We start from the raw sequence: 72089 nt of genomic DNA on the forward strand, positions 1-72089 counted from the left end.
TTGAATCTCCTGCCATAACACGAGGACTTCTACCAAGGAACAGTGATGTGTGTCATGCTCTGGGAGCTAGGATAGAGTGGAGAGTATTTAGTCGTCAACCAATTACAGAAAACATTTTTAAAAAGTCATTCGTGGAAGTGATAGTGATGGTGGGGCATAAATCTAACAATCAAGACTGTGGAGCTTGAGTCAGTAAAATTTAAATTTGGGGGGAAAATAATGACATTATTTTGGAATCCTAGCCAGTGATTTCTGAGCCTTTGCATGCTGATCTCATTCTGGGCTTGTTTCCTTGGAGCAGTCTAAATATCAGACTTGTATGTTAATGGATAGTTGTTCAGCATTTTGTTTGCTAAGCAGTTTTGCTTTTTTCCTGCTATTTTCCTGAAGCTGGTATATTTGCTTAGCTGTCATGGAAATCTTGAGGCTGTTAAAAAGCGCCCAGCTACACAGTGAGTTATGAGCAAAATTTTATATTAGTATTGCAGTTTATTCTCAAATTGGAGGACTGACTGTGATTTTTATTTTATTCACAAATTAGGTGCAGTGCTCCTTCTATGAATGATTCCGAGACCGCGACCAGGAGGAAGCATGTGATCAGTGCTCTAACGGTACATATTACTTTTCTGTAGTATATTTGAGCTGATCTTTAATCCTACTACGTATAACACTGCAGTGGTTTGTGACATATCCTGTGCAGATACTATAATCTTCAGGACTGGAGCTTTGATTTTATTTGTTTCTTTTTGGAGTGACTCCTACTTGTTCTGTTCTTGACTTTTTCCCCTTGAACTCATGGGTAATATGCATACAGTTGGTGTCTAATACATACTGGTGAAAGCTTAGAAAAGAGATGTGCTTCATTTTCTACAGTAGTTGCTACCAACTCTTAGTGGTAAGAATGGAAGCTGACAAAGTAGTGCTTCTTTGTGCTTGTCTTGTATAACTAAGTCTTGGAAGGCATTTAGATGTGGATCGTATTTACTAGTAAATGCTGAGAAGTTTTTTTCACCATGTTTTAAGTATAGTGAATGAACTATTGAGCTTGTCTGCTAATTAATAGTTGAAGGACAGAAGTGAGATATACACATTCGTTCCTTTCAAGAGACCCTGAGGTGATGCGTGAAACATTCCTGGTGATGCTTGGGAATATTAAAAGTGGAATTAGCATGGATCTAATTAGCTAACACCTTAGTGGCCTGTGGATTTTATGTAGAAAACACTGATGTACTCCCCAGACCTGAAAAAGTTCCCATTGCCATTGCTAAAGCCTTCAGTTAGTCACAAAATAAATGTGTGTTTTCATTACCACAGGCTCGAGTCTCAGCGCTTTAAAGGAGTTGAGAAAAAAGGGACAAATAAAGACAAATACAATTTTTAAAATTTCTTAAGCTTGTCACAAACTGTCAATTTCACTTATATAACTGATTTAGGGGTTCCAACATTTTGCTTTCTTCTGTAAATTGTAGATTGAATAGTTTATGAGTTGACATAAAAAACCTTACCAATTATGTGTTTAAAAATCTGTTTCCCTTCTTGTATGTTATATACTCTGTGAGGACTGGGAAGATTCTGTGTTTTACAGCTCTGACTTTCCAGCATCTACATGATTGCCAATAAACAGCAAATTTACACACACCCTGGTAAATAGCAGTTGCTTAATGAATATTCCCTGGCTCCAGAGATGATGTGATATTTCCTTATAGATTTCCTCGACTTTTGCAACCTGTGTGCAAGCAAATGACTTTATTGTTTGTTTCCCTTCAAAAATTTATTCTCTAAAATAAACTAACAGTAAACTGTATTAAATTGTTCTCATATTACATAGGATATGACAGAGTCATTGCTTTAGTTTGTATTTTAAACATTAGTTCTTTTATATTTGGAAAAAGCAGGCTTTCACAAAAGATCTGCAATCACTAAAAGCCTACTATGTGTGGTGAGATTAGATGATTCTTGAAAACTAGCTATAAGGAATGATGATGTTTTTTTCAACTGAAATCCACGTAAGATGCTATTAATAAAACATCAGCTAAGGGGCTGGGGACATGGCTCAGCAGTTAAGAACACTAACTTTTTAAAAATAATTATTTAGGATAGACTTTCAGCCCTACATGGTACACACAACTGACAGTAGCTTGATTTCCAGGGAACCCAATACCCTTTTTTGGAGTCTGCAGGCCCCAGATACATATGCAATGTACAGACGTATATACAGATAAAAACCCATTTACAAGAAATATTTTTTTTTAAAAGTCAGTTAAAATGATTAAGCTGAGCTGATTATAGTTGGGTAGAAGATAGGCAGAAAAGCAAAACAGGTGCACAAAAGCCAACCAACCAAGCAAGCAAACAAAAAGAGGCTGTAAAATAAGAAATGTGGAAAACATATAAAGAACCAGGCTTCCCTATTAGTAGAGAACAGCACAGTGTGTCATGATTCAAAGATAAGAGCACAGAGTTTATTTTCTTTCGGTTCTTTGTGACTATCCTTCCTTGTCAAACAACAAATGTTTCTAACAGGTTGCTTTAACAGGGCAAGAGCGGAAACCATGGCTCTTGTAGGAAAGTCCGTTTGTTCCTCTTAAGTGTTCAAAAATACAGGGAAAAAACATATAATCTAAAAATCTTGATTTTTTTAGGATTTATTATTAACTATAAAATATGAACGTGGTATACTTGATGTTGCTGCTCCGCTCAACGGGAGCCTTTAGTCCATATCTTCCTGCCTGTCTATAAATGTGATGTAGTGGCTACTGCAGAAGGTAGAAATCTTTATACAGCTAAAAATGGATACAAGATAAACTATAGCATTAAAAAACAAAGTGCTTTACTCTATGAGATGGAACCTATACTTAGCACTGCTTGGGTGCTAAAGAACCAGAGACTAGATAGCCCAGAACCACAGGGTGAAACCAAACACTGATGGTCTAAAAAAAAAAAAGAAAAGAAAAGAAAGAAAGAAAAAGAAAGAAAAAGAAAAGAAAACAACAACAAAAAAGTACAGATATAAAGGCTTAACTAAAGCCTCGGAGTTGATGTATCCATCAACTTCTTGTCAGTTCCCTAAGCTAAAATATCCTCTTACCATTTTGTTCTACATCCAAACTTTTATTCTGGTATGTGTTAAACAAATAATAGCTTCTTTATGAGATCATCATATAAGCAAATAGCACATTTTGATCATGTTCATACTGATAGTATCTTCATTATATTTTCTTTCATACTTCTGAAGGAATTATTATCTTTATCTCTTTTTTTAAATAACATGTTGATTCCATGATGAGTCATTTTATTGATTTTGTTGTTGTTGTTGATGTTTTAGACCCGTGGAGTTTGGTTTTACCCTAGGGCTCTGAGCTATCTAGTCCCTGGTTCCCAAGCAGTGCTGAGTATAGGTTCCATCTTATATAGTGAGCCTTCTGTCAGTACAGACATTGCTTAACAACTTCCGGAAGTTCTGTGCCACTATTGCCCTGGCGTATCTTGCAGGCAAGGCAGATTGTAGGTCAAAAGTTTTGTGGCTGGTTTTGGTTTTACAGTGTTGTTTTGGTAGACTGCAATATACTTCTTGCACCAAAGAAACCAGACAACAGAGGTGCTCTAGACACCAGCCTAACTTTTCTGTATTCAATGAGTTGTGTGGGTGTCATGCTCGGCAATGTGACCATGCTGTCAGTTTACATAGAGCAACAATTTTTTGGTTGAGGGCAGCCAGATTGCTTTTAGTTTCTGGTTATTATAAATCAAACATCAATCGACAAGGTTCAGCAAGTAGCCTCAACCTTGGAGTTGTCTTTCGAGTAATATGCTCAAGATTGGGATTACAGAATCCTGAGGTAGATCAATTCCTAACTTTCTGAGGAATTCCTATATTGATTTTCATAGTGACTGTATAGTTTTAGACTCTCACAAGCAATAGAGGAAAGATTCCTTTATTTCACATCCTTGACAGCATGAGCTGTCACTTGTATTATTGATCTTGGCCATTCTGACAAGTGTACAATGGAATCTAGAGAATTCTCAACAGAGGAACCTCGAATGACTGAGAAACACTTAAAGAAAAGTTCAACATCCTTAGTCATCAGGAAAATGCAAATCAAAACGTCCCTGATATTCCACCTTACACCAATCAGAATGGCTAAGTTCAAAAACTCAAGTGACAGCACATACTGGTGAGGATGTGGAGAAAGAGGAACAATCCTTCATTGGGGGTGGGATTGCAAACTGGTACAACCACTCTGGAAATCCATATGGCAGTTCCTAAAAAAAAATTGAAGATGGTTCTACCTGAAGACCCAGCTACATCACTCCTGGGTATATACCAAAAATATGCCCCACCATACCACAAGGACAGGTGTTCCACTATGTTCATAGCAGCCTTATTTGCAATTGCCAGAAGCTGGAACAGCTTAGATATCCCTCAACCGACAAATAGACTCAGAAAACATGGTTTATTTGCACAGTGGAATACTGTTCAGCTATTAAAAACTAGGACATCATGAATTATGCAGGCAAATGGATGAAACTAGAAAATATCATTCTGAACAAGGTAATCCAGACCCAAAAAGGAATGCATGATATGTACTCACTGATAGCCAAAAAGTACAGAATACCCATGATACAACTCACAGACTGTATGAAGTTTAACAAGAAGGAAACCGATGTGAGGATGCTCAATCCCATTTAGATGGGAGAACACAATAATCACAAGAGGCAGAGGGAGGGAGAGATCTGGGTGGGAGAGGGGAGGGGAAAGGAAAAAGGTGAACAGGATTAGGTATGGGGGAGGGGAGACAAGAGAAAAGCCCAGAGGGCCAGGAGAATAAAAGGAAATATGCAGGGGTTGGGAGGTAAAAGTCTCAGAGACCTGGAAAGTGAGAGGTTCCCAAGACTCAATAGAGATGACCTTAGCAAAAATGCCCAACAGAGGGGAGATGGAACCTGAAGAGACCACCTCCAGTATTTAAACAGGGCCCACAGTGGAGGGAAGGGGCCACCCACCTACCTTCAAATTTTTTGACCCAGAATTGTTCCTTTCTAAAGGAAATGCAGGAAAAAAAAATAATGAAGCAGAGACTTAAAAAAAAAAAAAAAAAAAAAAAAAAAAAAAAGGCCATCTAGTGACAGGCCCAATTTCGGATCCATCCCATGGGCAGGCACCAAACTCTGACACTATTATTGATGCCATGTGTTTGCAGACAAGAGCCTAGCATGGCTGTCCTCTGAGAAACTCCACAGGCAGCTGACTGAGACAGATGAAAATACTTACAGACAAGCATTGGACTCAGGTTGGGAGCTCCTATGGAAAAGTTTGGGGGAGGATTGAAGGAGCTGAAGGGGATGGCAACCTCATAGGAAGAATAACAGTAGCAACTAACCTGGACCCCTGGGCACATCCAGAGACTAAGCCACCAACCAAAGAGCATACATGTGCTGATTAGTGACCTCGGGCACATATGTAGGAGAGGACTGTCTTGTCTGGCCTAAGTGGGAGAGGATGTGCCTAGTCCTGTAGAGACTTGATTCCCAAGAGAAGGAAGATGCTGGGGGTCTGGGATAAGGTGTGGGTGGATGGGTGGGGGAGCATGCTCACAAAGGCAAAGGGGAGAAGGGAATGAGGTGAAAAACTCTCTGGGAAGGGGGATTGGGAAAGGGGCAACATATGAATGTAAATAAATGAAATAATTTAATAAAATATAATAATTTTTATTAAAAAAAGATGGAATCTCAAAATGTTTTGATTTGCATTTTCCTGATAGCTAAGGACATTGAACATTTCTTTAAGTGTTTCTTAATGGTTTGAGATTCCTCTACTGAGAATTCTCTGCTTAAATCTGAACCATCTGTTAATTGGTTTATTTGTTGTTGTTCTTTTTTTGATATCTACTTTTTAAAATTCTTTGTGTATTTTGAATAGTAGCTCTTTATCAGGTATGTAGTTGTTAAAGCCCCTTTTACAATTCTGTAAGCTGCCTATTTGTCCAAATGTCCTTTTTCTGTACAGATACCTTTCAATTTCATGAGGTCCCATTTATTAATTATGGATCTTAGTGCCTGGGCTATCAGTGTTTTCTTCACAAAGTCTTCTCCTATGGCATGGAGTTTGAGGCTAGTCTACACTTTCACTTCCATCACTTTCACTGTATTTTGTTTTATACTGAGGTCTTTAATACATTTGCAGTTGAGTTTTATGTATGGGGTTAGGTGTGGAACATTCTTCTACATGTAGCCATACAGGTTTACTAGCACCATTTTTTGAATATGCTGTGTTTTTTTTTCAGGGTGTATTTATGGTTTCTTTATCAAAAATCAGGTATCATACATGTAGGGATTTATTGTTGGCTCTTCAGATAATGCTACTCATGAAGTTGTCTGTGTTTACAACAATACTTGTGGTTTTATTACTATAGCTTTGAAATACAACTTGAAATTAAGAATGGTCAGACTTTCAGCAGATTATTATTATTATTATTATTATTATTATTATTATTATTATTATTATTCAGGTTTGTTTTAGCTATCCTAGGGTTTTGGTTTTTCATATGAAGTTGAGAATTTTCTTTTCAACTTCTGTGAAGAATTGTGTTGGAACTTTGATGGATATTTCATTGAGTTTATATACTACTTTTCCAGGATACACATTCATACTGTGTTGATTTTACCAGTCCATGGGCATGGGAGATCTTTCCATTTTCTGACATCATTTTCAATTTCTTTCTTCAAAGACTTGAAGTGTTTTCATATAAGTTTTTCATTTGCTTGGCTACAGTTACCAAAACATATTTTATATTATTTGAGGCTGTTGTGTAATATATTGTTTCTCTGATTTTTTTCTCAGTTTGTGTCTCATTTGTATAGGAAGGCTACTGACTTTTGTGAGTTAATCTTGTATCCTTCTGCTTTGTTGAAAGTGTTCATCAGGTGTAGTAGTTGCCCAAGGGAATTGTTAGGAGTCACTAAATATACTATCATATCTGCAAATATACTTTGACTTATTTGTTTCAAAATTGTATACCCTTGATCTTCTTCATTTTTTTCTGTAGATAAGGCTTCAAGTAATAAATTGAATAAGTATGGAAAGAGTGGGCAACCATGTCTTGTTCTTGATTTTATAAGAATTGCTTTAAGTTTCTCCACATTTAACTTGAGGTTGATCTAGGGTTGCTGTAAATTGCATTTGTTATATTGGGGACACATTCCTTGTATGACTAATTTATCCTGCACTTTTATTATAAAGGGGTATTGGATTCTTGTCAAAGTTCTTTTCTGCATCTAATGAGATGATCATGTGGTTTGTTTTCTTCAGTTTGTTTGTACGGTGACTTACATTTAGATCAGTGCCTTATCAGAGGACCTTCCTTCCACAGCAGAGAGAAACAGATACAGAGACCCATAGCTAGATATTACATGGAGAGAGTAGCCCAGAGATACACAGCTCTAAATAAGATGTCTCCTTCAAGTCCTTCTCAGAGCTCATGCAACCCGAAGAGGCAGAGTGTAAAAACCAGAGAGGATGGAGAACACCAGGGAAGAAGGTCCTTTGAATATATATATAAGGAAGGCTCAAAAGAACTCACAAAAAAATGAAGCAGCAAGCACAAGGCTTAGCCAGGTCTGCACCAAGTTCTCTAAATATATATTATAGCTTTCAGCTTAGTATTCTTAAGGGACTCCTTAGTGTGTGAGGAAACGATTCTCTGATTCTTATTCTGATTTTCTTCTCTTGGGTTGCCTTGTCAAGCCATGATAATACAGCTTCTCTTTTATCTTATTATATTTTATTTTGTCATGTTTGGTTGCTATCTCTTAGATGTCTTTTATTATTATTATTATTATTATTATTATTATTATTATTATTATTCTGAGAGACCAAAAGGGAGTGGATACAGTGGGAGGGAAAGGAAGGAAGAAGTGAGAGGAGTAGGGGTGAGGAAGATGAATCAGGATATATTATGAGAAAAGAATCTGTTTTTAATAAAATGAAAAAAAAAACATAGATACCATAGATGATGGGAAACACATCTGTAAGGTAAAATGTACTTAACCCAGTGTTAGGAAGGCCAGCACATACTTCTTACTTTGCTGAGTGCTATATCATCAGATAAAAATAGTCCATTTACTTTCAGCTTGAGATAATTTTACCCATGACAGTCACTGCTTACATTAGGTTTCTCTCTCTCCTTTTCCCCAAATCCCATCTTGCTTTAACATAAGGTTTTATTGTCTGCTACTCCTTAGGACAAGCTTTTCTTGACCTCCCTTACTGCCACCATTAGCTGATTAAACATCCCTCCTATTGTAATCCTATTGTACTTTCTGATTATCTCCATTATACCATAATCTCGTGACAGATGCTATTAGTGTTCCATTGTTGCTACAGTAGTGTAGCACAGATTTCTGTACTAAAATGGGCTTAAAATAGCACAAATTCAGTAGTTCATAGTTATAGTCATCAGCAGTTTGAGAGGATCTTGTTGCAGTAATATCAGGGGTTGGTGGGAAACTGATCATTCTACCATTTCTAAAGAATAACCTGTATCCTGGCTTTTTTTTTTTTTTTTCCAGTTTCTATAGGCTACTCCCCATCTGTTCATGGCTGTCTCTGATCTTCAAAGCCATTGGTGGGTAGTAAGAACTTTCAAGCCATTATCCTAACCATGGTTCAATTCTTTCCCAGGTTTAAGCATATGCCAGTGCCATTTCATCACCATCAATAATATAGGAGAATTAATTATGACATAATTATTACCTTTAATGTCTTTCTTAAATTGTTGTTATACAGTTTAACATACAAAGACTTGTAGTGACTAGAACATAGATTTATTTGAGAGTTATATTTTTTTCTTTTTGGTCTACTGGAAAATCATATATATATTCTTATTATTAGGCAGAAATTGATTGAACCCAAGTGCTTGTACATGTTAGACAAGTACTCTATGCTAGAACTTCAGCTGTGTGAGCAGTGATTTTGTATGCATAGAGGCATAGGTTAGAATATATATAGCACATGTAGCCAATTCATAATTTCTTTAACAAGTTAGTAAATATAAGTCATCAAGTTTTTAATATGATCTTTAAATTCAGAACTAGGAACAACTTTAGCATTTTACTCTCATATATGTTACTGTCTAATTATAGTTTAAAATAAATTAATTATGTATTTTCATAAAGACTTTGCTTCTTTTTATCATGAATTTATGCTACATGAGAAAATATTAGATACATCTCTCTCTCACACACACACACACATACACACACAGATAAACACACACACACACACACACACACACACACACACACAAAGAATGACACAATTCACTTCCTTGAGAAATACATTACATTTTTTTTTTTTGAGATTTGAAGAATAACCTGACTATTCTGGTCAATGTTTCAATGTTCATAATGATAATTTTTCTAAACAGAAATAAGTTCCTTAATAACATAAATAATTTACAATAAGTTTTTTGTTCTTACTGACATAAAGCATAATGACATGTTTGATGGTAAAGAAGACATATCTCTAAAGCATAAATATATGAAATCCAAAAGTCATAAGCAGCTTAAGCTTGAGCTCATATCAGAAAGGTTACCAGAAGGTCACCTCTATATAAACAAATGTTTACAGATGCATTTTGAGCAATGGTCAGAAAACATTACCATCTCTATCAATGTACAGAAAATGAAGAATTGTGTATTTGACTAGCTTGAATCTTTAAATGTATCTTAACTTTATATTTTCCAATATTAGCCCTTCAGTTTGGAACTGTCATAACAGAGAAGCTTATGGCAATATGACTATGTGGAACAAAGCTATTTAAAATCAAAGGATTGCTGCTCAGAGAGTCTTTTAATGCAATTTTTAAGATTTACATTTTATTACTCAATACTGGTATATTGATTTCAATAATATCCACCTAGGAGTATGGAAAAGTCAAATCAAAAGAAGATAGAAATATTCAAAGGAACTTAGTAGTGTTTAAAGTCATGGGACTGAAATATCTGGGAATAAAACAAACAATGGATTATAGTATCAAAGTTAGATAACACCCAGCTGCTACACATTTTTGAGTGTTTCTCTATCTAGATTACAGTCACCCAAGATAATCTTACATTTCCTGAGGCTTTAGTAGGCCAGCTCCTTTTTCAGCTATTAATGTCTAGGAAAAGTCGAATTTTCTATTGTTATCATGGGTTTTTGATAAAAAAGTTATTTTAGTCCTTGGTTTAAAAAAAATATGTTATCATCACCAAATTATATCCAAACCAAATTTTTACACAAACTTTGATGTTGTTTTGTACACATAAAGTTCAGAGTAAATAATTTTGCTCACTTTTATAATTTAACCCTCTCTCTGGTACAGTTCCATACAGAGAAATACAAATTTCTATGACAATACTGCATGATTCTTTATTTTATCACTTATTGTTTATACATTTTTATAATGGATGGGGTATTTAGCTTTCATTAGAGTTATTTCAGTGCATTCCTTGAGTATACACGAGTATACTACATTTGGTCATACTTATTTCCATGCTTTATTTTCCCCCATCCTACCCTCAATCAAGCTTCTCCCCTTCTGAAAACCCTTCCTGCTGCTGTCATGTCTTTTTGTGACTCACTCAGTTTAACTAAGACCATCTCTATGCACACTAGATGTGGAGTTATTTGCTAGAGCATGGAAATCACACTAGCAGCTATACTACCGAAGCTGATGACCTCTTTTCTACCATCAACCTAAAGCCCATAGATTTAGAGAAAATCATAGGACCACATGAGCATCTTCTGTATCCATGGATGACTGTTGACAGGCCCACTCTTGTTCAGGCTCAATATAGGGGACATTAGCTGCTTTGAGTTTCTAATTGCAAGGGCCATGTTCTTTCCATAAGGTAACATGTCCCATCCTAATGTCTCTTCTGACTCTTAAATTCTTTCTGTCTTCTCTTCTGCTATATTCTTGGAACATTTGGAGGGTGATAGAGATGCTCCCTTTAGAACCCAGAACCCAAAAGCCACTTACTTTTACCATTTTAAACAGGCAAGAATCTCTGCATTTACCAACATGGATGGGGAGAGAAAACTTCTCTGATTAAAGCTGAAAGCCATCGCTTCTCGGCCTTTTGGCTAAGATCAAGTGTAAAGCTGAAAGCCACATGTGTCTATGGGCATAAATGTAGTTACTTAGACAGCAGTATGAAACCATGTGTGCTTAACAAAATTACGGTCAATCCTCCAAGTTCAGGGAATACACATCCATGGGTATTTTAGTCAGTTCATAGGACCTGGCATCAATTCCATCCGATGGAGCAGGTCTTCAAGCTAATCAGAATGTCACTGGTGCATCTATAACAGCCATGCCATGATTGTCCCATGTTATATCTGTCCTGGCAGGGTAGTACTGTAGCATGGAGGGCCAAAGACTTTCCAAGATTATTATCACCTTCCAGAACTATGAAAGCTAGCCAGCAGAGGAGAAGCTTCTAGTTCAAAGCTACCTTGATTTTTTTTTTTTAATATCCCACAATCAAAACATGTGATGTCTTCAGTAATAGGAGTTTACCACTTAGTTCTGCTTGGATATTAAGAATAGTGACAACAGCCTGTGGAGAAATGCTGCTACTTACAGTCGCAGTCTACCATGTTTTAAGATAGCTCTTCTGAGTTTGGAACAAAATGGAAGATTCCCTTTTCCAGCAGAGTTCCTTCTTCTCTGCCTGACCTTTTTTTTTTGTTTTGTTTTGTTTTTTTTGTTTTTTGTTTTTTTGTTTTGTTTTTTTGTTTTGTTTTGTTTTGTTTATTTATTTATTTATTTCATATATGTGGATATACTGTTACTGTCTTCAGAAGGTGGCATCGGATCCCATTACAGATGGTTGTGAGCCACCATGTGGTTGCTGGGAATTGAACTCAGGACCTCTGGAAGAGCAGTCAGTGCTCTTAACCACTGAGCCATCTCTCCAGCCCCCCTGCCTGACCTTTTAAGGGTCCATAATTAGCCAAAGAAGGATACCCAGGACTCACATAGCATATAAACTCAAAGAATGTTTTATTTGCTGAATTTCAGCATGCTTTCAGGCTGAGGTCTCCCATTACCAAGATAGAGACAACCAAGTGTGCTAAGGCCTAACTTAAAGCACATTAATTATTCCAGGGTAGGTGACCCTTATCTTACTCCATCTCTAAGGACATTCCATTACCTGGTAGTGGGGGCTGGAAATTGTTGTTGAGGAAGTAGCTGAGGCAGTAGCTGAGGAAGTCTGGAAACTGCTGCTGACCCATTGTCTTTACCTTAGGTCAGGTGGTGAGGCAGCTTCTGAATCCTGAACTTGCCTGGACTTGCCCAGTTCTTGGAAACAGAGATTTAGGCCTAGACTCCTTAACTACAGTTAAGAACAGTTTGAAGCTTATCATGGATTCAGCCTAGTCTTCTAAGCCTTATATGGGGAGTCCAATCCCTACACCCTCTACTTGAGGAAGATCACATAGTCCTTAGCAAACCTGTAAGTTCAACTCCCTATATCCCCATAAGAACCTATCCAGCAAGTACCTGGGATTTCTGGGATGCCTGTCTATGCAACTGAAGTACTTTAAACTCCAATCAATGATTTACATTAATCCAGAAAACTCTTTTCCCCTCCCAAGGCACATATATAACCCTATTCTGCCTGAATAAAGTATATGTGTACAAGCTGAAGAGTAAGAGAGCTGTAACACTAAAATCCTCAGAGAAGTACCCACTCCATCCTGACTGAGATCCTGCAGACCCTATCCATTCAGGACTCCAAGTCAATCTCCAGCCTGATGTTCAATAGCAGCTTCTGAACACCCTGAGGGAGAAAGCAGAATGTGCCACAACAACTCATGTTCAAAAGTTCATGTTACATACTCACAAACAGCATACTGGACCAGAAAGGTGTTAGTATGAAACACGAAGTAAAATTTTGAAGTTACAAATTCAATGGTGCAACGTTATCACAAATAAATGCATATATGTATGGCCAAAACTGATAAAAATCATTATAACACTCTACATTCTGGAATGATCATAAGATGTAACTGTGTGGCATAGGATAGATTTAGAAGAACACATATAAGAATGAGTTGATAAGAGAAATATGCATGTTAACTATTGTAAAATGTAAGACTATTAATAATTTTTAATTTCTTTATACTAGAAGGTAGAAGCAGGCTAACCTGCACACAAAGGTTAATGGTCATGTTATAAAAGAGAAACCTTAAATATTTTATCCAACTATGCTATATTCAAACCATATTTAGGATAATTAATAATTAATCCAATAATGCACATCCCAGGAGATGATGAATAATTTCCTCTGAGTAGTTCTTAGGCACGATTAAAGGTGATGATTTTAGAAAAATCCATGTTTCAGATGGAAATAATTAATCTCTTTATGTGCTTAATTGTAATCATAAAATAAATAGCAGTTTATTTTTATAATAGCTTTCTTTTTAGCAGGAAAGTGGCATGTGGTCAATTTTTGATTGATTATACAGAGTGGGCCCCAGATCACTCTATTTTTACAACTCAATTGACTTTTTGGGTGGATGCCCAGACATGCATAACTTAAAGTTAAGGCTAAAATTCTTGATAAATTTTGGGATTGATTACTTTCATCCTGTGTTTCAAGTCACAGGTAGAGTGTTAATAATTTATTAGTCCTATTCATTGTGTACATATTGTAAGTTTTGAAATGCACTTGGGGATTTCCATATTCATCATTATACTTTGTTAGCAGGTGAAGAATAGACTTGAAAATATTATGTCCATTGTTAAAATAGCCATGCTATTTGAAAGTATTTGAATAGTAGACTATCGAATAATAAAAAGAGATTGTTCCACTCCACCACTTTATTTTAAAATTCTTTCCATTAATACAATGGTGTGGGCCAGCCACTGAGTCCATGCTCCTGCTTTGTGAGTGCTGGGCCAGGGAAGCCAGAGTCTCGAGTAAGGAAATCTTCCATAGAGTTGTCTATTCATTCTCAAAATTGTCTGATCTCTGTGATTAAACTCCATATCAAATCATTTATTCCACACCACATGTAGTGGTTTTATCTCCCCAAGGAATGAAGATCTTCATATCTGAGAAATCTTCTGTGTGTCAATTGTCACTGTCAACTGACTATTGCTAGAATGTTCCTACAATTTCTCTTTAAGGAAACTTTGTTTTGGTTCAATTTCAAGGTAACCAGTGTCATTGCTTTCCTTTGCTTAATGGTGAATTATTTCAAAAGCTAAGATAAGTTTTGTAAAGCTGATTGTATTGAATTTTTAAATGTAGTGTATTAGAAGTACGGTGTGATTTAAATGCTTAAAATTGCATCATCATGGCTGAAATACCAGCTTGTAAACTCCCTCACTCTTGGCTATGAATCCCATGTGCATCCTAATTTGCATGAAATCAATTCTAATCTTCACTATTGAGTGGTTTATGCATTGTTATTAATTAAGGTTATTGACTTATAATTACTCCATTTATTTATACCCCTACACAGATTCTCCATTAGTAACAATTATCCTGCCATTAATACTATAAGAAATGTATTAAATCCACATGTAAGTTGACTGTAAATTATTTAAAGATCTATACCACATTTCAATATGCCCGTTTTCACTTCAATTTAGTTACTTTGCTATTTGTTTACAATCTTATTGGAAATATTTGGATTATCTGTGCTTTGAATTAGCCATACTTTTTAATCCATATAAATTCACACAATAAACATATTAGAATATAACTATTTGCAAAGAAATTAAGAGGTATAATACAAATGTATCTAATATATTTTACTATTTCCTTTAGTTTTATTCTAAGTTTGCATTTCATAAATTTCTATATTTATGAAGAAATTGAGATATAACTATGAGGAAGACCTAACACTATATAACCTAGTAATTGTAACAGTAAAGGGGTCATTTACATAAAGGCAACTAACATTTTCATTTTGTTGTTCTTTAATCTTTAAAACTCCTCACTATAAATAAACTAGTATTTATGAGAAACTTGTAAATATTAAATATTTTAATATTAGGGAATATTAAAAGTCTTTCAGTTTAGACTCAGTTACTTTAAATTTGAAATAGCTAAGCCAATTACAAAGAAGAAAATATGGTAAGACGAACTCAAAACTCTGACCCTCTGATTCTACATCTGGAGGCCTTTTAAAACATACAATATTTACTTATTTATTTTGAGGTTATGGGAAGTAACTGGAATAATAGTAAGAGCAAATATTTTATAATTCTATAATTGTCTTTTTGAGTTAAGAATCTTTGATTTTAATTAACCACTGACTGGTGACCTTGACTCAGTCAATTATTTTTCCTAAACTACATTTTATAATTTATAAATGGGTTGCACCATTTATAATTTTATGCTGAAAGGAAGCTAGTATAATTTTAAAATGAAAACACTGCTTATCAGATTTTTTACTTGATGAAAATATGATTATCAACATTTTAATAAACATTTGGTTTTTTTAATCAGTTCTCAAAAATGAATTAAATTCAAGGTAAATATTTAAATTATATAAACAATATTAAAATGCAGTAGCTCTCAAATTTTAGTGTGTATACAGAATCACTTAATAAGCTATGCCAACATACATTTGTCATTTGGTATAGGTGGGGAAGGTCTAAAAATTTGAGATTTTAAGTTCACAGTAGATACGGATCCTATTGGGTCAAGGAACACAGTGTGAGAAGTAATAGCATTGGGAAATATCTCAGAGAAAATTAAACATAAAAATATAAAATTTTTCACAAACTTTGCCTGACTAGCCAGTTTTAAATGAAGTATATTTTTAGAACAGTTAAAAATTTATCAATAAGGCAGACACATCTCTGTTCATGTAAAAGAAAAGTTGAGGCTAACCTGGTCTACAGAACAAGTTTTAGGACAACCAAGGCTACATAGAGAGACCCTGTCTTCAAAATCCAAAACCCAAACATATAGATAGATAAATAGATAGATAGATAGATAGATAGATAGATAGATAGATAGATAGATAGATAGATGATAGATAGAATTTATCAAGACTGTACCATGGTAATCTTGTACCTTGCACCAAGTTTCTCTCAGCATTAGCTTCTTACTTTACTATTATACATGGCTCTAATAAACTAACATTGACAGTGATGTTAACCAAAGCCCAAAGTACTTAAATTTATAAAGCTTTATTTTAATTTGTTGTATATGTGTGTATTGTCTGAATGTATGTGTATCATGGGTGTGCTTAGCAAAATTTATTTTTTACTTAGTATTATTTCTTCTTTCTTTTTGTATTTATTTATTTATTTGTTTATTTATTTATTCTAAGATACTGCATTGTTTGTGTTTCAGTATTTCCTCAAACTTAGTTATGTTATTTTGATGTGTGTTTGTGGATAGCACACAGTTTCAGAGCCATTTTGCATTATCTTCTTTACTGTTCTGTAGTTATTTTATTGGAGGATGGTATTTGACAAAGATTTGAGAACAAGGCAGGCTCATTACTATTGAAGACTCTTTTAGATAAACTTCTGTGACAGAGTGAAGTGTCTGAGGTCATGACATAAGCATGGTTTGAATCTAGTACGGCCTCTCCATCTAGTGTATATGCTGTTACTTTCTTGCTATTACATAACATGGTTGACTATTCCTATATGTGTACGTAATTTGATAAGGCATTAATTAAAATTACATTGTAAAATCATTAGCTAATGACATAATACAGTTTCATCTCAGTCTTCATTTTAAAATGCAGTCATATTAAAGATTAATGCTAACTTGAATAGACATAATACTCAGCCCATAGCCTCTACCCATGAATGAATAAACATTAGACTGTGGTAGAAAATAGAGTCGGATTAGGTCTAATTTGTTAGTATGAGTACTTTAAATAGAGATGCGACCTTAAATACAGAAGCAAGATAGTTAGGAAAGATATTGAAAATTTTGGTTTGTTGACTCACACATGGGTTGAAACGTAAAGTACGTAAGTTACCAATGTCAGATCCATCTAGGTTTAATACAAGGAGAAGGATTCAAAGGCTACAGGAAAATGAGATGCTAGGATAAGTTTTAATTTAAACTTTATCTATTCTAAAACAATTAATTAGGCACATCTTTAACAAGTAATGTGAGAAATAAAGTCAACAGAATTCCCTGGTTTCTCCTTTCTATAGTTAGAACTTTTCCAGAGAAGACATAATCACTGAACTGGACAATCCAGATGTAATAGGAATGATGGGTACTCAAGGTGCTTGGATAAAATGATGGCACTTCATAGCTGATAGCAATGGAGGTGTGGTTTTTTTTTTTTTTTATCAACATTAGCTTAGTTTAACTCAGTCCTATAGATGGTATTGGCAACTTGATCATGGTGGTCTAAGAAGTGAACATTGATAGTAAGCCTACTAAATTGTTACCTTTTCTAGCAAAGCAAAAAAGGCTATAGGCCGAAAGAATAAAATCTAGCTTGCATCACAAAAATACAGGTATGGACACTCAGTTGATTTCCAGATGTTATCCAGTAATACTCTTAGATTCCTTAAATGCGAAGGAAGTTAGCCTCTGGGAAGAAGGATCTGATATTTTGCAAAATGTTATACTGTCAATCTTTCTTCTTCCTTCCTCATAAGGATATACAATTTACTAGGACAACTGTGCACTGGAGAAAGGGAAATAATCAAACTGAAAGGGTTTGCTGAGCTTTTACTCTGTGCTGACACTAATTATGTGAGATTCAAATGTCAGTGTAGTTCACCAGGCTTCGAGAGGTCAGGCAATCAATGCAGTCTATCATCTCACAGTGAGCCCAGTGGGCCAATCCCTAACCTACCTTTTGTTTGTTTGTTTCTCCAGCTAATAATTGAAACTGACACTAGCAGTTTACAGCATCTGTGTATTCATTGTTAAAGGTGATGCCTGTAAACTGGCTCTGCCTAGAAAACCATTGTAAACAAAGAGAATATTATACTCCTGAGAAATTACTGACAATACTCTGGACTTGAAAAATACAGGGGCTATGATTTCCCTCAAGTCTCCTTTTGCCTGGCCAGGTAACAAAGGGATCTTAAAGAATGACAGCTTAGTCATGCAATGGTGATGATTGTAGATTCTATGGCATATGCAGCCTCAGTTTGCCATCAAATGATTCAATCCCCTGCTACCCTGTAAACAGAATAAGAAAGTGACTGTCTCCACATTAACTTGGAAAGCACTTACATTTCAGATGGCACGGACATCTATAATTCCTCACTCTTTTCAGGTCTATTTCTACTGTCCTATAGTGTGCATCAGAGTTTGCAGGGATTTTAATGACCCCTTTGCCATAGATCTCACATTTTTGTTTTTGCATTGCATTAATAGCACTGACTGATTGACAAGTCATGACTTTATCAGACTTATTGATAAAAAAAAAAAAAAAAACATTGCTGTCATAGGATGAGAATGAATAAGACAGATCCAGGAGTCTTCTATCTCAGTGAACTCCTTAGACATTTAGAGATTAAGCAGTGTGGACCATGCTGTGCCATTAATTTTAAGGTGAAGGCTAAAAGAAAACATACTGCATCAGGATCCTCTTAAAACTGAAAATGAAATGTGACTAAGTTGTGTCATAGTCTGTGTCTTTTTTTTTTTTTGATGTGTTACTTTGTCCTTTATACTGAATACACCAGAAAACTGATAGTTTTGAGTAGATTCTAGAAAAAAAAAAAAAAAAAAAAAAAAAAAAAAAGCTAGAGGTTTCTAACAGGTCCAGGTGCTACACAAGATACTTTGTTAACCTGGTCTGTATGATTTCCCAAGACTAATGGTGTTTAACAGTCAGTGGTAGATACAAATGCTATTTGGAATGCTTTTAGGTTACCACATTGGCTCTTAAAAACTTAGAACAGACCATAGCATTCTGTGCTCATAAGAACTCTTAGAACAATGTCCCCATTTTGCTCCTGAGTCTTCCTAGTAGCTGAACAACACCTAATCAATCCCAGGCCATCCTCATGAATGATTCCAAACGTAGCATTGTACAGCTCATTGTTGGGGACTCGTTCTAATGCTATTTGTGTTAATTTGGCTCCCCAAATCACAAGGGAAGCTGCACATCTGTGCTGAGGGTCCCTGTCCCCAGTTGACTTTGATTGGGAAATAAAGTTCTTTGATGGGAAATAAGGGAGACAGGTGGGACTTTTAGGATTCTCCGGTAATAAACACAGAAGAGAGAAAGGGGTGAATCATAAGAAGGGCATAGGAGATGGATCACACTGGGAAGGAATAGGAGGGAGAGACAGCAGAAATATAGGTACAAAGGGAAAAGAGGTCCTGGGAGTGCTGCCCAGAAAGGTCTAGGGCAGCAAAGATAAAATATAGATTTCTTAAGTATTAACTCGTGAATATCTGAAGGAGTGAATTACCCATATGGAGGTTCAGGAGTGACCCTGTCATTGTCCTACTTAGGGTATATTAAAATATAAAATTTCTCTCTCTCTCTCTCTCTCTCTCTCTCTCTCTCTCTCTCTCTCTTTGTGGTGTGTGTGTGTGTGTGTGTGTGTGTGTGTGTGTCTGCACCAAGGGCCAGCCTCAGCTTGATCAGGGGTCCTGAGGAAGCAGTGTTTGGGATCAGAGAAGGAAAAGACTTAAAGTCAATCAGGTGGGGTACAAGTTGATAGTCTTGTGTTCTGCTGGAGACTGCTTTCCAGAGATCTCCATACAGTTCAGCTCTTGGAGACCCAAGCTCAGTCTTTTATTTGCATGTGTATTCAATCATTCACCCCAGGTTTCTATTTGATTGTCCCATGAATCAGCATTTTATGACCATAGCCCCTTGGTTTTTAAGAAAGACAGCAAGCACATTTTTTTCTTTTATAACATTTAAATTACATGCAAGTATTAAGGTCAGTTCTAGGTTGAGGAACTAGCAATACAATAGATACAAATAGTCAAGGAACAAGAAAGATAATAAACACAAATAGTCAAAGAACAAGCAAGATAATAAACACAAATAGTCAAAGGACAAGCAAGGCAATAAAGTTTTGTGATCACTCCCATGATCACTGTTTCTAAGGGCTTATCAGGATGACCAAAATATCTGAGCCTACTTCCCTGTCCTAGCCCAAAGTCATTTTCATGCCTAAATCCTACTTCTTTGTTCTAGCCTAATATTTAGATTCCTGTCTGAAATTAATTCTTTGTTATAGCCTAAGATTTTTTTTTTAACATAGCAATGAATTCAGAGATTTGCCTGTGTTTGTAAGCACAGACAATAAGCTAGCTGGGTGGGATCTGTCTCTGAAGTTACCATTTCCAACCCACTGAGCCTAAATTATCTCTGTCCCAGGCTATCCTTCACCTCAGGAATCTGCCTGTTTCTATAAGCACAAACAATAAACATCTGAGTGAGATCTTGCCCTGCATTCACAACTCCCTAAGTCACTTTATCTCCTTCCTTAATATCTTTCTGACAAGCTGGCTCATAGCTCAGCTGTCTTTGTTCTTTTAGGTCCATGAAGTGTCTCATATAATTCATGTTGCATCCTTACAATTTTGCATAGTTAAGAAATTATATGTTCTTGAACTCCTGTTTTCAAGTTTTTTTCCCAGATCCTTAAGGGCTGTCCTGAAGTACACAAGGTTTACCTTTTTGCCGAGGACATTAGAAACACCCTGGCCACCCTGACTTGTGCTGCTTCTAATTATCACAGAGTCATTAACCATGGCTGGGAGAAAATTCGCCGATAACTTTGGTGGGGAGGACATTTCTTAAAGAAGGAATCTAAATTTAATTATGTGAATTATTTTACAAAGAAGCCTTATGCCTAGCAAACTTCTAAACTTGTGTCTGCCCAGCCCCTGCTAGCTCTGCTTCAGGGGTGACAATTATATCATACCATCCCTACAGCATGGCCACGCAGGACTCAGAATCTCTCTCTCTCTCTCTCTCTCTCTCTCTCTCTCTCTCTCTCTCTCTCTGTGTGTGTGTGTGTGTGCGTGTATCTGTGTGCATATGTAAATGAATTTAAATGACATTAACCTATAGCAGGCTTGGGTTGAGAACACCTCTTACAGATAATATAGGCAATAAAATGAAAAATTCATTGCCAGGCAAGGAGTGTGTTTTATTATGTTGTGTGTCAGTGGTGTTTCAAGTTCAAACATTATAGGCTATTGACATTGACATTAAATATCCTCTAGAATATAATAGTGAAGCTCTGTTGCTAAAGACACTACCTACTTGAGTTATAAGATATGAATAAATAACTGACCTAGTAACTTCATTCCTATTAGCTAGCTTTCAGAGTGCTGGAAGGTTCAATGCATATTATTGAGGAAGAAATGTAAGCAAATGTTTTACTCAGCTATAAACCCTGTGACCTATAACAATGACTATGCTGGCAAGTTAGGTCTGTTGGGGCAGTAGAGGCATGGATGTTATGAGATTAACCAACTACTTTATGATTGGACTTAAAGCCTACTCTACAAGATGGAACTTATGCCTGGTATTGTTAACTGATTCCAAAACCTGCAATGTCTCGATCCTAGGTCACAAATGAGAATCTAATAAATATATAATAATCTAATAAATAATATATATATTATATATATAATAAAAATTTGTTCTCTAAGCTTCTTCTTCTAAAAAAATATATATTCATGTACTGTGCATAAGTGTAGTGCCTCTGAAAGCCAGAAGAGGTCATGGGTCTCCTAGAACTGGAGCTTTATTTACCCTATATGAATTCTGGGAATCCAAGCCAGGTACTCTTTAACAACACTATACATTATTAACCACTAAGCAATGTCTTTAGCCCTATTTCCTATCTTTATATCTATATATTATTGTATCTCTCAACCATCACCAGAGAATTTTCTTTTACAGTAGATTGTTATTAATGCAGAGACTCACAATTGTTCTCTGTGTGGAGAAGAAGAGAATCTGGAGTCATCAACTTCAAAGAGCATATCTATATCAAACACCTCCCTGTAAGTCTTAGCAATTATTCTAGAAGAGGAAACATAAAGATTGTAGGAGTTAAAGGCAGTGTATATCTGCAGCTAGTATTTGCTGGGAATAGCACTGCCTTTGAACACATGAATTTATACCATCTAAGACTTGTTAGTGGTTTTAAATAAGTGTTGCAGTTTTTCTCTTAATGCAGCTAGCTTTCAAAGACTTGAGACTGGACTACTATATTTATTTTACAAGCTTTAAGAGCACACATCTGAGTGGTATTGCAGTATTTTAATCCTCTACACTAATCTGGCTTCCTCCCAGTCAAAATCCACATGATACTTTCATTTTAGTACTGATCTGGCTCTCTGGGCTCCAGTTGTTTTCCCATGGTTTCTTCAGGACTCACTTCCCATGGCTCATCTCAACTCCTCTTCTTTCCCCTACTTCTGGCTGGGAGGATATCCATCCCTATTCTCTCTCCTGCTCAGTCATTAAATGATCAACTTTTTACTGACCAATCAGGGAATACTTGGGGAGCCATGTTTACATAAAATCGAGACAGGAGAGTCTCAGAATAAGGATTGCAACCAGATATGGGGCACAGAAACCAGTTTTGAATAATACAAGGATAACCTTTATGTAATGTACAATAACGTTATGAAGACTACATGCATAAGACCTTTGCTCGGCCACAATAACTCAAATCTTGTTGTGTCACTATTGGCAGAGATGGTTGTTGGGAGAGGGTTATTGGGGTTTTCTTCTGGAATGTGCCAACTGAAAGGATATTCACACCTTCATTCAATTGTTCTATATCCATGTATACATAGGCAGTGCTAAGTAGACTCTGCTCAGTGAGAAAAAAAAAGATTGCATGAAATTGGGAGAGAAAAAGTGGTTGGGGAGATAAAAAAGAAATAGGAGGGTAGTGAATGTACACCTAGTTTGACAAACAAACAAACAAAACCCCACATTATGTAAATATTTGAATTTCTTAAGCATATATACATATATATGTATATATACATACATATAGAGTGCATATATATATATATATATATATATATATTTCTTCTGGCATAATTATTGTTTTCTTTTAGAGATGGCACCTTATTCACCTAGGCTAAAATGATATGATAGCTAGAAGTTTGTAAAGTTATTTATTGTATTTTCTGAAATACCTTTGTGTTGGTGCTGAACTTGTGCTGCTATTTATTCAAATGCTAGATACTGGCACCCAATATACAATTACCCCTGATGATAAGATTCTCACAAACACAAAATGATTCTATGTAAACCTTGATCAAAGTTATCCTTGACGGGTTAATGAAGATGCCTACAGGATGGGCTAGTCAGAAGAGAGGAAGGTGCAGCAAGGTTTCCCTGACTTAGGATCTCAGGCAAGAACCACAAGAGGAGAGGAGAGGACAGAGGAGAGAGGAAGAGAGGAGAGGAGAGGAGAGGAGGGAAGGGGAGGGGAGGGGAGAGGAGAGGAGGAGGAAGAGGAAGAGAAGGAGGAAAACAGGAGGAGGAGGAAGGTGGAAAGAGGAGAATGAAGAAGGAGGAGGAGCAGGAGGAGAACATTGTCGGGCCTGACATGAGTTCTAATGTCCATTCAACCTTCATCCTTCAGTCATCTAGGGGACACAGGTGGAAGGCATGATAAACAGGCATCAGGCCCTAGAGAGATTTACATACTAATGAGGTACCTGAAGACCAGAGGGTGTAGCCAATTAAGCATTCATCCCCAGCCCCTCCCCCCTCTTTCCCTTCCTATTTAACTCAGGTCTGCCCTGGGTTTTTGGGGGTGGGTGCATCCAGATCCATCCACCATCCCTCATGCCAATAAACCCATTTTGGAAACCAAAGGACTTTCTCATGTTTGGGGCAGCGCTGTGAGGAACCATGGAGTCACAGCAGCCAGGCCTAACTTCCAGCTGGAGGAACCCAGAATGTTCCCAGCCAACTACCCACAGCCTGGCATGAGGAACCCTGTTGTTCCTCAGCCACATTTACCTACAGGACATCACCCTGAGGTAGAATGGATCATGAGCACATGGCTATCCTGATGGAGTAGGTGCAGCCCAGGAGGAACATGGCAATTGATATCTCAGGGATCATCACAGGGAAATAGACAGACTAGCATAGAAGACTGATATCTACCCAACTCTATTGCTTTAAGCTTATCATAAATCTAAAGTTTTTTGTGTCTTTTATTTGAGAACTATATGGTCTAACTGAAGTAGAAACCCAAGTAGGTATTTAAATGCAACAAGGGGGTGTAGGTAATCCTCAGAACAATACTAATTCCACAACAAATTGGTGTTCCATGTTGGGTGACAAATGTAAAAATAATACATATTAATCTTATTCCCTGTGGAATTTTAAATAAATGAGATTTAAACTATGCTTTTTATGTATTAGTCTCTTCACAATTACTGGGGAATTACCCCATTCTTAATCTTTAATGCTAGTCTGGCTATTTCCCTAAGTGTGCTCCTTCAGTACAAGTACGTGCTGTTGTAAATTCTCTGGGTTATTTCTGCTCCAGTAGTCTGGTGTCCTGGGGCATTTCACTCTGTTGCATGCTGCTAGTCCATCATAACTAATAAAGACCTCTGTTCCCTCTATCTTCTCTTCCTCCATGTTCTCTCTCTGTTTCTCTCTCTGTTTCTCTCTCTCTGTTTCTCTCTCTGTGTTTCTCTCTCTCTCTCTCTCTCTCTCTCTCTCTCTCTCTCTCTCTCTCTCTCTCTCTTTTCTTTTCTTTTCCACGTGCTATTGACCTGCGACTCAAACTCCACTTCTCTCTACCATTCTCCCCAGTAATAGCTGTCAAAATTTTTATTTAACAAATAGTTTCAGATTCAGGAGCAAGTTTTACACAACAAAGGCTGGTGTACATGAGGATGTGTTCATCTTGGAACAAACAGAATTTGGGCTACAGTACTTAGCATTTAGATACAAACAGCTCCAGAACAACCTTTACCTTTTTGTAGGCAATGTATTTTATAGTATAACTTGTTACATTTTTCATGGTTGAAATTTATTTGCAAATAAGAAATGGAATATTTATGCTCCTGAATATTCAGTTTGCTTGTGCATTGTCTATTTTCAAAAATTCCTTATATTTTCTCTATCTTCTCCAGTCCATATTGATGTCTTTTACTGGTAAATTTTGAAAAAACCCTCTGTAGTGGTGTGAATATGCTTGAGGGAGTGGCACTATTAGGCAGTGAAGCCTTATTGGAGTAGATATGGCCTTGTTGGAGGGTATGTCACTGTGAGGTGAACAATGAGACCCTCCTCCTAACCATGTGGGAGCCAGTCTTATTCTAGTGGCGTTCATATGAAGATGTAGAACTCTCAGCTCCTCCTACAGTATGCCTGCCTGGACATTGCAATACTCCTGCATTGATGATAATGGACTGAATCTCTAAAGCTGTAAGCCATCTCTAATTAAATGTTTTCCTTATGAGAGCTGGCTTGGTCATGGTGTCTGTTCACTGCAGTAAATTCATAACTAAGACAACCTCAGATTCTAACTAATTTTTATCCCAGACCATGAATTTCAAACCCTGTTTACTCCCTGCCCTAGATTGTAGTAATATTCATGGCATCCTAAACATGTGTCCTATTTCAGTCCCCATATTCTTGCCATTTCTGTCATTCTTCACCTCTGACACTACACCTGACCCTAATCACACTGTAATTACTTTTCTTATTTATAGATTCTCACTCTCAACTTATTTTCCACTGTTCTCACTTGGTCATATTGCTCCCGAATTTACCCTAGTTGGGTCAGTACATTATCCCTACCGTTCTTTTTGTCTATCTACCCTTAATGACAAAGAAAACATCCTCAAAGACTATCTTTTTCTTTGATATACAATATGTTTCCAACATTTCGTGGGGGAATAAGTAATGACTGACTGAGCACTGGCATATCGTAACCTTTAAAAACAACTTTTAATGTGACTTCAATTCATCCCAGTAGGTTACTCATTGGGAAATTCTTTACAGACATATGGAAATCAGTTAGGAACAAAATATTCCAAATAGCACAACACAGTGTGCATTAATCAAAGAATCAAAGTCTCATCAGAAACACACACACACACACACACACACTACTAGGCAGCAGTTTTTGTAACTAATTGCACAAATCTTAAGGGGATTATTGATTTATTGTTACAGTCCCTATGGTATGTTCGGTGCATTTTTTTCCAGAGAAAATAATAAATCTAGGTAGTTACATGATGCTGTGTAGAAGGTTTTTTTTTTCTTCTAAAATTATTGTACCTAATACTTAAATACAATTATCATCAACATATTTAAAGAAATTAAGAAATGTCAGCAAAGGGATAAACTGAAAATTTGGGTTAGAAATGTGTGCATATCTTTAAAAGCTATATCCCTTTGAGGTTAAGTCTACAAGTTATGTATATCTTGAATCCTTTCAAATGAGAATGACTTAAGCTCACAGTGAAGTGACACATAGTTTGTTAATGCATGGTATGCAATGTTTAAAGATATCTCTTCCTCTCAAGGATGCTCACAGTTCAGAGGGTTCTCTGAGGGAAGATAGTGATTTGTAAAGAGGCTTGTGAGCTTAGACATAAAACAATATTTTCTTCATGTGAAAAAGATGCTCACTGTGCAAAGGTTTTGTACTGAAGCTCAACCTACCTTAAGGCAAAGAGACTTACAATGGAAGAAAACATGAAGGCAATATTCTATGTGCCAATACCACACGTTAGTATTGCAAATCCACTGAAGTGGGGATCATTTTTTCACATAAAAGAAGTTGCTGTCTTGCACATACTTTAAGTCATAAATTTTCCCAACAGCCAGAAATTTAGTTTCAATATATAACCACACATTTGAGTATTGTACCCTGTGATCTAATATTTTTTGCATCCTTTGTGATATATCATTGGTAACTTTGGGCATGAGAAAGCTTAAGGCAGTGGAAACTATACTAGAAATTAAGTATTTATGTCTAAATTTTAATTTTCACAATTGCTTTAGCTCCTTTTTAAGTCATTAGATTGTTATTGGATCCTGCAATTATTATATCTTTATTCAATTGCCTAGGCTATTAACATACTTTTTCATTTATAAAATTAGATCAAAACAGTGCTTGGCATTTTCAAGGTGATAATATTTGCTGAAGATTTTTAAAGCTGGAAAATATTATGTGAATCTTGTTATTCATCAGGAACTTATAAGAATTTTTGCCTCAATAAATATTTTATTTTATCCTCTATTTGAGTTTAAGAACTCAACTCTTTCCCTGGTACATTTGTAAATATAAACTTATCAATATGGTAAATTTGAAAATCTTAAGTTCTAATATTAGATTTCTAAACTCAAGACTTGCCTGAAATAATGAAGAAATTGATTTAGTATAGAGTATCCTCTTAGTTTTACTCATCTTTGATATTCTAAGTAGAAACATTACAAACCAAATATGTCATTTGATTGTGTTTCTCCACCCCTTCCTAAAGCAGAAATGTAATATTGAGTTACAAGAGAGGAGAGACAATACAGAATTGTTGACTTAGAAAAGGGGAAGGACAAATGAGTCTATTATAACTCACAGAGAATAGTTAATGGTAAGTGACGTTTTTGGTACAGGAAGATTGAGAGTTCCTTAGTGCAAGGAAGGCATGTGCCAGGAAAGAGAAGTCTCCTACTATTACTATAAAGAAGAAGCCTTCCTCAGATAGAAAACTAGGTGAGGCAGGAATTGATTTCAGTAGCCTGTGGCCCAGTTCTTAACTGTGATTGACAGGACAATTTAGATTTTACATAGATAGGTTCCCGGAAATACAAAGTAGATAAAGAAGTTTGATTACATTGTTCTTTTAGTTAAGTTCAGAAATGTTCTTTGTATCATTTTTTCTGCATTTTTTTTTTTTATTTTTCAAAACAAGATTGCGTGTTATAGCCAGTTTTCTGGTCATATACTCAAATTCTTCTCATGTTTTCATTTGATTAATTGACAGCAAATATTTAACTCTAAGCTGTCAGACAGTCAGGTATTACATCATTATTTACAGTAATTAACTGATGAGTGAAGAATGTGCTGAAATGAAAAACATAAAAACAGTTTTCTGTCCTGAACTGTTAATTGCTTTTCATGTAAGTTATATAAAATTGTCAGAGTATATGATCAATGTGATCATATACAATTAACAATTTTTATTAGTTTTTTTGTTTTTAAGGTGAAATGAACTGAGGTAAATGGATAAACTCTGAAAGTTAGACTTGGATAGTTTTGAAGTGCTTGTTCTGGGTAACATTCTAAGCTGTGATATATATATTTCATTTATAGACAAACTGATCATTAATTTTTGTCATGACATTTGCTTCCTGGTTTAGTATAGACATTACGGAACTCGATATGTAGATTTCCTAAAATCTTAAAAATAGGACTACCTTATGACCCAACTCTACCACTCCTGGGTATATATTAAGAGGACTCTCGCTACTGCAGATTTGCACAAATATGCAGTTTTGCCTATTTGTGTTCATTGCTGTCTCTTTAACAATAGCTAAGTAATGAGGCTAGCTTAGATGTGCATCAACAGTTTAACGGATAAGGAAATTGTGGTATGTATACACATTGAAATTTTATTCAGTAGAAAAGGAAATTATGAAAATGTCAGGAAATGAATAGACCTGTAGAGTATAATATTAAGTAACACAACCTCAACCCAGAAAAGCATATCTCATGTATCCTTTCATCTAATGCTTTTATCCCAAAATACATAATACACACACACACACACACACACATACAAATAAGAGTAAATGTGGGTAAAACCTAAAACATTTGAAATGAGCCCAGGAGAGTGTAAGAACAGGTAAGGAGCAAGGGTTGTGGTAGACAGTAGGCTACTTGGAATGTAAAAGAAGACAGGAGACTCAGGCAAGAGAGGTGGCAGAAGGTAACGCTTGAGAGCAGGGAGAGGGGACAGAGGAGAGAAGAGAGAATCTACTAGAACACTCTGTTCACAATGTCATAATGATATGCAGTACCCTTGCATGCTAATAGTATTTTTTGCTGTAATCTCATGTTATTTTATTAGATTTCTTAACTAATTATCAACTTTAATATATTTATGATTTTCAAACATTGCTCAGTAATACAAACCACCAACTTCATGTCACTTGGGACTGCTAATGGCTTCTTGACTCAGCCCCACTTACAACTGCTCATCTTAATCTCTTAAACCATATATATTTTTTTTCCCATAAAATATGACTTTTCTAATATCCTCATTTTGTATATAAACATTTTTCTAAAGATACAGAGCTTATTACTGGAAGAACTTAATATATAACAAGTTTTCAAAAAATACTTGCAATCTTTAGAAACAGTTTCCATACAATACTATGACACCTAATTTAAACTTATGTAGTATTCAGGGCTTTTGAACATATCTTCTTTCTAAGAATCCTCGTAGTTTAAAGAGGTTTCTCTGGAAATAAGTATACTACTTGATCAAGATACTTTTGATTTTAAAGAGTAATTTCCCAACACAAAAAGAAGCTTACTGAAGGAAAAAAAATAGACCAAAGCAGATTTATGATAGCGGGAAACTAAAGATAGTTTTGAACAGTTATTTATCTGTGGGGAGCCGACAAAAGGCAGCTATCATCTTTGCAGCCATCTTGAGCCATATACCCTGACAAGAGACTTGTTTACAACAGCCTACAACAGCTGAGCACACTCTGATAACATCTTGTTTTAGATACCCAGGATCTTCCCTTCGGTGTGTGAGACTTAAAGGTGTGAGGCTTAAAGGCTTGACTTAAAGGTGTGATTTAGAAACAAGACTTAAAGGCATGACTTAGAAGTGAGACATAAAAGGTGAGAGGCAGACAGAAGAAAGTACTTGAGACTTGAGACAGAGAACTTGGAACTTGGAACTGGGAAGACAAGGAAAAAGAAACTTGGAAAGGGAACTTGGAACTGGGAAAGAGACAGCAACTTAGAACTAGGATTAGGACTTGAGACTTGGTGCTGCAACTCAGGACCTGAGACTTGGTACTAGAAACTAGGGACTTGGAACTTAGACTAGGAACAAGAAACTTGGAGAGAAGAAGAGAGACTGAAGAATAAATGGGATTGAATCACACTCTGTCTGGTCTCCATTCTTCGTGTTTGTCCTCACTCTCTCTCTTGCTGAACCCCGACCTGCAGACCAGAGCAGCTTGGGGCAGGGTGTGCTCTAACAATTTAGCCCCCAAGGCTTTTGGCAGTGCGGGTTTCCAACATTGGAATGGTCCCCCCTGACATTTTGGCCCCCAAGCGTGGGGTAGTGCGGTCTGTGACATACATCCAACTTAGAATTTAAAAGCATTAGCAAGTGAGTTGGATCCAATCCTCTTTCCCAGCAAAATCTCTCCTGTATATCCTTTTCCACTGGTATATGGAGAAAATTTACCTAGGCACACTGCCACTTGGCCCCTGCTCACCTCAGTGTTGGCATCTTGCTGACTAATGCGAAGTTTTCTATGAGAGTCAAACTTCATCTTCTTCCTAATTGGGGAAATTGCTCCACAAATTTCTTCATACATTCTTAAGTCATTTTGTAACTTCTATTATCAGTAATTAAAAATGAATTTTGTCATGGTGCTAAAGCTCTATTAACACATATGTTTTGCTTTCATTGGCTGTCTGTACTACTGGGATCATAGGTTAAAAAAAAAAGTCAAACTAAGAACCAAAGTACTTGTGTTTTGCAAGACAGGAACAAACTTCTCTTGGTCTGATTGTCATATCTATAGTCTCCTTCTGAATAAATAACATTCAGGAATAGAAGAAGACAGTCAAAATAAAACATTTAATTAAAATACTTTATCTGAATCAAGGATTAGGCAAACTGCAACCTGCTTGTCAAATGTGCCATGTCCTGTGTATGTAAAGCAGTTTTGATTATGTTCATTTGCAGTCATTTTCATTGACTGTGCCTGTTTTGTACAATCCTGGAGGTTTGTAGTTGTGACACAGCTTGTGTGGGCTATAAAGCCTAAAAGGTTTACTATCTTATCATTGACATAAAACATTTGTTACAACTAGCAAATTCACTTACAAAACATGCTATTTTACCAATCAACAACCCTTTAACAGCATATCATGTGTTATAAAGACAAATTTAGAGATTCTATGAACTAAATTTTTTGAATGATTAATTAAAGCATTAATAAGTATATTGAACATATATTAATATGTTTAATAAACTAATTTGGATTAGTTCTATAATATGACATTTTACCCCCTGACCAAAAAAAAATATTAGTGATGTGTAGAGACAGAAAAACAATGAAGTACATCAAGAAAATTATGGTTGTAAATTCTAGGCATATTAAGTAAAGCAAAAACAGACTTTCCAGTAAAGGTTACATTCTAGTTTGGTTCATATGAGGTAGGAATACAATATTAATTATGAATATCTTTTTTGAAACAATATAAATCCCCATTGTTGGTAAAATTATTAGGCCAGAGAAAGTTGATTAACATGATGTCATTGAGCAGAATTTTATTCAAAGTTCAAGTCATTTTTACAGTGTCTTCCAGTGGACCATTGCAGTGTCAGAGATCTCCACAGGTTAAGGAACCTGAAGATGTACAGCCATGCAGCTTCTCCCCCACCTAATTTTGTATCCTTTCCTTTCCCTTCACAGAAGATAATCCTAAGAACATTCCCAATAATATCCTGTCTCATGATCTCTATCTTGGAACTGCTCTCTAGTGCTCTCAAATTGTAGAAGTTGTATAAGAAACAATCCAAGAAAGGATTCTCCTCTGATAAGATTTGTAATCTGAATAGCCTGCTTATTACCAGGCTCAAGATGCTATTATGAACAGCTTGGAATAGAAGGGTAGTGCTTGGCACGAAATGCAGCAGTGTACTTGTTAAAACATTTACTGCTAGAGAATTGTGTTGGCAGGTTTTTTGGGGGGGGGTTGGGGGGAATGAATTCACTGACTGGTGTGATACACCATCAACTTAGGAAGGATTCAAGCAATGCTAATTACAGTGTGAATTTTAGGAATGGATTGTTGACAATAAGAGCTGTGCAATAAAATTAGGAATGGCACAGGGTAACTAATTGGCGTTTCACAGTGCAGTGCAAAAGCCAGAGGACCTCGTAGAACACAGAGAAACCTATTAATGACACCAGAACACAGAGAAATCTAGGGTCTCCTTTCTGAAAGTAAAAGTAGCTAAATTCCAAAGTGGTAACATCTTTAAACTTCTTTAGGCATGACAACCTTAAATTGCTTCATTCTCAAAGGCTAGAAAAATTGCCCAATTCTGGTGCTGGAAAGATGGTTCAGTCCTTAAGAGCATTAACTGTTCTTCCAGAGGATCCAGGTTCAATTCCTAGCACCCACATGGCAGTTCAAAACAGACTATAACTTCAGGTCTTGGGGACCTGACACCCTTACACAGATATACGCTCAGACCAAACACCAACACATGTAAAATAAAATAAATAAATAATAAATAATTGGTACAATTTTTGTTGTTGTTGTTTTTGTTGTGTTTTGTTTTTTGTTTTGTTTTGTTTTTGTTTTTGGAGACAGGGTCCTCTGTGGCTGTCCTAGAACTTGATTTGTAGATCATGCTGGCCTAAAAATCACAATGCTCCACCTGCCTTGTGTGTATGTGTATATGTGTGTGTGTGTTAAATACAGTATCCCTTTTGTAACAATGGTTGCAAAACATAGAGATAGCCTACTATAATATTAACAAATGCAGCATGATGGTAATAAAACATTGAGTTCTTAATGGGGCCACACACCTATCTTCAAAATTTTAACTCAGAATTGCTCCTGTCTAAAGGAAATACAGGAACAAAGAGTGGAGCAGAGACTGAAGGAAAGGCCATCCAGAGACTGTCCCACCTGGGGATCCATCCCATATGCAGATGCCAAACCCAGTTACCATTGTAGATGCCAAGAAGTGAGTGCTGACAGGAGCCTGATATAGATGTCTCCAGACAGGGTCTGTAGAGCCTGACCAATACAGATGCGGATGCTAGGAGCCAATCCTCAGAATGAGCATGGGAATCCAATGGAGGAGTTAGGGAATCCAATGGAGGAGTTAGGGGAAGGACTGAAGGAGCTGAAGAGGTTTGCAACCCTATAGGAAGAACAACAATATCAAAAAACCAGACACCCCAGAGCTCCTAGGACCTAAACCACTAACCAAAGACTACACATGGAACAATCCATGGCTCCAGCTGCATATGTAGCCAACGATGGCCTTATCTGGCATCAATGGGAGAGGAGAACCTTGGTTCTATGAAGGCTCGATGCCCAGTGTAGGGGAATGCTAGGGAGATGAGGCAGGAGTGGGTGGGTGGATGGTTGAGGGAGCACCCTCATAGAAGCAGGGGAAGAGGGATGGGATAGGAGGTTTGCAGAGGGAAAACCAAGAAAGGGGATAACATTTAAAATGTAAATAAATAAAATAATCAATAAAATAGTCCGAGTAGAAATAAAAATATATATATACAGCAGGATAGAGTTGATCACTACTGTTGTGTTCAAAATAGCATTTGTTCCATGAGAAAATATACAATATTTAGTGAAGAGGAAGGGCCTATTATTGTATATTTTAAGTATTCCTTCTGTGAATTAAACATACAAAAGAATATAATATAAACATATAATATAAATATTAATAATAAAACCCGGGTAATATGCTTGTAGGTAAATTTGGTATTTTTACTTGCATTTTTGTCTATTTTCTAAAGCATTTGCAGTATTGCAATAAAAAGTCACAGGGACTATGTCAAAATTGATGTGTAAAAATATTACAAACCATTATGAATGAGTATTATTTTATTACTTATTGGTTAGACAGTATAGAATGGTGAATTTGTCCTTGGCAACCCCTGGGTTTTTTATTTTTCCTTTATTTCTATGTTCATAACTTTATTCTATCAACTTTAATAACATTATTTTGATTACATTGATACTAGAAATTATTTTCTTGAATTTAACATCATTTTTGACAGTTTCATACACATAATGCAATATGATCATATTCTCCCAGGTTGATGATTTTATTCTTTTTCTACTTCAGCTCAGTCCCATTTTCACAACTAGTTCCCCTTTAATTTTCATGTCCTATTTTTATTTTTGACCCACTTACTTTGATTAGACATCTGTCAGATGTCATCAACTCAAAGAACAGGCAGGTTCTGCAGCAACTTTTATAATAGGGAAATCAAACATCAAGGATATGTACCATCAGGGCTAGGTGACACAAATAAGACACAATTAACCCAAATTCCTGTGTCACCTATGTCCCAGTTCTTGGTCTATAGAAGTATTCAAATATAAGAATTGGAAGTTTTAGATGAAAACGCAAATGGACTCATTTAATATTAGACCAGAAAGAATCCCTTAAACATAAAAGCAATCTGTATAAATTGACACTGACTTTTAAAATGAATGTTTGTCATATGATGATAAACAGTGCTCAAAGCTACAAAGAATGAGAACATATTTGCAGCATATAATAGATAGTCAATCATTATTGGGACTATAGAAAGTTGAGAAATCAAAAGAAAGAGGAGCTCAGGGGTTAACAGCCCTTGTTTTGCTTTTAGAGGACCCAAGTTTATTTCCCAGCACCTACATGGCAGCTCTCAATTGCCGGTAACTCCAGTTTCAGGGGATTTTGCAACCTTTTATAGCCTCCACAGGTGTCTCTATACACATGGTGCAAATGCTCTTAGATGCACAAACACAGAAGGTATCTGTGTATAAGAAGGTGTATAAATACACCTTTAAAACTAGTTGGAAGAGACTTAAGTCAAGAAAATGTGGGAGGAGGATATATGAAGGGTTGAGACTCGAAGTTGAACAGATCCAGCAGTAGAAAAGATCCAGCAGTAGAAATGGAGATAGATCCCATAAAGAAAATGGGAAGCTACAGATAATGTAAAACACTACACATTGAGAACCTGGGAATGATTGTACTGTGGCTAGAGGAAAAGCAACTTTGTTGAGTCGGGCTTGGAAACAATGTAACAGTTTGACCCTCCATATTCCATGCACACTACTTTCTAACTATAGCGAAAATAAACTTGTACATGTGAACTTTGAGGTAACAACAGCATGTGTCTAGGTGTTCTCATTTTAATAGTAATTGGGTATCAAGTACTTATCAATATGAGAATTGCTGATACAATGCTGAATAGAACAATAAATGAGTGTATAAATGACTTCCTCCAAATGTATTCATGTTAACAATAGAAAGTGTGCCTGTGTATGTTTGTGTGTATAGATGAAAAGAATTAGAAGGTTTTCAAGTATATTGATAACATGGTTACTTTTTAGCTAGTTTATCTAGTTCTTTCTAGAAAACACACACACACACACACACACTCACTTATACTGTCTGTATTCATTATAAAAATAGGCATTAAAGACAGAAAAGAAAACCAGACAAGCAGCTTTAAAATAGGCTCAGTTATTTTCATAGAAATGAAATTTGGGACACAGTTTTAGATACTATATTAGTGAGACTTCCAAGAGTCTAACAAAATACTTGAGAGGGTGACAGGTTTATTTTGACACTTTGGAGGCCTCAGCCCATGCTCAGTTTTCCCCATTAATTGTCTTCCCATGGATGGTAACCAGGGGATCACATGGTGGAGAAATCTTATTGTGTGGTACCTGCAAAACAAAGAGAGATTAAGTCAAGGTACCATGTCTAATAATCTTTCAAAAGCATGTCCTGAAGTCATAGACATACAACATGACTAATGTCTTAAAAGTCCTGAAATTTCCCACAGAGTGTAGACTTGTGTTTCAGCACATACATTTGAGAGACATTACATGATAAGAATTATGAAGATTAATAACAAATTGGGGCATGGGTTTGGAGACTAAAGGATTCTGTAAATTGTGTTATTTTTAGTTATCTAGTTCTTTGGTTGCATGGTCAATTTTTAAAAATTATTTATTTTAAACTCCAAATTTTTTCCCCTCCCGGCCCACTCTCTGAATGTTCTATATTTCATACCTCCTCCCAGCCCCAAGTCTCCACAAGGGTGTCCCCACCCCCACCGCCCCTCCCAAACAGACCTCTAAATTCGCTGGGGCCTCCAGTCTCTTGAGGGTTAGATGCATCTTCTCTGACTGATCTTAGACCCTGCAGTCCTCTGCTGTATATGTGTTGGGGGCCTTATATAAGGTCCTGTATGCTGCCTGGTTGGTGGTCCAGTGTTTGAGAGATCTCAGGGGTCGAGATTAATTGAGACTGCTGATCCTCCTACAAGGTCACTCTCCTCCTCAACTTCTTCCCTCCTTTCCCTATTTTAACCACAGGGGTCAGCAGCTTTTGCCCATTGTTTGAGTGCATATATCTGCATCTGACTCTTTCAGCTGCTTGTTGGGTCTTTTGGAGGGCAGTCATGATAGGTTCCTTTGTATGAGCACTCCATAGTCTCAGTAATAGTGTCAGGCCTTAGGACCTCCCCTTGAGCTGGATCCCACTTTGGGCCTGTCTCTGCACCTTCCTTTCCTCAGGTTCCTCTCCATTTCCATTCCTGTAGTTCTTTCAGACAGGAACAATTATGGGTCAGAGTTTTGACTGTGGGATGGCAACCCCCTCCCTCACTTGATGCGCTGTCTTTCTTTTGGAGGTGATCTCTAACATGTCACTCTCCCTACTGTTGGGCATTCCATCTAAGGTCCCTCCCTTTGAGTCCTGAGAGTCTTTAATCTCCCAGGTTTCTGGTGCATTTTGAAGGGTCCCCCCACCTCTTACCTCCTAAGGTTGCCTGTTTCCATTCTTTATGCTGGCCCTCAGGGCTTTAGACCTTTTATAGATATTTATAGTGTCATGTATACAGAACACTCAGTTAATCAGATATGAATTTGCTTGCTGTGTATTGCATGACAAGATACTACCTAATTTTTAAAAATAATTATTTTAGCTTCAAATTATATTTTACAAGTTTTTCCTTGCATGGCTGAGTTTTCTCATGAGGGTATTATAAGCTAAAATCATTGTGTTTTCAGAGCTGAGATCTAGTGTGCAGGCTTGGGAGATTGTGGTTTTGAAGATCTTTCTTACTGTTGCCAATTCAGTCCTGTGGCTGTAAACTGAAGTCCCCAATCCCCTGCAGGCTGTCAGTGGAGAGTTAGTTTTAGAGACTCCCTGCCTTCTCTTTCTTGTTTGATAGTCCTTGCATCTGAAAGCTATCCAAAGCACTTGGAATGCTCTCCTAGCCTAAGAATCTCTTATTTTCTTTTCTGCAAACAGTCTGGAAATTCTTTCAAATTTAAAGTGCTCTTGTAATTAGCTCAGACTTAGTTGGACAATCTCTGCCTTTCAGATCAAGTATTCTATACCATCTATCTGAATAAGAGAAGAATCCTTCAAATTCTCAGCCCCATATATAGGACACCAGAGGGCACAAAATCTTGGTGGGCATCTTGGCCCACATCAAGAAACCAAAGAAACCAAGATATTATCTGATTTTGTGCAGGCAAAGTTGCCTTTACAGACAAATCTTCATCATTCACATGGCTTTTCATTGTTTCTTAAAGTTTAACCCCTTTTAAGGAATAATGTTTCTCAAATCTTAAAGGGAATTTTCAGAATAAAAATGACTTTGCATCTAAATCATTAAATTCGACATGCATGCGACTTAATTACGGTTTGTGTGAATGATTTCCAGGAATGTTCCTTCTTATAAAGCTCTGTGATTTGACAACTTTGAAAACATTTTTTTTCTCGGTTGATTTGAGAGTTAAGTATTGAAAGAGTTAGTTATTGGGGTTTTGCAATGTAAAAAGGTGAGTCTCTGCTCATTGGTCTATCATGATACCTCTTGTGCTCTGGAGCCCAACTCCTGGCCTTGAAATCCTAGTTTTGTTGTTTGCTGCTGGAATGTCCAGGGACTAGTAGCATAACTTTTCAAGGCTCCACACATAAAACATTAGAACAGTACTCTACTTTCTAAATAAGCAGATAATGCATTTAACAAATGTAGAAGGACAGGTGAGATGGCTCAGTAGGTAATGTTCCTGCTGAGAAGTCTGATGACTTAAATTTTATTCAAAGGACTCATATCAGGAATCATTCATTTATTCATTGTTCACATGGTGAAATGAGAGAAATGACTTCTCTATACTCACATACACACACACACATACACACACATACATACACACACACACACACACACACACACATATATATATATATATACACATACACACACATACATACATACACACACGTATATACACATACATACACACACATACATGCATATACACACACATACACACACATACACACACGTACACACATGTACACACACATACACACTCACATACACACACATACACACACACATACACACACACACATACATACACACATACACACACACATACATACACACACATACACACACATACGTACACACACATACACACATACACACTCACATACACATACATACACACACACATACACACACATACATACACATACATACACACACATATAAATATACATACACACACATACACACATATACACACACATATATACACACACATACACATATATACACATACATACACATCCACACACATACACACAGATACACACACATACACACACACATACACACACACATATACACACATACACACACATATACACACATACACACTCACATACACATACATACACACACATAGATACACACACATATATATACATACACACACATATATATACATACACACACATACGCACACATACATACACACACATATATACACATACATACACATACACACATACATGCATATACACACATATACACACACATATATACACACACATACACACACACATACACACACACATATACACACATATACACACACATACAAACACATACACACATATACACATACATACACACATACACACATACACACACATACACACACACATACACACACATACAAACACACATACACACACAGAGTAAAATGTAATTTAAAATTTGTAAAAAAGAACATACCATGCTCATGTTATGAGCACCTAGTGCCTTTACCATTCAAACCTATTAGTCCTTTGAAAGAAATTTAAAACAGAAGTTATTTTGTAACCTTATTTTTTACCAGGGAAACATTTATCATTCAAGATATAGCTAATGCTAATAATAATCATTTATTCATTTTTATATTTGCTTATTAGAGATGTCATTGGTAAGTTTTGATTTATCTGTTTGACTAAAAAATCGCTTCCTTTTCCCTTTCTTCAAATACTTTGCATCTTCCCAGTTGCTACAGCTGTTTCTCAGGCAAATCCACCAAGCAATGAATTTAATACTTTTTTCTTTTCATGCCTTCTGGCATTTATTTTTATTGATGCTGCATATTGTGTTGAGACCTGACAGGCTATTCTTTGCCATCTTTCTCGTTTAAAAAAAAAATGCATAGTGTGTTCTTTATTAGAAGAGGCTGTGCATAGTGAAGATATTTATGAATTTTTTTATTGTTTCCCTTTTATATGTCTTTGTGAAAGGAAATATACTATACATTTCAGTTTGCTTTTAGAATGCATTTTGATAAAATACCCTAGTATTGCACAGCCAACCTGACAGAGATAAAGCACTTGCTGTTGAGAAAGTCAGTGTTTCCTATCAATCCCGGGCTTTGCCTTTTAAAGGTTCCATGAACCTGGAGTGGCAACATTGCTTTTGCTTACTTACAACGTGGTGATGTGTTTCTTTTGCTGTCAGGAACTGCTGATATGACAACTCAAGGGAGCAAATGGTGAAATGAGAATTAGATAGGCTGAGCAATTTTCTGTATGAAAATGCATGCCACATGCTCAGTATTTAGGTCACAGAGCATATTAAAAAATCAGAATGAGAAGAAAAGTCTCAAATTTATGTAAATGAATTCTTAGAAAAGTAACAGGGAAAATGTAAACTAGAAACAGCTTTTCCCCTTTCTTCTTCTTTTCCCCCCTCCCTGTTTCTGCCCACCATTCATGTCATTTTTTCTTTCTTTTTAACTCTTTTCTTTTTCTATCTTTTTTTCATGAAATAAACATCCAGGTAGCAACTCCATACCTTCAATTAAGTAGCAATAAAGTCATCATTTGTACACCTATAGACATCTGCTTAGAATGGAGGGCTGAGATAGAGTCTGATGGTCTGTTGGGTGGCTGGTCATGAGAGACAAATGTTACCAGAAGGAAATATAAGTGGTGGCCAGCTGAGTGTCTTTGACTTTAATGAGATCTTACAAGGAAGAGAATTCTGACACTTCTGTTGGAGACTAAGCGTGGAGATGCATGTTATCTGAATTAATAAAAGAATATATTGACTGATAGGAGAGAGAAATGAAATCCAGCAGTTCTCAGTGCCTGTAGGGAAAGAAGGTACCTAAAAGGGACTCAAACAGGTGAAGATACATAACTTCAAAACAGGCATCTTTCACTAGTAGTCTGGTGAAATAAACAAGAAGTGATTAACTACAGTACTCAGGAGGCAAATGTTAACTGAATATCCCATTTCTATTGACATTTTCTCAGTTTTTGTCATCAAATACTCAGGCAAAAAAATTTAAAGGAACAAAGCAATCAACAAATTGAACTTCCTAGCATTGTTAAAGGAATGACCAGCTCAAAATGTGAGAGAAGATGCTTCCTAGGGTCTGGGGAAGTGGTTGAGTAAGTCTGCTCACTTTGCAAGCTTAAGACCTGAACTTGGATCCACAATATCTATGAAAAAAGGAAGGCAATGAAGCAGCTCCTAGAATTCTGAAGCTGGAATTGAGGGTATGGGGGATCGTGGAGTCTTATGAAAGCCAGTCCTAGCTAAAAGATGTAGTTGGTGTTAGAGCGGGATTTTTTTTTTTTTTTTTTTTTTTGAGAGGAGTAAGGCAGAGCAATAAGGAGTTTTAAGCTATTCCCACTGAAAGGAATAAGTAATAGAGTAAGACACTGGATATCATCCCTCCTCTGGCCTCTGTACATAAGAGTATGCACCCCTGACACACAGAGGCACACGCAGTAACATAGGCACATAGAGAGAATGAATTATTCCTCAGTATTTGAACTCAAATTGTTTTATTCTTTTATCTGATCAACATTTAAACAGTGTTAGAGAAACCTCTAGAGAGATGGCATTTGATAGACATATAACTGAGGCAATCAGTCATTCATAAACTCAAATTGAAATTTTGTAAGAGTCACCTTGCAAGAGGAAAGCAAAACAGGTGAAAAGAGTTTTAAGATAGTAATTTTCTGATTCCAAGTAGGGAAAAACAGCATCGGAACTCATAGTCAATACAAAATTATTGCTAAGCTATTTTGCCTTTATATGTTTTAGGAACAGTGATATTTTGTCTGTATCTTCACATACAGTGTCTCTAAGTTTTTACTAACACATTCCAGATGCTTGAGAACTCCATGTTTCCAGTGGTTTCTGTACTGGACAGCTCATCTCAAGGGAAAAATCAGACACTGCCCCCCCCCTTTTTTTTAATGCAGAGTTTATGTGCAAAGTTGGCAAATAGATTTTCCCATTGTATTGTTAAATCAGGCTGGCAGGCAGGACTAAACACCTAGTAGTACCTTTTGCCACATGGTTAATTAAATACTCTAGATAATCTGGAAAGATACTCTATTACCACAGATTACTACTTCCAGAGTAATAGCTTTTTAACATGTAAACTATTTAACCCAGACTGTGTAGGAAGCCTGGTAACTACATTTTCCAAATCATGTATCATAGAGAAAAATTTCATTTATAAACCAATCTAAAATGGTTTATCATAAAAATTCGTTAATCATATATTTATTTGCTATATATATGTAATATATGTAATTATCATACATAAATATTATATGTATATGCAAAAGTACATTCCAGTATAATAAAATACCTACATTTCTACTTATGACTTTCATGGCTCTCTTTTGCAAACATTCTGTATGACATTTAATTTCGTGTTATTGAAAGTATTATCTCTACCTAGTAGATTTTTCCAGGGGAAAAAATGGCATGGAAAGAGGCAGAACTTACTTTGAGTGTCTTTAATCAAGACAAGTGTTGTTGGCTATATAGGCAGACATATTAAAATATGAATGGAGCCCATATTAGTATGCTAACTTTGATAGTTCATATCTAGAAATTTCCTTATGCAGAGCCAGATACTCCTAGAGAAACTCTTGCTCCAACCACTTCTATATGCAGCCACCAGAGGCCATTTTCCCCTGACAGTCACACTCTTCCTTTACCCAGACTGTCAGTTTCTTAAATGACAGCAGCCATATTCTATTTCAGGACTCTGCAGCTATTAAAATATTTGGTTAGAAATGAATGCACCTCTAAGCATTTTTACAGGGTGTCCTATAGAACATAAGAACAGTTCAAATTCAAGTCCACTGGATACAAAGCAACTCAAAAAATTACATCCTAATTAAGTGCATACAATTAAATTAATGTATTTAGCTATTCCAATTTCTGTCTTAAACCTTGGGTACATGATTTATATTTTATAACCTGTGTCTCTTTTTGTGATCATTTTGTTTTGTGCTACTGTACTGCATGTCTTTCTAATGGTGGCTTCTGTAGGGTTTCAATGTATAAAATCTTATCATCTGGAGATAATGCTTTGACTTCTTTCCTGGGTGTATCCCCTTCATCTCCTTCACTTTTGTTATTACTCTAGATAACACTTTAAGCACTATAGTGAATAGAGTGGGGAAGAGAGGGTATCTTTTCCTTGCTCCCAAGTTCATTGGACATGATTTGAGTTTTTCTCCAATTAGTAAGATGCTGGCTATAGGCTTGTTGTTGAGGTATGTTGAGGTATATATCTATCAATTCTTTCTCCAGATCTTTTGTTATTAAGGACTTTGTATCCCTGGGATGAAGCCAACTTTATTATAGTGGATAATGTTTTATTTTTAATTAATTATCAAAGGTTTCATATGACAAGTTTTGATCATATTCACCAACCTGCCTAAGCCTTCCAAGATCTAAGGCCTTTTCCCTATACACCCAGCTGTGTGTCCTTTAGTTTTTTTGAATATCAGTTTATGGTCCTCACTTATTCTTTGATGTAAAGTACTCCAAAGAAGTGTAGTTGTCCTGCTATGTCTGACATTCTTAGAGAAAATTGTTACTCCCTCTCCCTGCAGCTAACCATTGTCAATAGCTGTATATCTATGAATAATATTTGTCATGAGTTCTTGAGTTTGGTTTCCAAGTATTTTAGTAAGAATATTTGTGGCAATATTCATTAGAGATATTGATCAATATATTTCTCATTTTGTTGTTGCTTGAGTTTTAGTTCTAAGGTCACAGTAATAGTAGTCTATGAAACTAATTTGGAAATATTCTTTTATTTTCTACTTTGTAGAATAATTTGAGAAACACTGATGCTAGTTCTTTAAAGGTATTGTAGAATTTAACACTGAACCATCTGGTCTTGGGATTTTTGTAGTTGAGGGATTTTTTTTTTAAAGATTTATTTATTTTATTTATATGAGTACACTGTACTTGTCTTCACATACACCAGAAGAGGACATCGGATCCCATTACAGAGGGTTGTAAGCTACAGTGTGGTTGCTGGAAATTGACTCAGGACCTCTGTAAGAGAAGTCAGTGCTCTCAACTGCTGAACCATCTCTCCAGCCCCCTCCCCCCCATTGAGAGTTATTTAATTACAGCATTTATTTTTTGAATTTTATGTGTCTATTTAAATTATTTCTCTCATTGATTTAGTTTTGGTGGGCCATCTTTATCTAGAAACTCATCTGTTTCTTTTAGATTTTCAGTGATGGTGGAATATGGAATTTTTGTCTATATTCTGATGATTTGATAGATCTCTTCAGTGTCTACTATAAAAGCTCATGTTACATGATGATACAGTTTTATGTCTGATTTTGTTAATTTGGATCTCCTCTCTCTTTGGGTTAGTTTGACTTAAGGTTTATCAATCCTGTTGATATTTTCAGAAAGCCAGATCTTCATTTTACTGAATCTTCATCTGTTATTGTTTTTCTAAGATTTCAGGCAATACTTGAAAAGCATTTTAATGGGATTTCCGTGTATTGTTCATATCAGTTTCTGTTGTATGAACGAGTTAGTTTAGGATTATAACTTGAGTTACTTGTCATGTGTTTCTACCTAGACTGATTTTATTGCTGCTTTTGTTGAAGAAGTTCAGGAGTCAAGCAGGTTAGAAAGCAGGTGACAGTTGCTTGCTTACTCTGTTCTTTCCATATATATTTCCTTAAGGAATTTTGTGAGAAGACTGGACTTTGAGAATTTGCTCCAGTTCAAAAATATTTTCAAAAGTATTAGTATTACCTGATAGCATTTTCCTCAACTATTCTAACATTTTCAAAAACTTGTACCCTTAATAATATAAAGTTGCCAGGAAGCTTATGAATTGAAGAGTGTTGCAAGCTCAGTACTAGGTTCTAGCTCACTCGGTTTTGTGTACTACTTTTCAACCTAGATCCATAAGACCTATGGTACCTATTTAAAGACTTAATTCGATCCCGGAGAATTTATCTCTGATCTGTCATTTTATGGGTTTTCATATGGTTCTCTAGCCTTCATTGACCTCATTGAAGTATATTAAGTATATGAAGTATATGAAGTATATTAAGTATATTAAGAATCCCACTAGCAAAGATCAGATGCTCCAGTTGTCATTGTTACAAGCAGATCTTCTCAAAAATTTCATGACATTTGGTTGGGCCATGGAAGGGTATCCTGGTTCTTGGGTTGTGGGTTCGGCCATGCACCCAGAACCCAGGCTCCTGACATGAGGTCTAATCTCCATTCAACCGGAGTCCTTCAGTCATGTACACAGGTGGAGGGAGTTATGAACAGGCCCCAGGCCCTAGAGAGATTTACATACTAATAAGGTACCTAAAGGCCAGAGGGTGGAGTCAGTTAAGCATTCCTCTGCAGCCACTCCCCCCCCCCCTTCCCTTCCCTATTTAACTCAGGTCTGCCCTGGGTTTTAGGGGGAGCACATTCAGATCCATCCACCATCTGCCATGACAATAAACAGGTTTTGGAAACCCAAGGACTTCCTTGTGTGCTGGGGCCACGCTGTGAGGAACCATGGAGAGGCCTTTAGCTAGTCAGCAGCCAGGCCTAACTTCTAGCTGGAGGAACCCCAGGGCGAGACTACACACATCATGGTGAGAGAAACCCTGCGGTTCCCCAGCCATTTTTTTCTTTTTTTTTTATTATTACCTACAACATTATTTTGATAGGTTTAAAGACAGGATAAACTCATTGTCGTTATTTGTTAATCATTTCAACATATACATTCTGTAGAATTAAAATTCTCATTTTTAATTCATCTCGGTGGTATTGTACTTAATTTAAATGAAAATGTTAAAGCATGCAAAAATTCAAAATATTTCTCTTTCCTTTTTTGTTTTGCAAACGGGTTCTCTGTGTAACCCTAGTTGCCCTGAAAGTTTCTCTGTAGACTAGGCTAGCCTAGAACTCAGAGATCCACTTGCCTCTGCCTCCTGAGTTTTGAGATTAAAGGATTAAATGACAATAAACTACATTTCTATTGATGTATCATTTACCAGATCACACTAATAAGTATGGGTTTATTGTAAGTGGTTATAAATACCTGGAAATCATTGAAGAATCTCTGTGGCTGGAGTCCAAACCAATAAATAAATCTGTAGAATAACATGAGTTTTAAGCTGAGCATTGACTATAATACTTAATACAATCTCAAGAAATAAACACAGGCACTGGGAATGTAGCTCAATTTGTAGAACCTTGCCTTACATACAAAAAGCCCTGGGTTTGATCCTTAGTACTGAATAAACCAGAAGTGGTGATACATGCCTATAATCCCAGCACCAGGGGAAGTATAGGCAGGAGGATCAGAAGTTCAAACAATTATTAATTTTTTTGTCATTACAAAGAACAAGTTCCTACAGGTATATTGGAATCCTACAGGTTCATTTTGACTGAGTCAGTACTTTGAATTACAGAATCAACTTGAAAACAAAGTCACTGCAACTATCTTAGTTAGGGTTCCTATTGTTGTGACAAAACACCATGACATAAAGGTCAGTTGAGGAGAAAGGGTTTATTTGGTTTACACTTCTATATTACTGTTCATCATTGAAGGAAGTTAGGACAGCAACTCAAAAAAGGCAAGATCCTAGAGATGTGAGCTGATACAGATGTCATAGAGTGATGATGCTTACTGGCTTGTTTTTCCCTGGTTTCCTCAGCCTGCTTTCTTGTAGAACCCAGGACCATTAGCCCGGAATGGCACCACCGCAATGGGTTGGATCATTTCTCACTAATCATTAATTAAGAAAATGCCTTACAGTGGATCTTTTGGAGACATTTCCATTATTGTGACTCCTTCCTCTCTGAAGACTCTACTTTGTGTGAAGTGGACAGAAAACTAGCCTGCACATTTTCAAATATAGAGGTTACGATTAAGCATTGAATGCCTTGATAATACCAAGAGTTATTTTGCTTAAATTATAAGAATCAAGACAGCATCATTTAATGTTATTATTAGGTTTTCAGTTTGATATACTAAAAGAATATATAAAATTACATTTGGAACTAGACTACTTTAGATCACAACATGAATAACTTATGTTTAAATTTATAGCCAAATCATAGTTCTCATTAACAATTCTTGGAGTTGTCAATAAGACTAATGCGAATCTAGTTGTCTGGCTACTGCTTTCTTTATCTATGTTTTAGAGGTGTTATGACATCAATCAATTATTCTCTTGTCATAAGTCTTATCAGTATAAGACCTGTCATTATGTTTACTATGTACTTTATGATTTTAAGAGGTAGAAAATGATTCTTAATGATTTTTTAGCATTTATTTTTACTCTGAAGTGGTATGTCTTTTTTTTCATAATAAGAAGAAACAGAAAATTATTACAATGCAAGTGTGAAATGTAAACAAAAAAATCCTGGAAGATTTACTTAATATTTAATTTAGCTTTGTTGGAACTTAAACATTAGGAATTTATGTTATATGGTTCAAGTTTCCAGAATGTGTTTATAAATTATTTTGTGTAAACTCTCAGACATTATGTTGTTGGGGTTTTTGCTTGTTTGTTTTGATTTTTTGTTGTTTATTTTGCTGTTGTTTTTGGATAACATAAACTTGGGAGAGTGATTGGTTAGGGAGATGGATTCTAGGGGGATATGGAGAGAGGTAATAGTGGCTAGATATGACCAAATCTATTATATAAATGTATGCAGTTTTCAAAGAGTAACATAAAATATTATTAATATTATTTAAACAAATGAGACCAAAGGTCACGTAAAAATATGAAAACAGCACATTTTAGAACTTAATACAATTTTCAAAATTCTTTTGTGGACAAAAGCCTCCCCTATTCTACATCTAATATGAAAACAACTTTGATTTTTAAAATAGTTTAGTTGAGTTAAAATTTTACACTTTTTGTTCCATTGTGTTTATTTTTCTCTTCTTTAGACCTCCTAGTTTTGCTTTTTTTTTTTTTTTTTCTCTTTTCAAGCCCTTCCTCTATTCATTTAATTTGCCTGCTTGTTAAATGCAATTAAGATTTTTGGCACATTTACGTAGAGTCTAAAATAATTGCTGTGAGCACAAAGGCATATGTAAGAAAGAAGTAGAAAATTTTTCTGTAAATTGCAGTGCAAAAGAGCTAAAATCTACTGATATTCTATTGGAAAAAGTGAATGTGGAGAGGTGTTCAGCCAGCTCTAACTGAAGACATACATAAAACATGGAAGTCAGAAGCCCTGCTAAGACTATGCTTAGCCCCAAATAAATACATTAGAAATGAAGAAATGGAGGAATGTGTCTGTGAAAGGTGATAGATGAGCACTTTATAGAATTTCACATGGTAAGCAGTAGTAGAGCTGAGAGCAGGGCATTATGTAGTGATGATCTAAGAAACGATACTTTGTTAGACACTACATGTATATCACTGGAATTTGCCCAGATAAATGTCCTTGTGCTCTGAGGACTTCTAGTCATCCTTTCCTGCTGCACAATCTTACTTCTGCTTCTGGATTCAGGCTCTTCATTAGGACTTGTCAGTAAACAGAGCTTACCATATTTACCAAGGGCTAAAAAACAGAAAACTTACAGTCCAGTAGCTTTTAAGAGTTTACACAGACACACACACAGACACACATACACAGACAGACACACACACACACCCAATTAAGAAGTAAAACAGACATACCTGGCAATACAATGGAATAAAGTATATTATTTTGACACTAATTCTTCCCAAATTCTACCATTCCGATAAAGGAAGATAGCTGTAAAATGGTTCAAACGACATTCTGCTATACTTGTAGATCAGGGACTGGCTCAGCCATCATCAGAAAAGCTTCTTTCTGCAGTAGATGAGAAAATATAGAGACCAATAACTGGCCAATGTGCATAGAGTGAGAGACTTCGTAGCGTGCTGCCCTACATGGAGTATCTTCATCTTCCCTTCAGGTTTCAGGGAAGCTTGTAATATAGAAGACAGAAAGCTTCTAATAGCCATGATGAATGGAGGACACCAAGGAAACAAGGCCTTCTGAACAGAGAAGAACCCATGCACATATGGACTCACAGAGGCCGAGGCAACTTGCATAGGATCTACATAGAGTCCCAGCATTGACAAGAGCGAGCATAGCCCCCTTCCCTAATCCAGAAGCTATCTCCAACTGATTAGCAATAAAAACTTATTTCTCAATGGAGTTTCACTGGGGATGAAACCACTCATAAGGGCAAGACCCATGTCCATCAGTAAATGGCAACAGAAAATGAACTGAGGGGCATCTTTGGAGATTCTTTGTCTCATAATATTTTTCCAAGGCATTTAATTAATTAACTAACATTACAAGGTGGGGTGTTTTTTTTTGTTTGTTTTTGTTTTTTGCCTATGTGTTGTTGCTTCTGAATCTGTATTTTTACGGAATTCCTGTGTATTCAAACACGTGTGTCTCTGTGTCTGTATGTATTTTTGTGTTCTTTTTTTGTACTATTTTTCTTTTGCTTGCTTTGTTCTACTCCAGTTTATTTGTTTTTGCTTTATTTCAAAAAAAAATATTTAAAAGGCAGAGAAAGACAATAATTCTTCTAAGAAACAACTCTTTATAACGACTTGGTGCCTTGGGTGAAGTGCTTTTCAGTAGGATTATATCGGAAACCCTCGAGCTTTTATTTGAATAAGAGGGATTTAAAAATATTGGTATAGAATCAAGTATACTTAAAAAACAAAAGGAGGCAAACAGTTTATTTTTATTCATTTTTTTCCTTTCTGGGAACTCAAAGTCTTCTGGAAATATATCCTGAAATACATATTGGAAATTTAGTTGTTAAATGATATTTATTTGATTTTTTTCATGTGCTTATGTGTTTGCCTGTGTGTATGTATGTCCACCATGCACATGTCTGGTATCTATGGTGATCAGAAGAAGGCCTTGGATTCATCAGAAGTAAGCAGACAGTTGTGAGCATCCATGTGGGTGCTGGGACCTGAACCACTGTCCTTTGTAAGTACTGTTAACCAGTGAAACGTCTATTCAATAACTCCCCTCTTTAACATGGAAGGATTCATTTAATTTCATATATGTGTGTGTACATACATATATAAATATATATACATATATATGTATATATATACGTGTGTGTGTGTGTGTGTGTGTGTGTGTGTGTGGTGTGTTCCTGTATACAGGTACTTGCTGAGACTCAAAAAAAGGGAAGGATTCCTAGAAACTGGAGCTATGCTTCGTTGTAACAGTTGTGAATTGCTTAACATGGATTCAAGGAGCTGACTCAGTCCTTTTTGAGTGCTACAAAGGCTATTAACCACTGCGCCATCGCTGCAGCCCATAGTTTTAGTCTTATTAATAACACTTCTCATCTCCCAACTCCCATAGTTTTTAGTTTATTTGAACCATGAGTTTAGAAGCTGCTATTTGCCAGGGGTGGGGGTGGTGGAGGAAAGCAACCACTAAGTAACTAAAAAGAGAATGACCATATGGTAACTTTGCTTGTCTGTCTTTTGTGCCTTGTGACAGATACTTTTTCACTCCAAGTAGGCATGTTAATCACTTTAGGGGTCTCTTTCTGGACTCATCACTGTCATTCCCTTTTAAAGGTTATAGAACATAAAAGAATCATTGCCCTAAAATGGAGTCATCTTGGATTGTAGGAACAAAAGCCCTTCAGAGAAAAGCAAGACTGCAATTTATAACAGAGAACTATAAGAACTACCTTGTCCTCTCCAGCAGTGTGGACATCTGAAGAAGACTTCCAGGACCAAAATAAGTAATCAAGGACACTGCACTTAGAACCAGGATTTATTAGTTATGTACACCTTTTGTCCATTGCCTGAGATTTCTTCAATTTGAATGCAAATCTAGTCGGTATCCCAGAAAATAAATACAGACGTGGGGTCACAGGAGTTTCTATGTTTTGTTTGTTTGTTTGTTTTCAAGTTGTCACATTGAAAAAAGCCCTTATTACTTAACTTTCACATTAGCATATAATATAGTGAATTAGTATATAGTATATTAGCATATAGTATACAGAATTAATATATTGTTATGGCTCTCAGAACTTGAGTATTTATCATAATTCTCTGGTTATACCTTTTCTATATTATTTTATCTCTTTAAAGCTTATCATTCATCTACATCCACATATACATATGCAAATATATATATATATGCATCCATATATATATACAAAAGTATGTGTGTATGTGTGTGTATATATATACATATATATATATATACACATATGTATACATATGTATATATACATACAAAAGTATGTGTGTATGTGTGTGTATATATACATGTATATGTATATATACACACACATACACATGTATATATACATATGTATATATACATACAAAAGTATGTGTGTATGTGTGTGTATATATACATGTATATATACACACACATACACATGTATATATACATATGTATATATACATACAAAAGTATGTGTGTATGTGTGTGTATATATACACACACATACACACATACTTTTGTATATATACAAAAGGTGGATGTCCACACTGCTGGAGAGAACAAGGTAGTTCTTGTAGTATCTCTGTTATAGATTGCAGACTTGCTCTTCTCTGAAGGGCTTTTTTCTACAATCTCAGTTATACATACATACATATACACACATATATAGTCTGTGTAAATATACATATATATAAACATTTTTTTACATATGTATAGAATACATACACTTATAATCTGTTTATTGCTATGTTTTCAGTTTCTATAATATCTGGCACATACTGGGAATTCAATAAGAAAAATATTTATAGCAATTATCTGTTGCCTGAATAAATACAAATAAATTTAGGATAAGTTTAACTTTTTGAAAATATTTTATTCTATAGAAATTTCTCTATGACTTTTAAGTATTAAACATTTTAAGGTTACATGTGGTCACGGTCACACATATCTACAACCCTAAGATGCTAGTGTTTGGAGCAGGAACATCATGCATTCAGTGTTACCATGAGCTATACAACAAGTTCTTATTTAGCCTAGGCTACATAATGATGCCAGAATGCGAGAAAAACAAAACCAACTGACTTACCAAGTTTATAAGGAAGAACAAGAATAAACAGATTTGTTTCAATGTTAGTAATCTTAACTTTTTAAGCTCTTAAGAAGAAAAGTCCATACGTATATGCCTCCCAGAACTGAACTATTTAATTTACAGTCATATAGTTATAAGCTGTTCTTCAAGAGGACAAACTATCAACAGCTTAACACTATTCAAAAACATATAAATTCACTCTACCAAAAATAAACACTTGTTATCTTTCTCCCAAAGCTCGGTGAGTAGCTTGGTATTTGGCTTGAGAGAGATAAATACAGTTTATAATATTATAGCAACTGAATTAATTCTAAAGTTGCATTTAATCTGAGACAAAAATATTGGTTTTTATTTACTCATAATAAAGATTTTACAGACATAGTAAAAGTATTCTGTATGAAAAGATGCCGAAAAGCCATTTAGTGACAGAATTTACAGCATTATATAGTTTTTATTATATAATTTTGTTTTATATCATATCTCACTGTTATTCAGGGCTTATTAAGTTTTTACTAATCATCAATGTTACCTTTAGAATCCATTTCTTGAATGTGCCTGGTTTGGTTAACTGCTTCTGTTTCTTGACCCACTGCATTTCTCTCAAACCCACTTGCATTATACTTCTGTTAATCAACTTACTTTTCAGTGATTAAATCTTGGCTTTACTGACGGAGTCCATGTATGACATATCTCTGTGAGGGCATATATCATCATGTGTACTTTGTTCAATATTTTATTATCAAGTGAATCTAATAAATAATTATTAAATTGAAGAGTGCTCAACTTCATGAGAATAGAAGTCAGTTGTACTGGCATGAGTCTTCAGATTTAGTGTTTGCAAATCCACAGGCATCATATTTCAATTGTTTTTCCTCAGATGTCTGCTCTGGAAACTTATCCTGAAGTTACTGCTTTCTAGATGGGCAAGCCTGCTCAGAAATGCTGTCCATGCTTTCCTTAGATTTAGGTCATCTCAAAGCTTTTATCTTTTCCTCCATTTATCCCTTTTCACCTGAATTATGGGATCTAGGGGACATGATCAGGTAAGCCTCAGGGAGTGATTTTTGCTGTGGACTTTATGAAAACCTCTTCAATACTACATAAGAGAATGTACAGGATGACATTTCATGTCATAGAAAAAATGGCATTATTCAAAACAAAAGAACCTGTTAGCCCCATGTGATCCTTTTATAGCCCACTAGAACACAATCCTGAGTTCAGAATAATTCCTTTGCACATGTCCTGATTTCCCATGACAGTGGTAAGCATTTAGTTGAGAATTGGAGATTTTGTATTGAAGATTCCCTACATTTCTTTATGGACATAAAAATGTGACTAATACTAACGTCACCCAGGGGATAGAAAAAGGAAAAATTACAAATGAGCAAAAATTCCAGACATGACAGAATTGTGCACTAATAAACATAAGCTGTGAGCTCAAAGGATCAGAGCGTTCATTGTGAAACTGTCTCCTCGGTAATTTCAGAAAGCATACCGCTAGTTTCAGCATCATGACTACCCACACATGAGTTGACGTGGACAGTAGACATGTTAACGTTGAGAGGAGGAAGCTCTCAAGGTATCAATACTGCACAATGAACTGCAGGAAACTAAGGAAAATAGAGTAGAAGCAATAGTCCTCCTCTGAGAGAAGCACATCAGGTGGCTATCCAGTACAAAGTGGTTAACTATGAAAACACACATACAGGTAACATTGTACAGACTGTGCAATACACACACACACACACACACACACACACACACACGCACACACAGAGAAATATTCATACATATGTATATATGTATGCGTACATACATTGAAAGGGAAGGATACTTACAACATAATCTCCAGAATTACATAATGAAAAAATTCAAGTTCTAAAATAAATGCAGACTCCCAGGGCAGTGGGGGCAGTGTAGATGATCATGGCTTGAATTAAGTCAGGAAAAGTAAAATTGCAACACAGGTGAGATTCTATTGTGGAAAGAGATGAGGGGTGTGAGGAAGTCTATGGACCACACACCCTTGATTTCTGTTTTCAGATGAAACTCCCCTCTTAAGAACTATGAAGACTGTTAGACAAGACTTCTATTTTTTTTTTTTTTCATAAAAAGTTAAGGCAAGTGTTTTGATTAGTGTAGCCTTGTTCAGGTTCTTAGGAAACAATGACAGGTAATGCTGACGGTGATTGCTAAAAATTGATTAGCGTTAAGAGATAAGAATTTGATCAAGTTTTATTTTTTACATCTTTATGACAATTTTCAGTTTGGTATTCTGATGAAGGGCCATTATCTTCATTTGCAAATGAGTAGGCTGAGAAGATGCTAATTAAGCATGAGTAGCAAAACCAGCATTTTTAAGTTAGGCCCTCCATCCAGATCCAGAGATGGGTATTTTAAGCCAAAAGGAAAGGGGCTGTCTGAATGAGGGGCACCTGAACAGATACCAAATGTTAGGACAGTTTAAGATTTGTGATATGAGCAAAGATTACATTAAATGGAATAGCTGAAAATAAACTGGAGAGATTAAAGATTGGAGAGAAAGCTGGACCTATATAGTGGGCATTTCATAATGAAAAATTAGAACTCAGGGATGGGTATAAAAGGTGAAAACATGCCCATAAATACAATCCTCACATACATGCCACCTACATCCATGTTCCTAATGCCAAACACTCACCACTCTTCTGGGCAACTACAAGCCTTTGGATTTTAGAGGCTATAAGAGAGAACACAGAGTTTCTTTGCTTACAGTTACAAAAGCAGGAAGGGTATCTGGATAAAGATACACATTTCAAAGACAGGTAAGCAACATTTTGTGACATTGATAAAGTGAAACTTCTCTGAACAGAGTGGTAGAAAGAATATAAGATACTTTAAAATAGTCTAAACAATATCATTGGATGTCTTAAGGAAAATCTTTTCCATTGCATATTTCTGGGGTTATGTCAACTTAGCGAGGTCTGCAACTTTATCTTTGATTTGATATTGTTCTTCAATAAATGATACAAACCTGCAGCTTAGCAAAAGGTTGAAATCCAAAGCAACAGTGTTGGGCTTCGTGGAAGGGTATTCACTACTTTATTGTTCTATGTACTGAATAACATTCTTGCATCTTAAAGATTCATTTCAATTATTTTTATTGCATGTATCTAATTTTGAATATATATGTGGCCATTTTGTCTTATGTATCTCCTTGTTGATTAATATCATAAATTTGCTATGTACCCTTTTTGTTATTTTTATAAAATTTTAGCTCTTCAGTTTGTAGCTAAGAATCGAGAATTTGCTTACTTTCAATGATAGGACTGTTTTCTTTTTTATTTCTGGCTTGTTTGTTGTTCTTATAGGATGCTGGTCACTATAACATTTAAATTAAGTCAAAGTTGATGATAAAATATTAGCAGCTCCTACCCATTGTATTAGTTGCCAGTGCTGTTTTGAATCATTATATCATTTCGTACCTACAAAATGTGATGGGGCATTAGAATATCACATTATTCACAAAGAAAGCAAGATTTATACAGTTCCATAAATTGCATAACAGCATGTACCAAAATGAGAATCAGAATTCAAACGTAATTTTTGTAAATGGGAATACTTTCTTCTTGTAATTGGAAATATTTTCAGGTTAATAGGTAGACTATGTCTTCTGTGGAAACTTGACTTAAACCTTTCTCAGGACCATTCTCAGCATGGCCACTATTAATAGCATATAGTACAATGGCAAAACAATTAATTCAATAAACAGATACACACATATTTTTCCCTATAAACTAAGTGAAATTTTATAAACTACTAGAGCTGTGAAAATAACCCAAAGTAGTTTGATCTAAGAGAAGGTAAAAAACTTTCTGTTTATTATGCTGCAATGTCAATAAGGTCAGCGGTCCCCACAGGTGATTGAAAGTGTTTTGGGGTGTTATCTCTCCATTTTTAAGACTCAGATTTCCTGCTTGCCTCTTTCTTTCCAGTTTGAGGGAATCAAGTGATTTTCCCCCAGGGAGGATGTGTCTCTGCAGCTAGAGCACACATCAGCTTTATAGCCTGCAACTTTATGAAGAGAAAGGGCATCTTTGTCAATAATTCCCAAATAACTGTCCTAAAAGGCTTCGGGCAGTATGTTCCACTTGACTAGATTGTCACATCTGCTTTTGCTACATTTTCAGTTTTTCTAGCTCACTTAAGTAATTTCCTTCCACAAGGATTAGCTCACACATGTAGGCACAGCAGTTTACTTATCTTGTCTTTTCCCTCATTCTTTTTTCCTGTCTTCTAATTTGACACAGTGGTGGTCTTTGCAACAACTAATTCAGTTGTAATATAGCAAAGGAGACATAAGAATGGCAAAACACAAGTCGTCTCAACAACTGACCTTTCTGTGTCTATTCTGCTTTCATTTCTCCAAAGGAAAGGTAGGGTAGAGTCGTTGCTTCCAGACATGGGTGCCCTGATGGTAGCTGTGGGCAAATCATCTAGGAGACTGTGGACTTGAGCGTGCTGACAAGTCTGCTCTTCGATCCAATATTAACCTGCCCAAACAATTGATGCTATTTTTATTTGCTTTGAAATACTTTTACTAAAATATAATGATATAATTTCCCTCTATTCTCTTTCCTTCCTATAGCTCCTGTGTTGTACTCAGCCACCTTTTGCAAAAACAATTTTCTCCTAATTGTGTTTTTGCCTCGGTTTAAAGAATATCCGAAGTCCTTCACTGCAGGGTGAACTCTTCAGCTCTAGCTCAGGGATAGAAAGTTTTTCTCACCTTGATAGGAAGTTAATTCTCACATCTCCAAACAACCTGTTGATTATCTTTATAAACTGTTCAGCACTTACTGTTTCCTGGCACAGAATTGTTAGGATGAAACAATGTAAAGCATCTTGATTTTTTTCACTTCGCTGAGTTAAAAACCTCCTAGTTCTATTTTCTGACTTAGTGAATCTGTAACCATACTGGAGCAGGTAAGAAATAGAATCAGTAAGGTATTTGAGACTGAGTACTAGGAATATCAGTTAGGAGACCATGTCAGAACTGTTGAAAGATCATGGGTAAACTCTTGATTTTGCAGAGATTGAATAGAAATCCTCAAGATATATCAGAGGCAAAATTGTCAAGTTCAATGGGTGGTGCTATCAGGTTAGATGGAAAGAGAGTCAAAGATAATTTTAAAAGTTTGAGCTTGAATGGCAAAGATATATGGTGGTTTCTTTCTTTATTGAATTGAAGTACAGCTGCCTGATGCAAATTTGAGGGAAGATGAAATGCAGCTATTGAGTAAGCAGAGGAAAGAAAAAAATCCCCGAGTTTCAAAATATAAGGCACTTGCAATTCTCATTAGTTAGAAAGCTGATTGTGCTTTGCTGTTTGATTGGAAATCTGTGGGCAACAGTCAAATATTCACACACAGCATCCATGCAAATAGGAACAGCATGGTTTAGCAGTGGGAGGACTTTATGAACAAGAGTCTCAGTACATTTGACTTGAAAGCTCTAATAAATCAGGTCTGTAGGAAACCTCTACCCCGATACAACACCTCCCCTCAAGGTAATGCAGCTCTGCTCCTCATTTATTACTCGTGCAAGTTTTAACCTCTGTAACTTCCCCCAAGTCAACTTTCAATACACTTTAGCTTGATGATTTATGTATCATGTCCTTAAATATTTCATGAAAAATATACCTTTTACTCAATATCCCCTGAAGTCGTTTTGAATACAGCATGTCTTTCCCTTCTCCAAGGAGTTGTTCTTTAAACCTAAAATTAAGATGACTGATAATAAGACAAAAGACCATTTTTTTTTCATGTTTGGCTCCTTAGGGCAATATGATTTTAATAGTTTTCTCTATGGGAAAGAAGAAACAGCCACTTAGACCTTAGTTCACCATTTTTATTCAGATGCAAGGCAAATTTTTCAGTTCCAGCAGGCATCCATAGAGAGTCTCTCATCATGACCTTATAACTGACCCCTGGCTGTGAATTCGGAAGCAGAGCTGAGTAAGTGTGTGTTAAACAGCATGTTCCATTGTGCCCTTAAATGTGGCTGCAAAATGCATACACTACTTAGAAAACCCAGACAAAACTGCTCTCCTTCAAAACAGCCCAAATTAGCAATCTTTCAATTACCACCATGCTTATAACTGAGAAGGATTTTATGCACTTGATCTGACCATAATTCTGAGTTATACTAAAACCAATATTTACATTGGAGTTACAGTTTATTCTTAATAATGTAGTTATATTATCTGTTTGAATGAATGAAACACGTGAGTTTGGTATTCATTTGAACATCAATATTTCAAGCAACTTTATCCACAGAACTAAACATGTTCAGGGTATTATCTGATGACACAAATTATGCCGTTAATTATTGTATTATAATTCCTCAATAATGTCTTTATTTTTTCCCTGATCCCAGAGTGTGAGCACCAAAATGTATACTTTGGATGATACTTAATACTCTGATTAATTTTAAAGTGTTTTGTATGTATGATCCCATGTCTCCTTTATGTTCCTTTTGGTTCATAAATGACTGTTTGATTCACACAAGTCAAGATGCCAGCTTTAGGATGAATTCAGTGAGTCAATAAAACTGATTTTATTTTGCTTGGAAAACTTCAACTCCAAAAAAAATAGTATTATTTTAATGGGCATTTATTGACAAGAGAGATAAATTATTGGGGAGAAAAGCAGATATTGCTTCTATAAAGACAATATTATAAGGCAAGCACTGCCAATGATCTGTCAAGTGTGTTTACGAATGCTATCCTTCTTCAGAGGAGAAAAGAGAGCTCAGTTATTAGCTGAAAAGGCTTTCAGTTTGAAATACTGATAACAGGCATCAGAGTAAGAGATTTATAGCCTGCGTTATTTTCTGGGTCTAAGGAAGACAATATACATCTAACTATATGATAGACCTTGAGGATAATATTCAACCACAAAAATAGACTTTCTTAGTCTCCCTTTCTAAGCATCACTAACCACTGACACAAGCAAATCTGTGCACATGAACGGCGGAATCAGCCAGCCCTTCTCAGATACATGTTGCCTATTTCAGGCATCTGCACTTAAAAACATTTCAAAACAAAAGTTCTGTGAGTTTCAATCTTTTTTACTTGAGCTCTCTGAAGAAAAATTTGCTGTCTCTCTTAAATTAATGTCTGTGTTATCAGAGATTGAGAAATGATAAATTATTATTAAAATATGTATTGTATGGCTATCTCTCGTTAAGAATGTATATGCATTCACTCATTCATAATAGTAGGCTTTCTTGCATTAAATTATTCAGGCTTGAGATATTGGTTTGAGTGTGTAAAGTTATGAGGCATTTGTCATGATCTTTGCAGATCAGTCATCTTGAAAATAATTCTCAGTTACACATACTTGGTTCCTGTTTGTGCTGAATGCAGAGAAAATGAAGTTGATGTGATCACTGACCTTAGCATATGAGCTCTTTAATAAGCTTGAAAACTAAATAAAAGGCAGAAAAGATATGAACATGATTATAAATTCCCATTCAGGAAAAAATATCTCCAACAATTACAACGACATACAGCAAGATTGGTATGCTAATGTGCTTTCTTGTGGCTCTTGCAAAGGAGGTATGTCAAATTTCTTCACACACCTATACAAGTAGAATATAAGGTAGTTTTATGCCATGATTGTGTATTTCTTTCACTGATACACTGTTTTAGTTATGAAGAGTTTGTGTCTTTTGAACATCATAAATATACAGAATTTGACAGGCAGTTGAAATGATTCTTAGCCTTTCCTATTCTCATGGGGTGTTTTTCTTACTCGTCTACTTAAATAAGTTAAAAATACACTATGTATCTATTATGTAGTGGGCATGTAATTGCAAATATGACTTCTTGTGACACATGCGTTGAAATATCTGTATAATTTGTTTTGTTCTGTTTTAGACTCTTGCTGTAAAATGTGAGACTAGCTTCTTTGATTATTCTCAGTAAATTAGTGATTTTGCTCATTACTTACTCACTTACTCTATATGCCTGCTTACTCTTTGTGAAGCACACACATCATGGTACCCAGGAGGAGGCCAAATAACTGTTCTTTCTCTAAGCGGTTCTTGAGCTTCAAACTCTGGTTTGTTCAGGTTTTGTTGGAAGCAACTTTGCCCAGTGAACCATCTCTTGGTCCCATTTTGTAAAAAATATGTACACTACTGTTTCTGATTAATATTCTGTAGCATTTATTATTAATTATTTTTACTTTATGTATCTGAGTAGTTGGCCTGCATGTGTATCTGTGCACAGTGTGATTTCAGTTCCCAAGGAAATCCGTTAGAACTCTATCATATCATCAGAGCCCATAGAACTGGAGTTACAGATGGTTGTGAGGCACTATATAGGCACTGGGAATCAAACCCTGGTCTTCCGGAAGAACAGCCAGTGCTCTTAACTGCTTGCCATCTTTCCAGCTCCTGATATACTTTGAAATCTCCACAGAAAAATTTCACACATTTTCCTTTCGTCCCTGCTATACAAATTCAACGTCTGTTTTCCTTATAATATGTATTTTCATAGTTACTTTAGTGACCATCTTGTCCTTCATTATCAGTGTTGTCTTCTTTCAGCACTAGAAAACAATACATTTAATTATTAAATTAAATTAATTATTAAATTAAATTAAAGTTGTGGCCATTGCTCTTCAATTAACTAGGGAAATAGTCTCACAAGGTTTACTATAATGTTAACATCAATATTTATTTTAAAGTCATGCTTGACAAACATGCACAATTCTAACATAAAAAATTGACATTTCTTGTTATTACAACACACTGCATATAAGTAAAATAAATAAAGCTAGAAAACAAAGAACCATTTGTGATGTAGCCACATAGACACAAAAATTATGGTAAGTGAAACTTGCATAATACAAGTACATTTGACGTATAATTTAACATGAATAAATATAAAGAAGCCTTTAATTGTGATTCACAATATTATTCAATTTGACTGCAAAAAAAAAAAAACCAAAAAACCAAAAGATAACTATGAAGAGTGATTTGTTCATTTAAATAAATTTAGAATTGACTTTAAATTAATGGGGTACTTTTTAAATTTCAGTGATGGATGAAAATAATTTTAACATGAACATTTTTTAATTCAAGATAAATAAATTTTTATATAGAATTTACTTGAAAAAAATAGAAAAATGAATGAGTCATCTCAACACATATGCCACAATAAAAAAAACTAATTTTCATACTTTATTCAGCTACTTCAAAATTTTAGAACATACTTTTCTTTTTTAAAAAAAGATTTATTTATTATATATGGGTACACTGTCTTCAGACACACCAGAAGAGAGCATCAGATCTCATTATAGATGGTTGTGAGCCACCATGTGGTTGCTGGGATTTGAACTCAGGACCTCTGGAAGTGCAGTCAGTGCTCCTAACCACTGAGCCATCTCTTCAGCCCACTATAACATACTTGGAACAGCTTAGACATACAAAACTATTCTGAATTGTAGGCTTTGTGTTGTTTTCAAAATAATCTGTTGGGCTATCTGCACTTCATACACAAATTGGTTCAGATCTAAAAGCAATAATTCATGTTTTATCAAAAAATTTGAGAACTTGGCAAAATATTGTCTCTAACTGAGGCTTTGAATAGAACATAATTTAGGGGAAATGTTTCTCCCTGATTCATAGGCATTATCCTTAAATATCTTGAGGGCATGCCGCATTTTTCTTTTCCTTGAATAATACCATTTGGTGCACATATTTTCTATTATAAATTACTGAAACGTGAATTTGAAAATCTGATCAATTTGAATAAATTTGAGGTTCTACTTATTTCACTAAGTAAGACATAGGCCACAACTTCTCTCATTTGACACAGATAATTTAGGAAAGTACTTCCTTCCACATAAACACCATATCGCTTATTCTGCTCCTATAATTATTCTGCTAGAGTCTAGCTTTCCATCTCTGTGACAAAATGCTTACTAGACGTGACTGACATGGGGGAAAGCTCATTTTGACTCATGGTGCAAATAGTTTAAGTTCATGGTCATTTAGCTTCTGAATGTATGATTTATTTTTTGTATTGCCATATATGAAAATTTCACCTTCAACCAAGGGATAGTTTGTATCTTTTACTTTTAGAAGTTAGTCTCTGTATAAAAGACTTCTTAGTCTACTTGAGAGGCTTTGTGGAGAGAGGGAAGCCACAGCTAATGAGATTACAAGACATTAAATACATCCACGGCACATGACAAAGTCAGCCTAATCAAAACCTAGCATGAGGATCTCATGTCAAGGGGTGATGCTTTATAGGAAAGTCCATTAATAGCCATTCAAGATATCAACAAGCAATGATGAATCACACAGTCTTCTCAGGCACTTGGTATGGTGGAGGCAGGAGAGATGTGTACCTTTTACTTTTAATACACAGATCGCTGGCTGAATTGGACTGATACTTCTAAGCCTGAGGAAAAACACACAATATATGACTTCATATAGAACTAACTGAATGGAAGTTTAGGACTATAGGAAGTATAGCGTTATTTTGAATAAGTGGAAGCCTATAAATTACTGCACCTCCAAATCTCATTATATGTAAAGACAAGTCTGCCTAAACCTATACATATATGACATTTTTCTTACCATGAAATAGAGACACAATTTCCTATTTGCTCACATATCTACTGTTCTAATAACAGGCTTTTAGAAGTGGATGTGGTGGAAGATTAACAGTATAATTTCTTTCCTTTCCTTTTCTTCTATTTCGCATATGATTTTTGTTGTTTTAATATTTATTAATATATTAATTACACTGGTTAATTAGGTGTGGTATATTTTCAAACACACATAAACTAATCAAAGCTAACTTCCTTCCTCAGCTCCCCAACCATTTCCAAAGCATAGTAATTAAATTCTATCTTCAGTTCTGTTTTTAAGCTTCCATATACGAGAGAGAACATATAGTCTTTGTTTTTATGTTCCTGTCTCATTTCACTTAAAATGTCCTCTGGTCACCCTGTTGCTGGAAAGGCCAAAATATCTTCCTTCATTGTCGAATAAACCTCTATTATACATGTACCAGGTGTTATTTGTCTGTTTATCTGCTGATAAATAAACATGTGATTTTCGAGTTGTTATATCAAGAGTTCTTCCACATGTATGTTCATGTTCTTGGAAAATGCATCTTATGTTGAGATATCTGAATAACCCTTCTAAGATGTTTATGAAGAAAACAACGCTTAGATGATGAGAAAACATGAAATCATCAACTGAGGCGTGAGGAACTTCACTGATCCAATTGGACAGACAGACCCTAACCGACCTGTTGATGTGTACTTAAGCCCAAGGTGAACCCTGCCTCAGGTGAGCCTCTTTAGCCAGCACCAATTGCTACAGAGGAGACTAGCACACACAGTCTTGCTTGAATGGATGACACAGAGAACGATGAGAGGAAGACTAATGTCTGCTGTTTGAGTCATAGATTTTGTTTGACAAAAAGCACAGATCATTGAATCATGAGACAGGCAGCATGTTTAGAGAATTTTGCTAGTTGAAAACATCTTTCCCCTTTTTAGCACATTATATACTTTTTTTATTGGATATTTTCTTTATTTACATTAAAAAAGTTACCCCCTTTCCTGGTCCCCCCCCAAAAAAAAACCTCCTATCCCATCCCCCTCCTCTGCTTCTATAAGACTGTTCCACCACCCACTCACACACTCCTGCCTCCCCACCCTTGCATTCCCCTACACTGGGGCATAAAGTCTTCACAGGACCAAGGGCCTCTCCTCCCACTGATGCCCGACAAGACCATCCTCTGCTACATATGTGGCTGGAGCCATGGGTCCCTCCATGTATACTACTCGGTTGATGGTTTAGTCCCTGGGAGCTCTGGGAGGTCTGGTTGATTAATATTGTTCTTCCTATGGGGTTGCAAACCCCTTCAAATCCTTCAGTCCTTTCTCTAATTCCTCCATCGGGGACTCTTTTTGTGCTTAAAAGTAGTACTTTTTTTTTTTTTTTTTTTTTTTTTTTTTTTTTTTTTTTTTTTTTTACAAAAATATACTATCATGGCTACAGAGAGCACTACTAAATTGTTTGTTATAATTCTGCTGGTAAATAGACATTTTTTGCCTGTATTGACAAAGCGCTAGTTTGTCTTGGTCAAGTGGTCAACTTGTTTGCCTGTGTAATGATACTTTACATTCTAAATCCTTGGCTAAGTAAGCAATAAGTTGTTACATAAAGTTCTGCTGAACTTATAAAAAGAGTGATAATATTTTGTACTATTTTAGGAGACATGTATTCTACCAATATTCATAATTTATGCAGATACAAATTTTGTCTACATAGCCTGTCATCATGTCTTCTTTGTAGGTATAATTCCTTATCTTTTTGCAGTGGCTAGATCCTCAAAGACAATTCTACATTTGATTGTAAGACTTGTTTTCTGACTATATCTAACTAGCATAGTATAAGACCATGATGTATCTATATATGATTACCAGGAATTATAGGACAAGGGTAGAATTTGGTTTTAAATTTTTTTCTTTTCTGGCTGGAATGTACATCTGCTTTGTAGAGGAAAATATCGTGAACCATGAGTACTATGCCTTGACTTATGGTTGGATACAACAAGCTATAAATGAACTTATTTTCCAAAAGTCATGGGTCTGAGATTAAAGAGAAATGATTATTTTAAAGGGTTAAGAATATCATTTTGGTATTCTAATACATGTTACTAACAAAAATTTGTTTCTTTACCTACAGCTTGACTTTTACTGGCATCGATGGGACCAAATTGCTCATGTTTAGTAACAGTCCTGTTAAGTAAGTTTAGTAGGAACTAGTCCCCATCACATCATTGTATATGGCCACTCTTGATCTCCAATTGAGTGCCTCCTTTCTACCCCTTTTATCTATAAACCATTGAGCTAGCTTCAGCAAAAATACTGTTAAGTCAGTTTAGAACGAATTCACCTACCTTTGGTGTTCCTTCTTAATAATTTTCCATTCATTGCTTGTGACTCTGCTAGTTCATAGTATCTCATTTTCCTATTGCAATAGCTTTGACATCCATTGTAATTGTATCGAATAAAAGTTTCTTTACTCTTTTAACAAGTGTCAGAACATTTTCCCCTCTAACACTACAGACTTAATATTTCTTGAATCAAAAGACTTCCTAAGAAAATAACTAGATCTGTCTAGGCACTGAGACTAGGTTTAAGAGGAACTTTTCTGCATTTGTATTAATTATTTTTATTATCTAGACCAGTAGAGGCAATACATTTGAGAATCATCATCAATAAGATAGGAGTTATTCTTTTATTAATGAAGAAATAAAATGTGTGTGTGTGTTTGTGTGCGTGCCTGGGGAGTGTATATACAATGTGGTTATATGTAGTTATAGGTGTATGTTGAGGCTGAAGATCAAAGGGGGTCATCAACATAGTAACCCATCTGCACTATTTTTGAAACAGAGACTCTCACTGGAGCAAGAGTTTACATATTTGGCTAGATTGTGCAGCATGTTGCAAGCATCCTTCTGTCTGCACTCCCAAGTACTGGCATTACAGATGTTTGCTGTTTTGCTTGTTTTTTTTTTTTTTTTTTTTTTTTTTTTTGAACATGGGTACTGGAAAATATGAATACAGGTTCTCAGTATTGCATAACATGTTGCTGATTGAGCAATCTTCTCCAGCAGCTACATTTATTTTATTTTATCTTCATTTCCTGTAACTGGACTTTCCTTTAAAAGGGGGATATATATTGATTGGTATATTATGTATTGTGGGAACTGTTGGAAATTGAAAAAAAATATGGAGAGAAAGCATTCTTGTTTGTACATCTGACATATTGGAAACATTCCTTATAAACACACCTCAATCTGCCTAAGCCTAAGCCTAATCCTACTGTTGGGTTAGTGGCAAAATCTTTTGCTTCAGCACAATCATTAATGAAAGACAAATAAGTTTTGGTTTCAATATTCATTTTACCAGTTGGAATTTCTCTTTGTGCTTTTTTCCTCTTGTAGTTTATCAACTTTTGATTAATAGAACTTTGTCTTACGCACTTTTCTAATGCTGTGATAAAACACAATCAGCAAGGTGACTCATAGAAGAAATGAATTATATGAGTCTTACAGTTTCAGAGGAACAGGAATTGAGCACTGTCTTGGTGGTGATCATGTCAGCAGGCATGCTGGTATGTCACTGAAGCAGTAGGGAAAACTCCTGTCTTGCCTCCTATGAGGAGGTGCAGAACACACTAAGGCGACACTCGTGTTTTTAAGTTTGAAGTCCATCTTCAATGACACAACTCTGTAGAAGTTAGATCCTGGTATTTCCTCCCAACCTCATGCTCCCATAAGCATATATGAAATAAGACTCAGACTCAAAATATATTTATAAATATCTTGGCCATGTAGCTAAGCTCTTCTCTGACTGGGTCATAAGTAAAATAGCCATTTATTTTAACCAATGTTCTGGCACATGGCTAGTTACCTCTGCTTATGTATCATGCGTCTGTTTCCTCACATCTCCCTGGGTGATTCTTCAGTGCCTAGCTCTATCCCAGAGATCTTCCTGCCTCCAGATTTCCCACCTTTTATTCTACCCTTTCCTATAGATCATAGGTTTTTTTTTTTTAATTGACAGGTGATACATCCATACAATACACACGATAGTCTCTCTAAGCAACTCCTCTAACAGGGCCATGCTTCCTAATCCTCCCTAAAAAGTTCTACCAATTAGGGAATAGGTATTCAAATATGAGCATATGGGGACCATTGCTAATCAAACCACTGCAACCTTGCATTTGATATCAAAACAGTTAAGACCTGGGTTGTTCCACAACACGCCCTACTTCTGTTAGTGGGGTGGCAGTGCAAAGTCGCATTTAAGCAAGCTTTTATGTACAGAAAGTTTTAAATAATTAAGAAAATAGATTCTTCCAGAAAACATTTAAAATTCTGAGAAGAAATAATAATTTTACTACCCCTCAAAATGTTAATTTTATTAGCGTGTTACTATGTCAATATTTTAATAACACAGATTCATAGATATCACACGAGGATTCAATTCACAGACCACATGAAGTTCATGAAGAAGGAAGACCAAGTGTGGGTGCTTCAGTCCTTCTTAGAAGGAGTAACGAAATACTCATGGGAGCAAATATGGAGACAAAGTGTGTGAGAGAAACTGAAGGAGGGGCCATCTGGAGACCATTCCACCTGGGTATCCATCCCATGTCCAGTCACCAAAGGTAGACGCTGATGTGGATGTCAGGAAGTGCATGCTGACAAGAGCCTGATATAGCTGTCTCCTTAGAGGTCTGCCAGAGTCTGACATATTCAGAGGCAGATACTCACAGCTAACCATTGATCTGATCAAGGGGTTTCCAATGGAGGAGTTAGAGAGAAGACTGAAGGAGCTGAAAGGGTTTGTGGCCCCATGGGGAGAGCAACAATACCAACCAACCAAAGCTCCTCAGAGTCTAAACCACCAGCCTGGGAGTACATAGTGAGGGACTCATGACTCCAGCTGTATATGTAGGGGAGGATGGCCTTGTCAGGCATAGGTAGGAGAGGAGATTCTTGGTCCCATGAAGGCTAGACACCGAGTGTGGGGGAATTCGAGGGTGGGGAGGTGGGAGTGGGGGGTAGGTGAGGGTATATCCTCATAGAAGCAGGAGGAGGGGGGATGGGATGGGGGTTCCTTGGTGGGGGTAGGGGGAAAATGGGGTAAGGGGATAAAGTCTGAAATGTAAATATAATATCCAATTAAAAAACAAAAACAAACAAACAAAAAGATGTGTTAGAAAAAAAAGACTAAAAAAATCTATAAAAATGAAGAACAGGAAAAAGCTATGGAAAACTTTATGCCTCTCTCTCTCTCTCTTTTTTTTTTTTTAAATTAAGTTATCATTAAGATTGCCCTGGTATTTATTTCAGACAGATTTTCACTGTTTGAAAATTTTACTAAAATAATATACAACTAAAACAATTGTGTAAATAAACTTATTTATTAAATAGTTCATGCAACTAGGACAAAATATTACAGAACACTAATCATAAAATACAAAAATTTATGCCTTATAATTCTTAGCCAGGTCAAGATTATGGTGCCAGAAGATGTAATATCTGATGTAGCCCAAGTTTCTCCAAATACCAGTGTCTTGCTGTATATCACCAGCATAGGGAATGCAGGGTGTGGAGAGAGGCTCTCAGTAAAATGACTTATTTGTCCACAAAAATGCTATAATTTTCTGTAGCCACTGGATGTGGTCTGGGATTTGCCCATTCCCTGTTCTGAAAGCTTTACTTTCTTCAGGAAGTGTGTTGATTTCCTATTCCCTAAACATATGCTGAATAAATCCACTCTTTGTCTTTAATTTCTTTTACATTTGTGGAGCTCATAGCACACATGAAACAATTGTTCCATGAACTCAAATGCTGAGGTCAAGTTAAGCATACACACATACACACACATATTTCACACACACACACACACACACAATTTAATATGTATGTGTTTTATATAAATATACATATACACATATATTTCATTCATGTAATCGAAGACAAACAATTTAGGTTCTACATATTCATTTTAAAAAATGTTAAGAAAGAGAATGAGCAAAACCCCAAGGAACTAGACAATTGCAGTTCGGCTTCCCTGGCTGTGCTGGTCCCACAACTCATTCCTTGTAGAATTACAAGCTGGTGTGAAAATCTAGTCTGAATATGTTAAATGGCATTACTTATTGCTTTAATGAGAATGTAAGTAAAGAAAACACATCAAATACTTTTCTAGTCATGACTCTTCAGTGTTATCCATATTGGCCCACATCATCATGTAAACTCTCTTAACCTCATAGAAGGAAGTAAGGGAATAGATAATCTTTGTTCAACTAGATTTTAGACTTGTTTGAATTTTGATAATGACAGAGAATCATGTACACTTTTTCCTTTGTTTATTGATTATTGATGTTACTTTCAAATATTGTATGAAAAATGACTAGAGAATACCTTATCTCTCATTTTATTAATTAGTTCTGAACTATTTTTAAAGTTGATAAACATGTTGTTTTCTTGCATCAGTAAAAAAATTCTCTTGCTGTATTAATTCAGTGAGTTGCGATATTTCATGGCTGCCTCTTTGTGGGCTGTCATTAATCAGAATCACATTCATTCACTTGATATTCTTAGGAATGTCTGAAAAACCTTTAAATGACCCCTTGCTTCTTATGTTGGGGAAATTTACCAATGTGACAAGTCTCTATTACCATTTTCTTCTGTCCTATTAGATGACTGCCATGAGAAGTTCCTTCTCCTGTCACTTTCTTCCTGTCTATTAAGGAGGTGCTGCTTTGTTAGCTCAGTTCCCTTTATGACACGTATGACTAAGATGCTGTGTTCCATCTTCCTCATGTTCTGCCCCAATAATGTTCTCAAGGAACACCACCTCTTAGTTTACCAGCTAATCAGGCTAGAACTTGAAGTCAGTCTTGAGTCATCTCCAGCTGTAATAAAGCACCATTCTCACATCGACATGAGACTGGGGCATCTATAACACATCAACTTGAGACTGTGCCACCTCTCACACATCAACATGAGGCTGTGCCACCTCTCACACATCAACATGAGACTGCACCACCTCTCTTACATCAACATGGGATTGTGCCACCTCTCACACAACAACAGGAGACTGCACCACCTCTCACACACCAACATGAGACTGTGCCACCTCTCACACATCAACATGAGACTGTGCCACCTCTGGTACATCAACATGGGACTGTGCCACCTCTCACACATCAACATGAGAGTGTGCCAACTCACACATCAAAACAGGACTGCACTACCTCTCACACATCAACATAAGACTGCACTACTCATTCTGTCGTTGTCACCACACTTCAAGACTTTGCATTTTATCTACTAGTATTCTGATTTTGCTTTCTGCCCTGCATTTCTGTTTCTAGTTGTGGTATTACATAAATTCCATTGGACATGGTGAAGACAAAGAGTATATCAATGCACTGGGGATTAAATAGAGTTAAGGATTTGATAAGAGGTACATAGGGGTGGTGGGTGGGGGTTTGTTGTTATATAAACTGTGTACCTCATGAACTCAAACATTTTGTGTAGGGAACTCTTTGAGTCTTTCTATCAGTATTGAATTGTATAAGTGAAGGGTAATATTTTACAAGACTATACCAAAAAAAAAAAAAAAAGCCAGAAAAACAAGCATCTGCAAACTAAACAATTACCATAGCTGAATGCAGCTGGGAGGTCCCTCTGTTACATTGTCTAAATAGAGAAATCTTGGGTACAAGTCAGGAAGGTCTAGGAGGAATATAGCTTATGACAAAGAAGTATGGTAAGCTCTTACCCATAACTACCATGTTGTCAAAAATAATAGATTTCATTTTATTCACATTTTACAATTACTTAAATTTTAATTACTTTTTAATTCTTCATTTAAAACAAAAATAATACCAATGTACACATGATTTGTAACATAGAGGTTATGGAGACTAACATTTTCAAAGCATGATAACAAAGTCTGTGCCTTATTAATATCCTTATTTTCCTAATGGATCACCGAATAGAAGATAATTAAAACCAAAGATGAGAAATAACTTAGCAACCCTAAGTACTCAGATCAAATGATGATAGTAAAAAAAAAAAAAAAAAAAAAAAAAACCAAATGGTCTCGAAAACAAATTAAAAACAGATGGCAAAGATACAATGAGTCAAAATTATACATTTTATAGTTATAAATACACATGAATTAAATATGCCAAATCTGTGGTCTACTTATCAAATGACCAAAGCAAAACCCACTACAAACCCTCCATAAAAGAGTACATGTGCTTTACAAAGACACAAATTATTTGAAGTTAGAGGAATAAAAAAATTACAAATTCAATAAAATTAACTTTAATAGATGGGTTATTATCAAATAATAAGGTAACATTTTCCATTGAAAAAGAATAAAGTAATCAAAATTTGTCCAATGCTTAAAAGTATATGAAAAACAAACATATAGCAACCACTGACAAACCAAACTAATTAAAAGAAGACAAATCCAAGTATAACAATGTTTTTTTTTTAATATTTTACTGGTACCAAAACAAGTAGATGGAAAATTATATAGTATGCAGGACGATTGAATGACACCGATAATCAATTTAACCTGATTAACAGTTATAACATTCACTGGGCCAATACAGGCTACATGAGACATTCAGGTGCTCACAAAGCATTTTTATAATGTATCACAGTCCTAACCACAAAATTCTCAAAGCAATAACAAAATTGAACTAAGAGTATACAAACCACAGAAATTTGAGTTAGAAATCAATAAAAAAATACTTGAAATTCCAACCTATTGGGGAACATCCTACATCATTTTGAAACAAGTAACATATTAAAGGAGAAACATAAGACATTGCAAAGTATCCAACATGGTATAAAAATAAAAATATGACCTATTACAGTGTTAGCATTGCAGCAAAAGAAACATTTATGAGTTAGGTACTCATATTAGGAGAAAATGATCTAATTTTCTGGGCTTGCATCTTAGGTAAGATGAACTGTTGGGAGCCAACTTTTAGCAGAAAGCTGCTATTAGCTTTGCAGCCATCTTAAGCCATATACTCTGACATGAGACTTGTTTTACATCAGCCTACAACAGCTGAGCACACTCTGATAACATCTTGGTTTAGATACCTTGGGTGTGTGAGATTAAAGGTGTGTGACTTAAAGGTGTGATTTAGAGATCAGATTTAGAGACAAGACCTAAGGGCATGACTTAAAGGCATGACCAAAAGGCATGGCTTAGAAGTGAGACAGATAAAAGGCGAGAGGCGACAGGAGAATTCAGAACAATATGGAGTAACAGAGATTCAGACACTAGGAGTAGGAATAGACATTAGACACTGGGAAGAGAACAAGGAGGAGTACAACTAGGAACTAGAATGAGTACAACTAGGAACTAGGCACTAGGGACTAGAAACTCAAGACTTGGGACTTGGACTAGGAAGAGAGACTGAAGAATAAACAGGATTGAATCACACTCTGTCTGGTCTCCATTCTTCGAGTCTATCCTCATTCTCTCTCTTGCTGAACCCTGACACGCAGACCCGAGCGGCAGCTTGGGCCGGGAAACAGTGGCCGCCAATCATGGAGTGGAGAGGGCCGCAGCAACATTTTTGGCCGCCCCAAGTGGGACAGCTCAGGCCTCAACAATGAACAAAGTAAAATCAAAATTAAAGCAGGATTATTTGGCTAAAATTCTAAAGTAGAAAACAATGAAAACTAAAAATAAAATAGACAACTCTGTGAGGCTAGAGTTAGTGACGTAAGCAGCAATCAAGTGTAGTGACAGTATTCAGCTTCATCAAAACAATATTCTAAAATGTCCATCATGTTAATACATG

This window comes from Arvicanthis niloticus, chromosome 22 (genome assembly GCF_011762505.2).
Source record: "Arvicanthis niloticus isolate mArvNil1 chromosome 22, mArvNil1.pat.X, whole genome shotgun sequence".
Taxonomy (NCBI): domain Eukaryota; kingdom Metazoa; phylum Chordata; class Mammalia; order Rodentia; family Muridae; genus Arvicanthis; species Arvicanthis niloticus.